Source organism: Rhamphochromis longiceps, linkage group LG18 (genome assembly GCF_057381845.1).
Source record: "Rhamphochromis longiceps isolate RC_006_pf linkage group LG18, R_longiceps_female_GT1.1, whole genome shotgun sequence".
NCBI lineage: Eukaryota > Metazoa > Chordata > Actinopteri > Cichliformes > Cichlidae > Rhamphochromis > Rhamphochromis longiceps.
In genome coordinates, this window is record NC_140574.1 from 19272133 (window position 1) to 19337019 (window position 64887).

Below are 64887 nucleotides of genomic sequence, written 5' to 3' on the forward strand. Positions count from 1 at the left end.
GTATTAAAATCTATGCAAAAAAAAAAGTGTCGTTCCAATTTGTGCTTCCTTTTAAGATTCATAACTCTGCACTAACAAAACAACCAGTGTGAGCAAAACATTAGCAAAGCAGTCGCTCTAATTGTGTCTGGATACAAAACTTAATATATTCGGGTAAAAAACATTTGGTAACTGAGAATTTTGGCAGCCAATGATTTTAGCTAGAGTCTAATATTAACTACTAATATGCTCACGGTGACTATGTTATTATCTTGGGCAGATATTGTACTCATAAACCAGTAGCATATGAGGGCAATCAGTGCAGGCAGTGCTTGTCCAAAGAAAACTAAAAATAGTTATCAATTAAAAGAACTCTAGTTAAAGCAATCTCTTTCCTTGTATGTCCAACAGAATTGTCATTAAGCTTCTCATGGTTTTGTGTCCATTCTTTTAATTGCTGCCATCTTTTTGTCACAGTTGCCTTTTGTCTCTGAAAGCAAGCTTAACTCCACTTCCTCTGAAATCTGTAGTTTGCATTGTTTTTAAGGTGTGTCTGAGTCCTGTTGATGAGGTCTGAATCTGGGTAAGCTGAAAAGCCAGCAACTTTGCAATATTAGCAAGTAAACAATGCGTGTGTTATTTTTCTTCTACAAGATAATTTTCCATTTACTAGTCATCTTAGCCAGCATGTGTGTAGAGGAGTTTTTGTAAGTTCTTTAGCACATTAGTGAGGAAAACCTTGATGATGAAGGAGGACACCAAATCCTAGCATGTGCGGCTTAATGAAACAGGCAAGTTGCACCAGACTGGACCAACAATTTCAGGTTACAATTTATGACCCCTGTAATCTCGTTGACTAGCAACTTGTAAGTCTCACAGTAATTCATATTCTTCTTTATCATCTATTTTAACTCAAAAAGGGATGATAATCTACGAAATAAACATTATGTTGTATTTGCTAAGATACTGGTGATTACCGTTATATAATGATTTCTGTCTCAAGGCTTTTATAGGACGTGCTTAATCTTATTTCGTGCATTAAAAATATTTTTCAGATTTGCCAATTTTTAATGCAGCTGTTCACAATGGCCACATAATTTCACTGGACAATTTTTTTTTTCAACCAAACTCGATTTTTCGCATTCAGATAAAGGGAGCTGACCAATCAGATCACTGCATTTGGCAACAAGCGCACTAATAACTCAAAAAGCTTAACTGGAATTGTACATATGATAATAAAAACAATCTTATTTAACCTCAGACACGCAGCTACACGCTGCTGCACGTCAGTTGGCTCTCTAAAATGACAAAAAGAGCTCAAACTGACCCCGAAATATGTATGTGTGGTTGTGATACTGCTACAACTCGCCGAACCCAGAATATCCATATCTCCCTTTTCTTGTTTAGAAACATGGCGACCAGCACCTCATGGCTTAATGTTGACTTCATTTTTCCCCCACAGTTTTTCAGGATGAATTTGCTGCATAAACGCAACACATTCGGTGTAAATATATTTTTCACGTTATGTTTGCATCCAGAAAATTCTTAATTTAATGTTGTTTTATTCACAAAGTGTTCAGTGTGTAACAGCCTTTTAGAGCAGATCTTTTGAATTGTTTAATCAGGACAAACAGGTGTAAATAATGGCTATTTAATTAGGGTATGCAGCATTCGTGTTTCTGTGTTTTCATTGTGGCTCAATGACAAGGCTTCATTGAATTACCTGAATTGAACAGTCATTGTTAACGTGATTAGTGACACCTGTGCTTCCCTCGATAAATGCCTCAAAATATCTGCTATAAGGTCTTTCATAGTCACTGCCATTGAGCACCTGTCCACCAGGTGCATGGTCACCTGACACATTTATCTTATCACCTGTTCCAGTTTTCTAATAATCCACACCTGCTTCTCATTATCGCATCAGTCCATTAATGGACCAGCTGCTTTCCTCTTACCCACGTTTGAACCTGAACTTGATCCGTTCTCAGCATGTTGTTGTTTATCATTGTCATTCTGTCTTATTTCTTTTTCGTCTCTAAGTTCAAGGCTGGAGCTGGACTTCTTTTCAGTATGCGTTAGATGTCTTGTCCTGCAATGTCCTGGACACGTCAGCTGTCCATCATAGGTTGTTTTGGATGACAGATTTAAAGGTGACTCACCAGCAGCTTACTTAATGATGTGGCAGATGTAAGGTTGCTTTGTAGCTGTAGGTTGTTTCACTGCAGTGCCCTGCATGTTCTGTGACTCCCCTTGTTTTAAAAGAAAGCTTGCAGAGAGCACATATGTAATAGATTGTAGTGCACACAGATACACACCACAAGCTGACCAAGGAGTTACAGCTATGGGGGGAGGGGAGGAGATTATGTTTTATTATACATGCCATCACTAGCTGTAATCCACTTTAACAGGGCTTTGCTTGCTGACATGCTTTAGATAGGGCACACAACTGAAAGACAGAAACTATCCACTCAAAGTCATGCCTAAAATTAACATTGTTAACTTGTTAAACTTTAGCCCATGCGTCAGTTATGACCACACAAAAATGACCATGTGGATTTTGAAGCTGAATCATCAACAGTGTAACTATGGGAATGAACAAACGAGAAGTAAAACAGTTTAACAGAAGCAGAAAAACCTCTCTTTCTCCAACCACTTACTCTCTGTCCTTTTAATCAGCCAGTGACTAATCTTACTGACTTTTTATTACAATGATAATAATGATAAGGGGTTGAACTCCCAAAGTTGGAATCTTAGGTACATCTTAGGCCTCTGCAGGGTTCTTGTTTATATCAGATGTTGAGATGTTATACAACTAACTAGCAGTGAGCTAAAAGGACACATTCTTTGGATTTATCCACTTGTATCACCTTATAAAAGCATCATATTGTGTTTGATTTCATGACAGTAGCATTTTATTTATATTAGCAAACGCTGAATTATGCATGACACATACTGATCGCTTCACATTGCTTAGCAACCACCTAACCATGGGGTAACATGGCCTGTTTTTTAACTTTCATGCATCTATAACACCTTATAACTTCTATAGTTTTAATTTCAGAGCAAAAACATCTCATTTATGGATGAAAAAAATGTAATGTACATTTCTATCAGCCACTTAGTTACAATATGAACCACATCTTTTCTCAGCAGTGTAGGAACTGGGCATGCAGTATTCGTACTAATATATCAGTGTTTCAGAGTGTCAGGAGGGTTTTGCATAATTATGGGAAATATGTGACGAGATCAGCATAATCGCTGTCAACAGACTCATGTTTTAATAGTTTAAAAATACCTGTTTATGCTATTTTCATTAAGTCCCTGGAGAAATGAACCAAGACTGCATAACTTCACACATCTCAGTGGCTACGTAACTGGCTTTGAAAACAACTGTGATCTTGTGAAGCTGACATGTGAATTCTGTTGAAGTAACTATGGTTGACATTAGTTTACCGTTCCCACTTACAGTCAATATTCATAGTCTGTTCGCAGTGTTATACTATCAGTATCACGCTCTTGGTAATCAGTTGCTTTGTCAACAGTCAGTTCCAATAAAACAGAACAGCATTTTTTGGAAGGACAGAGTGGTCGCGTGAGCAAAGGAAGCCACGTAAATCATATTTACTTTTACAAACTTGCCAAGTAAAGATCCAAATGAGGCCAAGTACCTGGTAAAAGACTGTAATTAAATTAAAACTGAGAACACACTGATGCCTCAAATATTTGCTTTAAAGTGGCCGGCCACCAGCTGCTTGGTTGGAACAAGTAGATGCACAAACCTTAGTCTGGGTTGTGAGGGTATCTCAACAAGATCTTGTGATAGATCCAGAGGAACAACCGAATGGAGGGAGGGCAGTAGGGACAATACTGAGGCTGTCCCCTGTAGGCCTCATACCAGATAAAGATCTGATTATTCCCTCCTTTTGGCTGGCTTTGCAGAGTGGACAGTGGACTCTGTATTTTTTTTTCTCTGTTGAGCAGTGTGGACTCTCCTCCAGCCAGTGCCCAGCAATTTAAGGGAAGCTGTTGTTTTGGAGAGCCACTGTGGGAAAGTCATTAAAGTGTAAAGCATCTCTCTTTTATTTCTTTCTAAAGGAGTCCTGGAAGAGGCTTCCACTAAGGCGGTGGATGTTAATGAGTGCTGACACAGATCGGCCACCCCCACAGTGCCGTGTGTGCCGATAGCCGCTGCCATGGCAAACGGATTCTCTGCAAGAAAAACCAGCCTGCCGGACGCTCACTGAAAATGGCTTCAACTCCTCCACAGGTGGCCAGTGTCTACATATACCAGCAAGCTACTAAATCAGGCCTTTTGTTCCTTCAGGAAAGTGTCTTTGACTCGCTGAGGTGGTGGTTGTTGGTCAGTACTGTGCCATGTGCTCCAAAGATCAGCTTGTCAGTATTTATTTACAGATGATCAAGAGAATATCTGATACCCAAAACATGACTCTAATTTATAATTTAAACAAGGATGATTCCCCCCCCTCCCCCAAACAAAAAGTGTCCTCTCACTAATCATGTCATCATTATTTCATGCAATATATAATTAAGTGGCACAGTAGACATTGCACAGGTAATCAGAAAAATACCTCTCATCCTTTCTCCGGTGAAATGACCCTCATTAACAAAGCATTACAAAGCCACAAAACAGACCTAACAACATGCTGCGATCAATGTACAAGTAGCAGTTTGCACTGACTCTAAGGCCAGAAGATTGCCTGTACTGCAGAAAGCCATGAGGGCAGTTCCCTTTTATGCAACCTTAACTGCTGCGTATAAAACAATAAGATGTGGCAAACACTGAAAAAATAAGCTGACATCAGTCTAATGTTGATTTATGGAGTTTGACAGTGACACTCAAATGTAGAGCAGAGAAACCGGTCTGAAGCAGTCTGCTGGGGAGAGTGGTGTTTTTCATCGTCTGCATTTCTTTTAAAAAGAGGGGCCTCTGCTGGAAACAAGCGGTACCACATGTTGTTTACCAGCCATTTTTTTTGCACCCCAGGACATCCCAATACAGTATTCACTTGGCCCATTCTGTTCTGTAACCAGAGCATGTTAGCTGTCTCATTAAACATAATCCTTAAATACAGACTGTATTCTCACGTGACACCGGGGGTGCAGTGCTCGCAGAGCTCTAGACAGCACGTGAATATCACCACAGTGTGTTATTTTGACTTGCATGACCCATGAGTTGAATATTTGCAGAGTAATCAGCCTTAAATATCAGCATGCACACACAGCACTGTTCTATTTTCAGTTTGTCTATTGATCTGCTTGGTTAAACAGTCGATCGCAGGCTAAAGGATAACATTCACAGAACAGTTCAAAGACCCATACCGGAGGTAAAGAGACACTGTCCAAGCTGTGTGCATACCTTGGACAGTGAGTGTGTGAATGGGTGGATGATTGTGTATAGTGTAAAGCGCTTTGGGGTCCTTAGGACCAAGTAAAGCGCTATACAAATACAGACCATTTACCATTTTACCATAGCAGCCAAGCATTACTGAAGCAAGTGAAAGCAGCATTGATTGGCTTTGTTAATGGCTGGATATAGGAGAGAATGATTGATTTGACTGCTTCTGCACTGATGCTTTTCACGCGCGTTCTGCTCGTCACTAGAGTTGCTGTGCTTTGTTTTGTTCTTCTTCCCAGTACTGCGCCGTGCTCCTACTACTGTGTACGTTTCCTTTTTGCCAGGGCCCACGTAGATTTGTGAAAAGCCAGGTTATGTAACAGCCCCGGCCACTTGAATATGCTGCCATTTACTGAGGGGTGAATGGAGGAGTTAAGAACAGCAATGGAGCCATTGTCAGGGTCATTGGTATGCAGAACACTGCGGCATTACTATTAGGACCCTCGTCAGTTTTGATGAAAATCTGCTGTATCTTTGCCCCCTGATCTGTGAGGCGCTTTCTTCTCCGTGTCGCCCTCGGACTATTCCTGTTGGAGACCAACTGAAACAGCCAGGCAGTCACGAGGCCCGCCCATACAACGCACTTGGAGAACCAAAACAACCTTATCCTATCAGCACCGAGAATAAAGTCAACTTTGATATGTTTTCACGTTAAATCACATGCTGAAAGGTACTCAGTGCACAATCTTCAGTAAACACTTGACTTGCAAGGTTGCACAAGGCCTGAAGTATTTTCTCAAGTGGACTAACTGAACCTTTGAAGGTGGCCAGCAGCAAAAGTCATCATTTTCTCCTGCATTAAACCTGATTGCTTTATATTCTGAAAGAGCAGTCTGTGATATCATTATTGACATGGAGAATAATAAGAATTCAACATGCATTTTCATCCTTATGAAAATAACCACCCTCCTGGTTCATTTTAGTCTAAACACAAGGGTTCACCCAGCTCCTCCATCTTCCCTCTCCTCCCTCCCTGTCTGTCTTTTGGAAGCGGAGCGAACTGGGTTAGGGTTATATAACCGATGTCTGTTCTCATAGATCCTCAGCAGCTCGTCTTCCCCTAATCTTTTCAGCTTGATTACACCCTCCTTTCCCTCTCCTCTGCCGACTCATTCAACTGAGAGCCTTCCCATGCACAAGCACATCCACGCGGGAGCGCACGAGCAGTGCATCAGGATCCGCCACGCTCCGGTTTGGAGCGGATGGGACGCTTGTGTTTTGCAGGTGTGAGCACGAGTGTGTGCAAAAGCTGTTTTGTCGCTGTGCCACATCTTGTCATGATGAGGAAGAAGACGAAGGCTTCGTCTGAGGTCAGCTGTGTATGCTCAGCAGTCCTGCCTCGTTTTAGCATCACTAACAATCAGTATTGGTCTGGTTGATGTTTGTGAGGGGAAACAGTTACATTTTTACTGTGCACGCTTAATATTTGACATACCAACACACAGCGGAGCTGAAAGAAAGCAGCTGGCAATGGATGTGTTCTCACAGTTTATCACAGTGGAAACAAAGCAATGTTTCACAATGTGTCAACATTTACTACCACTTGTTTACTGTGTGCCTCTGCTTCTATGAATGTTCTTTCACTTCAGCTTTCTGACAGACTTTAGACATACTGCTTTATTCTGATAAAGCAAAAGTCAGCAGTCACAAGGTACACATGCAGGATGGAAAAAAAGAAGAAGAAAGAAATCCAGGTCACAGGCTGAAGGCGGTGTGTCTGCTAAGGGTGTTTATCATTACCCCTAATCTGATACGAAGCACTGATGCAAAATCTGTCCAAGAATTATATCTTGATTTCAGCAATAACGAAAATGATCCACTTTTTATAGCCTCCCCATATTACAGTGGACATTGACTATGTTGAGGAAATCACGGCTTTAATCACTATAAAAATGACTTTAAAAGCAGTCTGTGTGGACACAGGTGACTTCAAGGGTCAAAGGGCGATATCCATTTGTTTTTTTCATGGCATGTAAGCTGAACTAGTGCAGTTAACGTGACCGTCCCATTCCTGAACTTTGCCCCCACAGGCCATAAAAATGTGAATATTTCTACTCAGCCTGCAGCTTTGCCACAAACCCATTCACCTTCAAAAGGTGGTAAATCTTCCAGCCTTCAGGTGGATAAAGGTTTAACGTGTTATACAAGTCTCTTCACTCCAGGCCAAGAGGCAGAAGATGCTGGGAACATGTTTGACAGAGGTCCGAGGGAAATGTTTGGGACAACATAAACCTGGAGTGGTTTTCATGTTTTTGCAATATACCAACTGTTCTGCCGCAGGTTTAATCACAGAATCCCATTATACGCAGTCGATGCATGACTGACACGACGTCTTGGCCGAAGTCCTCGTCTGGTTCATCCAGTAACTGTGACCAGCCTCAACCAAGCATCTGCTGCTTCAAACTCTTTCCAGCACTTTACTTCACTGTCACTGTAAACGTATGTGTCGGTGCATCATTCGAAATGCATTTATTAGAAAACCAAAGTATAATGAGATTTTTTTTATTTTTGCTACATACTAATGCCTCAAAATCTCTTTAGGGTTTCATTAGTGGTGCTGACAACCCAAGACTCACTGTATCAGGAATTTAGCAGAGGTATTGAGTCGCTTTTGGAGTCTGAGGAAAACATCCTGGGTCTATTTTGTCATCTGTGAGCTTCCACGGAAAGTAGAGCACCCCAGATTTGTGCCTTGATCATCCTGTATGTACAAAAAGGGAGTGGGGGCAAGCGATGGTCTGCTACCCTGATTAGAGGTGATTATCAGGTGAGATTGCCAAAAACAGTTTCTTGTCACATTTTCATACTCTTTCTAGGAATATGATGGAGACTGCAGACATTTGTGACAGCTTCCTCTACTGATCTTTGAATGCCAGTAATTTTTATGTGGATTCAAATTCACTTAAATATAACCCACTATAAGACTGGTTAGTGTGATTTCCACAGGAGAGGCTTGTTATGAGCGACTGACATCTCTTGGCTTGTTGTAAAATGACAGCCGCTTTTCCGTAACCTCACTGAAACGCACACATGTGGTTGTAGCGACCTCCAGTGGTAGCAGCTTTGAGCGCATACGCAAACACTTAGCAGAAGAGCCAGATGGACCTCATATGGAGTTCTTCACTCAAGGCCATCTTGATCTAATGTGTTCGGGTAGATGCAACATTTCTGGTTCTTCACAGCAGATTTTCAGCCAGGCTGCCTGACTGAAACACTCAGTTATTCAATCAATTAGTCAACTGACAGAATTTAACCACAAAAAAAGGTAAATAACGCAAAAGCTTGCAGATTTGACCCCCTGTTCTTTACCAGCGTAATTTGGGTGTCTTCAGGCTTTGCACTGCTGCTGGGAAAAATAAAACAAGCAAGGAAACTGGGGTGGACACTCACCTCTATTTTCAAATGTGCCATAAACTTTAAAAAAAAAAACCCAATTGTTATAATTACTATATTAACAGTAATGCAGGTCATTTTTAGTGGAAGAAGACTACACAAGAAATATAAACTTGAAAAGTATTTTTTACAGAAAGAGCCTTTTTATTTATGCCTTTTAAAGAAATCACATTGGGTTAGGGTCCTTTAAATTAGAGTCTTGACAAAAATATTCTATCCTTTACATGTTTTTTTTGTTTCACATTTTCTATAGGTGCTACACAATTTAAAACACACAGACAACATTAATCATTCACATCAGGGTGTTTGCATTCCCGTAACCCATTTTCTGAGCATGCAAAATTAAGCTTGACACTCTAATTTAGCATCAGAGGCGAACTCTGAAGGAACACCAACTGGCTTTTTTTTTAAAATGTCAAACAGTGTCTGTTTGTCTGTATGTATGCAACTGCTACCTCATACAGACTTCTGAGCACATCCTGCATGCATTTATAACACAAAAAAACACAAAATCACTGAGTCTTTCTTATCAATGCTGAATAGAAATCTGGAGCCAAACAAAGGCTTTCCGCAGAAAACTGCTGTTGTGCACTTTTTTATAGCCCTCATTAGTTTGATCCTGATATCTCAGTCTAAGGCAACTTTTCCTTTCAAAGGAAATCAGGGGTTGAATGTCTACTAGGCAGATTTAAACTGACATGAAGCCATCACAGTGACGGGGAACAGATGCATTTTATATAATTGGAATATCTAAACTTCTTGGCTTTCCAGTGCTGTCAATGTTAGGTCCATAGGAGGAAAACATCTCCTGTGAAATTCCTTTGTTCACATTTAGAAAAGATGCTCTTATAGCACTCTAAAAAAGTAATGAAATGCACGCTGAGTAAGAGGAGAAAGAAATCCTTGCTCCGACTGCATTAGGAACTACCGAGTAAAGCTCTGATCAACATGACCTTAAACTGATGGGGTTGCCTTCGATTAAAAGTTTAGCATGTTATAAACCGCCAGATGAAAAGAGAGAAACATAATATTCACAGCATTGATGATGGTATTCGTTACATCAAACTACAGAAATAATGACTTCGAACGACACTGTATATAGTTACACCTGTATACATTGCAATTGGCTATTGTGTGGTGCAATCCCTTTGCATTTCAAGGGAATATTGCTTTGGCACATGTATGACCTATAATAGCTTACACCCCCAAAACAAGCTGAGCACTGAGCATGGCACACAAAATGCCAAATGTCATTAAATGCGTTTCCGTCCAGTTTAGCTACTGACCTTTCACGTGTAAAGTTTTCAGAAGAAATAAATAATCAGATGTTTAGTCTTTTTTGTTAGTTAGCCCTCTAAAGTCACTGCTGAGAGTTGAGGTTTCCATTAATCAGAACAAGAGTGAAAAAGAGTGTTTAAGGTTTCAGACTCTTTGACTTCTTCATGAAATCAGTTCATAATGCCCCACGTTAAAAACAAAGACCTGTAAGAAAACGACACGAGAGAGGTAGGAATTTGAATTCCGAAACCTTTGATCCACAAATACTTGCATGCTATTTAGAAAGTAAATAAATGAATAAATAAAAGTGTAACTTTTGACACCTTTTCACAACTAGAAATATGGCAGTACGTAAACTAGAGAATACAATCACACCCAGCAGCCCCTCTGCCCAGAAGGATATTTACACTACTAGCATAGACTAAGAGTTTCTGCCCTGCTAGATGACCACTTCTTCACGTGGTAGGTTGAGCTTCACCTCCCCTCCTGCTGCTGTGGAGGTTGAGTAGACTGCGGTGGCAGAAACACAAGACGGGCCGTTTGTCTCCATGGTGAAGAGCTTGCAAGGTCCCGGCAGGGCTGCATCAGCATCAGGAGCCTCTTTTTCTGAGCTGGATGCCTGGGATGATGCAGGGGAGGATGTGGGGCTCAGCTGCACAGCTGTAGTGTCCTGCAGCGTGTGCTCGCTGGTCTCTATTTCAAACGCTGCCCCGCCAGCCTGCCCGCCGTGTCCCATCAAGCCAGCCCCTCTGCCCCCAACCTTGGACCTTCGTGAGCTGTGTGGAGGCGGGAGTCGACTGCACACGCAACACGCTCCGAAAAAGGAAAAGGCCACCAGCAGCAGGATAGGTCCGATGATGATTGGGGGGTTGGCAGAAGGCATCAGTGTGCTGAAGGCGAATGCTCCCACCAGGGTGATGTTGAGTCCAGCCAGCATGATGCATAGGCCACAAGCACAGCAGAGTGCCGGAGAGGGCAGGCCATGAGGGCGAGACTTCCTTTTCTTCTGGGGCTCCTTTTTAGGCACAGGGGTGCCGGTGTTTCTATCAGCGATGACCATGGTTTCCCCTCCAGGCTCTCTGGCTTTCTATCTTCTATCTTTTTGTAGATACACAAAATAAAGGAAAATAAGCTTTTTTAAGTCATTACAATGGCACTGGTGTGCACATGTAGAAAAGCTCTGTCAATCAGTGAGCTTTGATCTGTCACCTCATTGCGCTGCTACACCTACAGAATACAGACATGAGAACAGATTGTAAAAAGTTGAGTGAGCAGCACTCAGGTAGTGGTCATCTATTGGTGACACCTGCATAACATGTGAAGACAGCTGGCCACTGAAATCTTCCTAAATCAATTACACTGTTTAAAAAAACAAAAAAGGATCTAAACAGCACCTGTACAACAGCCGCATGGACGGGCAATTCACTCTAGATGGCCTAAAATAAGCTCCGTTAAAAAAAAGGGAAGCATGAGCCCATTAAGAAAAATCCTCAGTGGTACTTAATAACATGTCTTTAAGATGGCATCTCTATTTATTTTCTCTTAAACTGTGTACAGTCACCGTGCAGCTGCTTCATTCATGCCACCCAAGCCACTAGAGGAAAGGCTGTGAGTGTTTAGTTGCAATCAAATGAGCCCTTTCATTCCAGCATGCACCCATTCAAGAGCAGACAGGAGACCTAAGCAGAGGGGATGTGTGAAAAATATATTTTTGTAAATATGTGTCTGTAAATGTGTGATATATCGCAGTTGGCACGTTTATAAAACGGGTTTTGCTTGAGAGGCGTTTAAATGCGCCTTTACTTCCACTGATGTTGCATTTCTGCAAAAATTAAACCATGAAAGAAGGGGCGAGACACTCACCCTTTAGGTTGATGCACTGAAGGTCTTTCCATTGTTTGATCAGCAGATTTTCACCGCGGTTACCGGTCTTCTAATTAAGGGGCGAAATAACTGAGACGCTGAAAGGGCGAATCAGCACCAAACGAACGATTTTCATCCTGTTCTCGTGGCTTCACAGTCCTGAGGGCACAAGTCATGAAAGCCCTTCAATCACTGGCTCAAGCAAACACGCACAGACACACATACACGCGCACACACGATTCAAGGCGACCGACAAGATAAAATCCGAGAGTGGAAAAAAAGAAGAAGAAGAAACAGGCAGAAGATCACTTAGGTGAAATGGCATTTCTTAGGAGCAGACACACCGCGCGCTGCTGCTCCAGATGTGGACCGAGCAGCACGTAACACCTGACAGGTCAGCCCGAACCGGAAATGGTGTTCCAGACATCTCTGTCTGTGTGAAGCTGTCATATTTTCATTCATTCATATCTGAACTGAGCATATTCCCTCCGTCGCCGGACCGCTGGATGCGAAGCTCGTTCCCGAGCCACCCCTGTGTGCGCGAGCGAGTGTGCAAGTGGAGGAGGGAGTGATGAAGGTGAAAGCTGTTGCTCTCTGCCTTCAGCCCACACCGCAATGTTGCTGATTCTTGAAAAAGGCAAAGGATTTTAATTTATTCCACAGCTCTCTCGAATATAAAAATGTTTTATCTAAAATTATTATTTATTTATGCTGTGTATTATTTTATAATATAATTCAATATGAATATTTTTCTGTTAAAATATTTATTTATTTAATATTATAATTTAATAGAATAGAATTTAATATTATAATTTAATAGAAAAATAGAAAAAATATTATATTCATTCATTTTGTATTATTTTATGTAGCTATTTATTATTTTACTATAATTCAATAAGAATATTTTTCTATTAAAATATTTATTTATTTGTTTATCTATTATTTTATATTATAATTTAATAGGCAAAAATATTGTATTTCTTTACGTGACTATTTGTTATTGTATATTATTTATATGAATATTTTCTATTAAAATATTTACTTGTTTATTCATTTTGATCTTTTTTTGATCATGTAGCTCATGATGATGATAATGATCCAGTGTCTACATTGTTGGCTATCAGCTAAATTAACTGGTAATAAATCGAGGATAGCTATTATTAGACCAACTTTTGGCTTGCTGTGGTAAAAGATGAGTCATCAAAACTCAAAAGGGTCACGACCTTTGCAGTAAGTCAGCTAGTTTGCAGCTACTGAATCTATACATGACCGCAAAAGTGTGTTAGTAACAAAACAGTCCTTTAAATGTTTTAAAAGGGTTTAAACCTTCTTGTTGCCACCCAGGTTATTTACTTATCTTGTAAAATATGGACTATATTTGTATATGCAGTTCATTACGTGCTCCTCCACTGTCTAACTCCCAGACACAGGGGGATTGTGGTGTTGTGATTTGAGGTTTGACAATCAAGCTGCACCGCAGACTCCTCGGGGCTCCTGTTGTGCACAGCTCATGAACACAGCTCGGCATTATTCAGCCTCACAGCACGTTACACTTTTTTTGTTGCGCTTTCTGCCGGTGCTGTCCTGAATATCAATGTATTACGTTTCACTGCGGAGGGGGTGGGTGGGTCGCAGGTCACTGTGTGCACGCCATGGATGTTGCCACGTGTGTGTATGTGCATTCATTTATTTGTGTGTGTGCTACTCATGGAAATCACATGCAGGGGAATTGAATAATATCCAAAACCCATCATCGCTTAATGACTGTCATAATTTTATAATTGGTGGCATAGAGCATTGTACCATGATTAGAGGAGCTGCACAGGAGTTGGACTATTGGGCCTAATTTGCTTCACTCAGTGTCAGGATGTAAAATAGAAAAAAAACTCCACTAATGATCACAATCTCTGGATGTTTATTAGATGACATGCTGTTATATATATACATATATATATATATATATATATATATATATATATATATATATATATATATATATATATATATATATATATATATATATAATGAGGTGATCTCAGCTAACATGATGAGCTGATATCACATATGAACAGGAAAACGAGATTTATAAAGATCTACACAGCAGAGAGATTTACACAGCAGTACTTTTTTGTACTAAGTGTGAAGGAAGATCAATACAGAAAAATTAAACTTCTTCTGCAGAAGTTGCAACCTTCTGCATCCGGCTTCCTTCACATGGAGCGGCCAGTCTTGCTACGTGATGACCTCATGGCAGATCTTGATCTGAAGGCTTTAGTTTCCGTCTCGATAAGACATCCGGCATGTCCGCAGAAGTCCTGCAAAAGACAGACGGATCAGTCATGAGGGAGGCTTGCGTTGTGTTCGCTGAACTAAAACCTTTTCCTTGATATAACTGAGATTTTAGATGATCTGCACTACGTAATTCCTCATCTGTTAAATAACTGAGCCAAACAGTGCATCAGTGTGTTATCTGGTTTGTTTTTCTTGTTTAAATGAGACTATAGTGCTGAAGTGTGACTTCAGTTGTCTGTCTTTCAAGATGCTACACATTGAAAAGTACTCTCTTTCACAAATGTCAGTGAAGACCTGAAAAACTGCTTCGTTTTGAAGGTCAGTGCAGACTCTGCTGTCTGTTTGTTGTCACACAGGACAGCGCATGAAATGCATGATGACATGATTGAAATATATGTGGTAGTGCCATTGCCATAGTAACAAAATTAAAAGTGAGTGACTTTGAAAAGGAGGTGATACTTGGTAAGGTTCACTTTCAAAAGCCCCCCATTCTCCTCTAAATTGCTTGTAGTCAGCCAACAAAAACCCCCACGTCATTATGTAAGGCGTTTTGTTGATTCTTTTCTTGACAGTTTGGCTATGGTTTAAAAAAAATGTCTTTAACTCTCAGAAATAATAAAGGTAACCCTTACCTGTCTGGATAAACCTAGTTAGAAAGTCATTCAAATGGAAAAGTAGAGACTGAAGTGCTGAAAGGAAGTCAACATTCTCTAAGTAGCGCATGTCATCAGTGAGACTGTCACATAGTAACATTTCAGTGTTTTTTCTCGATCTTACTTTAACACCTTAGTGTTTATATTATAATTTTTAAAAATAGCAAACAGTTAATTAATATAAGGCATAAAGAGCAACAAGAACTACCAATCGGGCGACACAGCAGATCTGTACATATCAAGATTCTGAGTAAAGCCCACGATAGTACTGCATGTGAGATATACTGCACTACTATGGAGCTGCTGGCTTGTGTATTATCACAGCTCTCAAAGGTTTTTGTAGTTTTTCCAAGATCCATTCATGCCCAGATTAGATTCTTATAAGTCTATCAACATGCTGACTAGTTTCTGCAAAATGTGATTCATACTGCAAAGCTTAGGAAATTAAAAGTACTCTTATATCCAGGAAACATAGCATTACAGTCACAGGAACTATATTACAGATAAGGTATATTGAAATGCCTTTCTGCTGTACTGTGGTACCATTCACATCCCTATTTTGATCATGTATAATTATCAAAGGAGACAGACCCCTCATCCGGGTTGGCTTCAGCTATTGTTCCAGCCTCCACAAAGGTTCCCATACGACTCTTAGACCGTTCCAGATTAATCTGACTGTGAGTCCCTGGCAAGACAACAAGAGAGCATGGAAGCATTAAGTGTAACAGTACATGTTTAACTAGCATGTGAAACAATGAGCACTAGATCATACTGAGAAGGGTTATACAGAGGGGAAAACACTTATTTGGATTGTATAGTCACATATATGTATATAACATGGGCCTTAACAATTAAGGCAGATAGTTTTAAATGAACGCTTAACTTAAACTAAAAAGATAATAACAGATACAGGTGTGGTTAAAAGTTTACATACAATCATTCATTCCTCATGGGCATGAATATCATGGTAGTTTGGGCTTTTAATGATTTCTTTGAATTGTTCTTTTTCCAGATTGGAATGATTGTACAGCGTACATGTACTTTTCCGTCGAGCTTGAAGTTGATGATTTTGGACCCGGGGCTTCTTTCTTGGTCACCACTCTCTCAGTCCATGTTCTCGTAACACTCACTTCACTGAACAGTAACACTGGTGTTCCAGCAGTTTCCAGTTCCAATGTTGACACATCCGAATAACTTGCATTTATGAAAATTGCTTGAACTGATTATGTTGGAATCTGTGGTTGTCTAGAAATCACTCCAAGAGACCTTTTCAACTTGTGTAAATCTACAATTCTCCTTCTTAGATCTTCACGGAGTCCTTTGGACTTTGGAGTGAGTGCTATCAAACAAAAAAATTTTAAGCTGGCAAAGATGATCGTGATCGCGATGACTACTGAGAAGTAAACGGACCTTGGCCTTGTCAAGTTAAAAGACAGTGCGCATGTAAACCTATGATCATAAGTGTAGGTATAAGCAGCTCATCTAAGTGCAAGAATATAGCTTCAGAGAGGGAATTTTAGGACGGGAATGCAGGCACTCCTGAATCTTTCTGTGATTTTGACCTTCACATATGATTTCAATAAGTTTTAATATGCAACATTTAACTCAAACTGATAAAACGAAACAAAAACACATAATTTGCAAATGTTTCACTCAGTCTGGTAATAGTTTCCATGTTTGAAGTCAGCATGTCAAAAACATGAACCTACTTTCACTGGAGCACAAACATGCACAGATGCACAGTTGGCTGCACAGCGCAAAAACTGTATGCAGACAAACGTTTCCCCTGGCTCATATTTGTTAACAATTAAGTGAAAAAAAAAGCAGTTAGGAAAGAAGGAAATTATATTATTTTTTTTAAGCGCACTCAGTGAGACATTAGACAGATGGCTGAAGCGCTCTCTCTGATAACAGCCTGAGCACAACATCTGCCTCGCTGCTGTCAACTGCAGTGTTTCTACAGGTGTCTGAGTTTTTATCAAACAAATAAGGCGCATAGACTCAATGCAGATCAGTATCAAGTGCCTTTGAGTGTTATACGATAGCATTATTAACTCACTGGCTCGCTCCTTCATTTCACCCACCTTCTCGTCTCAGTGTCTCAACTGGCTGATCAGGAGCAGGATTGGCAGGCGCGGGGTGCACTCTGAAGTTCGCTGAGGATTTTAGCCAAAATGCCTTTTATTGTTATCGTGAACACACTTACAAATAATAGCATCGAAAAATATACAGGTATATATCAAACTGCTTACCAAAGGATGGAAGGATGTGGTTGACGTTCAGCCAAGCTTTTATGAAGGGGTAGATTGCTATTAGCAGGCCTGGAAAGCATAACAGTCCAATAAATTTATTAATTAAGGCCTGGCTTTACTCTAGTTCCCTTATGGTTGAAAAGCAGCAGATTTACTGCAGTGTTAGTGCAGATAACTGTCACCACGAGAGAGGAAAGCATTTGGTGCTGCAGATGCAATGAGAAGCCTCATTAAAAATGGGCATAAATTGTAATAGTGTATTAAAAAATACAAATTCAATCACCTGCATGGACTAATTCACACCAATCAGTGTAATTTATTTTGTTCAGTTGTTTGAAATGCAATCTCACTGCCTCCTGCTCCCGTGAGCCTTAACGGCTCATAAAAATAACAGTTTTTAATAGAAGTTTCCATACTTGGAGACTTTGCGGAGAAACAATAAGGCTGTTTGATGAAATATCTATTCCCAAACTGAAATCCACTCGACAAAGCCTTCAGATTATTCTCAGTGCAGCAGCTACAGTGTGCGATGTTTCGTTCAGTTCGACTCAAAGTACAAAGTAATATCTGAACCGCTGGGCTCGTGTGCCTCTCTGTGGCACTGTGCTCCAATTCAAACGTTATTGATTTCCCTCTATAAGCCAGAAGATCTGGCATTACACCCCCGGCAAGTCCTGAGGGTGGCTGTGATGCATGTTTGTGCTTAAAATGTCATGAAACTGCGGAAGGAGTAAAAACAATCTGCTGAGAACACTCTGTTTATACTCATTAGTCAGCCTATGTGTTGGAGGCAGCATCGCAGCACACAAGCCCCAAAACACATAATTAGATGCTACTCAGCTGCACAAATGCTGCCAAAGCGAATGTTTCTGTCAAGCGGCTGTGCGCAGTGTTGATTTGTCAGATTCTTAGTGCACATTACAAAGTCAAATTAGTTACTGAAAGATGATCAACTCATCAGAGAGGATGTTTTTTGCATTAACTATGCATGCACTCTGATGCCATCGTCCTGTGATTGAAAACCCTGCCCTTTTGCTCCTTCTCTCCAGGAAACCGGTAAAGACACTCCTTTATCTTGGCAGCCCAGTTCCTCTGGCTATCAGCTGGCTCCAGTTACAGCGCTGTATCAAATGAATGAGGGATGGAAAACTGACACTGACCGCTGATCTTTCACCTGAGTTTTTGACATTTCATTTCAAATAGATATTCCAGTGAGATATAAATGTGCGCTCCCTCACTTTTTTGGCCTTCTTGAATTGGATTTTTAGTGAATTAACAAATTAACTCACTCACAAAGAAATGCACTGTGTAATAATCTCTCCGGTGACGCACCATAATGTTTAGATACAACTATTACCTAAAACCTTCTGTTTAACCTCTTAATATACAACGTATCACTGGTAAACCCTCCCGGGCCAGGGTTGAATTTTATTTTAGCTACATGCTACATGTTAAATCAGAAAACTGTCTGAAATGTTGCATTTTAAATTTTGGCACTACAGTTTTTCTTTTAACGGCTTTTCCCACTTGAGCCTCTTGGCCAATATATCGATTGGACTCTACCCCTAACACCACATGGGTCACCAGATGACCAGGTGGCTGTTAAAAGGTTAAAAAAAATGTGAAAGCCACAGAAATAGAGCATAATAAAATACACTGTGTGGTAATAGCAGAAGTTTTAGCATCAAAAACTGCTTAAAGTACCTGAAGTAAAACTACTAATTTTGCAAAACCTTAGCCAATATTATTGTATTAATAATGTGTATTAATATGTATCAAATGATGTGTATAATATGTTATTCTGGGGGGCACAGAGAAGGCCAAACATATCATATGGGCTCTCTCAAAAGTGTGTAGTTGGACATCACACGGACTTTGTACTCAGTTATAAATTTCTTGCATGAACCTCTGTTGTATGAAAGTTCAGGGCTGCAGTGCATGAGAGACAACAGATCTGTCATGACCTCCTGAAAAATGTCATAAGTTAAAAGTTACACACAGCAATAGCAAAAAGCAGGTTTAATAAACAAATGTAATCCAAATATCCAGAATCGGCTTATTACTCTCCCTATAACTGCATCACCTATAAAATCTTAAGACACACTCACCGAGGCCCCCCGCTCCCAGGAAGATACCTCCGACTGCATCAGCATCGCATTCCCTGGATACCCCAATGATGATGCAGCCCGCCACAATGCTGAGCAGGGCTGAGCCTACCCGTAGCCCGTGGTACTCTCCGGTGCTGACAGGGTTCATTCAGCACGTGGATGCTCCCCGCCTGCTCCCCCCACCACATGCACTGTGGAGCCCCGACACTGTGCTCTGCTTTAACTTGGGCCCTCAACTTTAATGTCCCCGAGCCTCACCCCACTTCGTTTTTCACTCTCAATGATGCAGAAACACTTTCTCTAGTTAAGCCTCAGTCACTATATTCTGTTTCTTAAGATACCTCATGCATCTTTAAAGATAGAGCTCTGGTTTCCATTGACATAGAAAATTAGAAAACTAGTGGCTCTGACTCTTTTGACTGTGAAACCCATGCTACAAATCTGATCATAGTCCTCCGGCATCAAGTATCAGGGCTGCAGCAAATACCCTAATTGCAATTCTCAAACTGTTAACAAGTCTTGTAGAGTTGCAATATGCTGAAACTTAAAGGCAAGGTATGGCAGCATGACTACAAAGGCAGCACAGAGGAAACTGTGACAGAGAGACAGTTAGATTACGCTACTTTTCTGATTTGCCTGTGAGCTTGAAGGGAATGTGTAATGAAAGGTTCAGAGAGTTCTCCATGTGGTGGGGGCCTGAAGCCATCCACAAAGGCATGCAGTTGCCATAGGAATAGCATATCCATGGCAACGGGGGAGGAAGGGTGGGTAGGGGGTTAGAAGGATTAACACCGGTGAGTAGGGTAACAAATGAGCATACTGGGTGGAAGAGAAACTGTGACACATTTACTGTTAAGAAAGTAAACTCCATCTTTTCTGGATGATTGCATGTATTTTTAATCAATGCTGGTAATGCGGGTCCTATGTGTGTGTGTGTGTGTATGTGTGTGTTAGTGACACAGCAATTAATGGCTGACAATAATGACTCTTGACAGCCTTTGTGGCATGTCAACCTTTAAAATCAAGCTAACTTGCAAGGGGCTGCAAATCCCCAGGAGTGAACCAGCCTTCCAAAGAGATTTATCAAGTCCTTTGGGGTCATCCGTCCCCCAGCAGACCAGAACATAAAAATGCCACATTACACCAGAGACTCATGAAACATCCCCATCATGGTGTCGCAGAAAGTGAAGGAGCAGTTCTGAAGGACAGAGATGTAGTTTCTGCTCAAGGTATTTGTTTTTTCTTGCTGTCCCCCAGCAGAAAGAGAAGCACTAGAAGTCCTGAACCTCCTGATGTTTACAGATTCTGATGGGCTAACAAACTGAATAATAATACAGAGTCCTGTATACATCTGATCATTCATTAGGGAAAATAACCACAATTGTCCATGTATTTCTTTTCTGATTATACAATTCACAGAGAGGTTGGAGTCAACTGAGCTCTTAGAGGGTGCAAGGCCATACACTATGGACAGTGCTGGGGAGTAACGGAATACATGTACCACCGTTACGTATTTAAAATACAAAATATGAGTAACTGTATTCCGTTACAGTTACCGTTTAAAAAGGTGGTGTTCAGAATACAGTTACTTTGTTGAAATAAAGGGATTACATGGTGGTCTTTTCCTGTTTCATATGTCAGGCTATGCCCTCGCTATTTTTTGTAATTCCATGCTGGCAGTGTTGGGAAGGTTACTTTTAAAATGTATTCCATTACAGAATACAGAATACATGCCCTAAAATGTATTCTGTAACGTATTCCGTTACGTTACTCAATGAGAGTAACGTATTCTGAATACTTTTGATTACTTAACATATTATCATGCATTTTACAACTACGTGAATGTACTATTGTTGTGTGATTTATTACTATTACTGAAGGTCCGCGGCTCCGAACCGTAGTAAAGGGACCTCTGACTAATACAGTTCCGTGTCGGGCTCGTAGCCGAAAAATTGTTTTACTTTGTTGTGTGGGTCAACTCTGCTTGCGAGAGACAGAGAGAGGCATTGAAAGGCTGCTCCAACGGAACTTATTGTTTCAGAGGAAAACACCAACAAAGCAAGTTTTAATAGCTTACTTACAACTGGGCTTGTCAGGCACTCTTCTTGGCTGCAGTGGTTATTATTATATTTACAATTTTCCAGCTCCCGTTTTTGCTCGATGACAACTTGTACTTTTCGACTCTCCTTTTTCTCCCTCCCTCGCTCACAGACACATAACCAGTCCATTCTCCCTGCAGCACGGACTACACTGCCCATGAAGCTACATTCTGCATTCTGCCTATTAGCTTAGCACAACAACAACAACAAAAAAGCGCTCTCTCACCCAGGAAACACGCAGAGCGTCGCCCTGTAACCATGGCAACCGTAACGCTGCCGCCTGGAACAACAGAACGTAGCTGTCAAACAAAACCGAAACAGTCCTGACCCGCCACAATATGAAACAGGAAAGTACCGCCGTGTAATCCACAAAGTAACTGTATTCTAAATACCACCTTTTTAAACGGTACCTGTAACGGAATACAGTTACTCATATTTTGTATTTTAAATACTTAACGGCGGTACATGTATTCCGTTACTCCCCAACACTGCATGCTGGTGGAAACCCAAACAAAACACGCATTAAGAGGCTCAAATGCCAGGCACTCTTTTTGGCTGCAGTGGTTATTATTATATTTACATGCTTCCAGCTCCCGTTTCTGCTCGTTGACAGCTTGTACTTTTCCACTCTCCTTTTTCTCCCTCCCTCAGGCTCACAGACACATAACGGGTATGGCAGTCCATTGCGGGTGACCGTGGCTCAGGGGGTTGGGAAGCGTATCTGTAACCGGAAGGTCGCCAGTTCGATCACCGGGCTCTCTGTCCTAGTCGTTGTGTCCTTGGGCAAGACACTTTACCCTACCGCCTACTGGTGTTGGCCAGAGGGGCCGATGGCGTGATATGGCAGCCTCGCTTCTGTCAGTCTGCCCCAAGCTACAACCATAGCTTGCCTCCACCAGTGTGTGAGAGTGAATGAATAGTGGCATTGTAAAGCGCTCTGGGTGCCTTGAAAAGCGCTATATAAATCCAATCCATCGTTCTACACTGCCCATGAGGCTACATTCTTTAAGGCGATGCCTGTAACACTCTGCCTGTTGCCTTCATATTGTAACGATGGTTAAGTGTTATTGTACAGTGACATGTTGGTGATCTCTGCACACTGTTGTTGTTCCTTTAAGATTCATGTTTGGTTGTGGTGTACAGGAAGGGGTGGGTGGGACCTGGTTGTTCTGTGTGTGTGCCAGGCTGAAGAGAGGTGGAGTTCGAGAGCGCTTCCCCCTGAGTTAACAACCCGCTGGCTTATGTGCCAAATAAACGGACAAACTGAGACCCCAACCGTCTGGTTCTTGTGAACGTTACAATATTAAATCATTTTAAAAAATATTTCTTCACGTCATTATGAGACACGAGATTGAGACACAGGCATTTGAGCCTCTTAATGTGTGTTTTGTTTGGGTTTCCACCAGCATGCAGTGTTGGGGAGTAACGGAATACATGTACCGCCGTTACGTATTTAAAATACATAATATGAGTAACTGTATTCTGTTACAGGTACCGTTTAAAAAGGTGGCATTTAGAATACAGTTACTTTGTGGATTACACGGCGGTACTTTCCTGTTTCATATTGTGGCGGGTCAGGACTGTTTCGGTTTTGTTTGACAGCTACATTCTGTAGTTCCAGGCGGCAGCGTTGCGGTTGCCATGGTTACAGGGTGACGCTCTCGCTCTGCGTGTTTCCTGGGTGAGAGAGCGCGTTATGTTATGTGTCTGTGAGCGCGAGGAGGGAGAAAAAGGAGAGTCGAAAAGTACAAGTTGTCATCGAGCAAAAACGGGAGCTGGAAACATGTAAATATAATAATAACCACTGCAGCCAAGAAGAGTGCCTGACGAGCCCAGTTGTAAGTAAGCTATTAAAACTCGACTGTACGCTGTGTTCCTGTTTTCCTCCGAAACAATAAGTTCCGCTGGAGCAGCCTTTCAACTCCTCTCTCTGTCTCTTGCTAGCAAAGTTGACCGTATTAGCCAGAGGTGTCTTTACTACGGTTCTGAGCCTCGGAATAATTTTCTATATGAGATCGTTGCAAAAAGCGCAGCCTTACCTATTGTCCACCCTACTGTTACTCATTTTATATTAAGATTTAAAAATGTAGTTGGTATTGGTATGGCGAGTAACCTTCAGTAATAGTAATAAATCACACAGCAATAGTACATTCATGTAGTTGTAAAGAAGCATGATAATATATTAAGTAATCCAAAGTATTCAGAATATGTCACTCTCATTGAGTAACGTAACGGAATACGTTACAAAATACATTTTGGGGCATGTATTCTGTAGTGGAATACATTTTAAAAGTAACCTTCCCAACACTGACCATGAACAATGTTGCCCTTTTATCTATCACAGGGCTAACACAGGGAGACAGATAAACCATTCATGGTCATATTGACACGTCAGCTAACCTAACCCATGCACTGTGGGAGGAAACCGGAGTAAATCCACACAAGCTTTCACACAAGAGAGCATGCAAACTCCACACAGAAAGGAACAGCCAGCTAGATGAGTCACACCCAGACTGTCATATGTGTTATATGAATGTTAACATATGCACATGCAGTAACAACATTACGATAACAGTTTCAACTACTGTATTTTTATGGATTTGGAAGAAATTTATTTTTTAAAAAAAAGAAAGAAAATAGCCTGCGTTGGCCGGGAATCGAACCCGGGTCAACTGCTTGGAAGGCAGCTATGCTAACCACTATACCACCAACGCCTCCTTAGAGGAAGATTACTCAAATTCACTTCAATCCATATCGATTTATATGAACTATATGTATGTTTATATTTTATATGTACTGCATATTATGGCTTTTCGTAGTCTGTCTACAAATATTTGCCGTTCTAGAAGTGTCTATATTTGGCCATAACATGGGGCTATTTTATTCTATTTTTTCGCCGAACCAAATACATCCATACTGCTGACACGGCTTGTTTTCACACCGTAATAAAATCGAGCAGCAAAATAATTTTCCCAAAGAAGGGAGAAAAAAACGCAACTGTGGCCCGTACGGGGATCGAACCCGCGACCTTGGCGTTATTAGCACCACGCTCTAACCAACTGAGCTAACCGGCCACTTACCAAAGATACAGTGGTACACTATATATACTATATACAAATGACTAATGGCTGGGCCCACAATACAATACCAGTGTGGACAGCCAGCCCCAAGGTTTTTACTGTCTTACTTAAAAACAGGCCTTCTGATTAGGACTTATTACGGAAGAGGATTAGGGCCACTGGAAAAAAAAAGTGGGCACTCTTTCTTTTCCAGAATTCTGAGATTAAAGTCAGAATTTTCACATTTCGACGTTTTTCATAAAATATCACTTAGTGACACAAGCTAAAGACCATATGTAGCCACAGCACAGCATGCCCACCTTTATGATAGGCATATACAAGGTTTATGCCACAGACCTCGTGGCGCAACGGTAGCGCGTCTGACTCCAGATCAGAAGGTTGCGTGTTCAAATCACGTCGGGGTCAAACCTTTTTTTGTTCCACAGTAAAACGCACGCTTAAATTGTAATCTTCTGTCTTACAAGTTGCTACTTACCGCGTTTGCACGCGTGGTAAATATGAATACAGTTTTTTTTATCGACATTAGATTGAGTGCTGCGGCGGTGAAGATTCTCACTCTGAAGAAGCTTTGTCTTATAATCCTAAATATCATCGCATTTGCATTTAATTACGTATCTGCGAAAGCGATATTGGCAACGTTAACAAGGAGAATTATTAATAGCAATTCAAAATAACAAAGTAAAACGGTGGGCTCGTCCGGGATTTGAACCCGGGACCTCTCGCACCCTAAGCGAGAATCATACCCCTAGACCAACGAGCCAGCTCGAAATGCAGCATCGTCGTAATCCAACAAAACCAACAACAGGTCCTGAGCTCACAATTAGTAGTAGTTTAAAAATTAAAAATCTTTATGTTACGTGTAACTGCAGTTGTTTTTGTTAGCTATAGATCTCTACATGAGTTGGTAAAAATAAAGCAAACAAACAAATAACAAACTGTCGTTATTGTTCGGCCGACTGGCTAGTAAAAATGGATACAGAAAGTGTAATGCTAGGGCCACGGGAGGATTCATCTCAATACAGATAAGTAAGGCTCATTAAAAAGTGTTTACCAGTCCGACTAACTTTACCTGATTTATTTTACCTCGAAGTTTTTGCAAGCAGCTGGCTCATACTCTTACATAAACTTTATAATTACTCAGCACCACATGCATTTCGGGTCTTGGGGTGGAGAAATCCGTGCATTGAATCCAAAAAGGAAAATCACATACCTAAATCCACCATGCTATTTTGCCCTGCAGGGTCGACAGCGCCAATATTAACACTCACTGGTCTCACTTGGCTAAGCACTAGCCTGCATTAACCAGTGACCAGGCCTACTGGTATAACCTGTTAGTTAAGCATTATGTAAGAGTGACACATCAATGCTGAACTGAATGTAAGTGAACTGAATTGTTTATTGTCTAAGGAGTCTTGGATACCATATTCAGCCTTGCACTGTAAAATGTGGTAGTTCTCAAAGCTGACCAAAAAAAGGAACCTTGTCTGGCTGTGTCACCTTTGTCATGACTGTGTTACAACTCTGAGTTGGAGGACCACAAAGCAAATTTGGCCTTTACTGAACCCCTCATTTCACTCTCTCTAGCTCTCTGTTTAGAGTGTCAACTCCAAATTTTTGAGAAGTACCTTTTTATACATGGGGATACAATTAAACACAAGTTACCTCAAGCAGCCAACAATAATAACATATTTTAACACAGCTGTATATAGCAAGATGTGCCTTCTCTCTTATTGTGCTTTAGTGGTGCCTTTCCAAAAACAAAACAATGAAAAGTTTGTTTGTTTTGTTGTGTTAACTAATTATTGTGGAAGGTAACACAAGCAGGTATTTAATAGGCATTAAAATGTTTGATTATATTCAGTGCTGCCATCTTCGATTGCTAAATTGGTTTATCTGCTTCTCTGACTTTCGAAATCAGATAAAAATTCCAACTGCGAACTCGGAAAAACTCGAAATTTCTGACTAACTAACCGACCTAACGTGTCGGTAGTGATATCAGTAATACTGGGCCTGTACTTACTTAATATGGGATCATATCAAAAACAGCGCTATTTTCCTATCATTCTACAAATTAATAAAGAAAACAGAAATCAAAATGTTAAGGGCTGTTTTAATGGCATTTATAGTATTCCAGTACAGTTGTATTTATTTATGGCAGTAGTCTATACAATTATTGCTGTACAGTGAGCCATTTATACATGTTTCGTATATGGTGTTACATATCGTTAGCTTCATAGCATAAGTGCCTAAGTCATTGACTTAGTCAAATGACTTAGGCAATTATGCTATGAAGCTAACGATATGCAAAGTTTGCATTATACTGAGTTTACTGGCTTATTGCGGAGAGGCCCGTGTCACGTCCTTTTCTCAAGGTTTTTAAGGGATAAATACAAAGTTCACTTTATTTAAAATTAACATTATGAGCCAGAACATTACCACAGGCTGCTACTGTGTGTAGCAGTCAGCAAATCTGTCCTCGGCATTCGGGTTTATATATCTGCTGTCATGTGACCTGCGCTCAGCCATCTTGTGGAAAACGAAGAGAGAGAGAGAGAGCCCAGAGAGAGCCACACAGCTCGTATACAAACCTTGTGCTGTCAGAACAAGCGGAGGTAAGACAGCCAAAGTTTGACACACTAGCGAGGAAAAAATCATTCGCGTTAGGTAGCCGCCACGTCAGGGGGGCAAATTGCGAGGATCTGGGGCGCTTGGGGTTGTTGGTTCTACCACCATGTTTACTTGGCCTTGCAGCACCGGGCCCCAGTGCTTCCGTGTGCGGGCCGTTTTGACAAGGAAAGGTAGTCGTCGATCTAGGCTGCTCGGGAGGCCGCGTGGAGCTAGTTGGCTAACCCGTTAGCATGCTAGCTATAAGCATTGGTGATTGGATGGGAGGGGGGGATTAACTTATTCCGGAGCAGTGTTACACAGTTTATGTGAATTATAAGCTTTACCTACTCTCTTGTGATAAACTAAAACAGTGTCAGTACACGCGTCTGCCTTTACTTGTCACACATATACGATAGCTAGGTTGGGATTAAACGTTGCTGGCTAATTAGTTAGCTAGCACGCTGGGATAACCACCGTTGGCCATCGTCTTTCTGGATAGCAAAAAATACTCTGCACCAGGCAGTAAAGCGCTTCTTTAACTACAATTCTGCCGCCACCTTTCCGCACGTCTATAACTCCACTATGAGCATTTAACAGTCGCAAAACATGCTGGATAATGACAGTCACGAATGTGCAGTGAATGCTTTAAATATCCACGTTAGGTGTTTACAGGACTTGCTAGTTTGCTGCGTTGGCTAACGCAGTGCTGGCAGCTGAGGGTGATTTGCTGAACCTTCCTCAGTGACCATCACAGCGAGCATTGCAAAGCCAGCTTTAACATTATTCAGCAACATTAACTTCACTTAGTACGTAATCAAGGCTGGAGTTTGACTACTGTAGTTTTGTTAGGAGTTAAACGATGGACTCGGTGACTTTCCCGAAAACTTTACAGGAGTTTAACGCTCACTCGTATTTTGTACCATTTAAGCTGCTTAACAAAATTGTAACGGTACATTGACTTCATAAAACTGATAAGTTATATTGCTGTGTACAGATTACGCGTTAATAATTTCAAACACGCCGTATCGTTATATAAAGCCGGCCAATCAAAGGTCTAGCTTTAAAGTGTGCCTAAACTCACAGAAGAGACACCACAAATATCGCAAGCCCCCCTCCGGTTGCTGTATTTATTGCTGTAACTACCAACTTACACGTGGCTTATTCAGGCTTCCATATGGTCAAGGCTATTGTAAGTCTGCTGTCGCCTTTTGTGCCTGATGTTTGAGGAAGGCCTGTGCCTTAGATCTGTGCTTCCAGGCTAAGGGTGAAGGGAACGTCTTGGTAGTAGGGACACTAGCATAAACAAACAACTAATGATGCTGGCATAACATGATTATTTTGGGGAGAGTTGTTTTTGCTGAAAGAAAGTCCATCTCAGTCGTCAATTACAGGTGTCTGCCACAGCCTCCTTGCGGGCTGAGAGATGTCCTAAAATAGCTTTAGCACATTGAAATTGTACACTGGTTGTGTGCTTGTGGGATGGGCTACATAGCCTGAGGAGTTGAAATGCATTAAAGCCAGGGACAAACCCCTAATGTGTTTGACATGCCTGAGTTTTAGTTTTCAAGATTTTCAGCAATTAAAGTAAAAACTGTATATACAGGTGCAGACCAGTACTGCAGTTCCCCTGTCTGTTTATGCCACATGCAATTTTGGAATACCCATTTATATTTCCAAGTCAAGACATGCACATATCCAATTTTGAATGGATGCAGTAACACTTATAAGCAGTATTAGGCTGCATGACTGTCTATGTGTTCTTTTTTGCTGTTGTTTTTTTGGGGGGCGGGGATGGCAGATGTTTGGCACTAATCCTTTACCTCCATTTCCACATTTGCAGAACTTCAAGGGAGAATGGCCGAAACCCAGACACTTAACTTTGGACCAGAATGGTAATTGAACTGGCGTGATTTAATAATTGGTGTGGATGAAGTGATTTTTAGGTTGTGAAACTGGTTTTCTGCGTGGGCCTAGTGCAGGTTTTCTCGTTCATGTTGAGACCTGTTGCTTGATTGATGTTTCTCTGTCCGTTATGTTTTTACTGCTTTGTCTCTGTCTGCAGGCTGCGTGCCCTGTCTGGAGGAGGAGGCAGCAGTGGTGGTGGTGGTGGTGGTGGAAGCAGCAATGCTATTGCCTCTCCACCCCTCTCACCTGCATTGCCAAAGTATAAACTTGCAGAATATCGCTACGGGAGAGAAGAAATGTTAGCACTTTATGTAAAGGATAACAAGGTGGGTACGTCCGTAACGTCAGCGTTAGATGTTGACGCAAGATCGTAGCCATTGGGATTTTCATACAAAGTGTGTGACTGCCAAGATTGAATTTCATCCCCCATATTTTGTTGTGCTATAATAGTCTTTGAAAATTGAATGAAATGTATCTTAATTGTGAAAACTCGTACTGTGCGTTTGTGTTGTCCAGATCCCTATAGACCTACACGATAAGGAGTTTCTGCCCATATTGCAAGAGGAGCCCCTGCCACCTCTGGCACTCGTGTCTTTTACAGAGGAGGAACAGGTATCAACCAGATCAGAACAATGACATTAATGTCAAGCTGGCGTGAGGCCAATTGCAATATTATTATTTTAATGGCATATGCATTGTATTTACTAATTTAGCTTTATAATACAGAGCGGATACAAAGACAAGAGCTCAGACTTGGCTTCCCCTCCGTTTGCTCCCCTCCCTTCTGTTTGTATTTGCAGAGAAATTTTTCCATGTCTGTAAACAGTGCAGCTGTACTTAGGCTCACAGGGCGTGGAGGTGGGCTGATAGCAGGGGCACCAAGAGGCCGAAGTACTTCAAGGGGTAGAGGTAAGAATGTATCTAAGCTCATGAATACATGAGTAAGTTGTGTTTCCTTTTATAATTTCAAGGAGAAGTAATATGTTGGATCTAATCTCTAGACAGACAGGTTTAATTCTTTGTTGGAGAAATGAGGCTGTGTTCTTCCAACAAGAGTGTTTTGAGCTACCACTGCTTTGTTACCAAATGCAGTGGTCTAGGGCTGCTCAATTAATCGAATTTTAATCACGATTACGATCTGGGCTTTCAACGATCATTAAAAATGACTGAGCCGATTATTAGCCCCTCCCTAATTTATCCGCGACACATTAAAGGCCGGTCCGTGAAAATATTGTCGGGCATAAACCGGTCCGTGGCGCAAAAAAGGTTGGAGACCGCTGATTAAGAGGACCCGAGGGAAGCTCGGAAAGCTAAGCAGAAGTTATTTGGAGAGTGACTGCCGTTGGTTGAAAAGAGAGTTTAAAAAAAAAAAAACTTCAGTGGTGTTGCACACTATTTTATATTATTTTTTTAAAGTCATTGTTAACCCTTTAAAGCCGGTCAGAGCAGCACGCTCCGTTTTGCGTAACTATTTTTAAATCCCTGTAGAACCTGAACCGTGTAAGCTAGCGCAATAATTTGTTTTGCATATGAAACCGGAGGAGTTGTACTTACATCTTATGCCATCAGCTTGTCCTCGGTCACGGTTTCGTTCCACATATAGCTTTGCAAAAATTGCATAAAAAGCGCTTGCAGGAACAAAAACATAATATTCCAGAAACACGCTTTGCCGTTCCTATCAGCTGTTCGTAACACTTCCCACAGTGAAATGATGCACATGCTGTTTTCTTTGCAAATTTGCATCATAGGATTGTTTTTTGTTTTTCCTGCAGTATATAAAAATTACTGTATCTCCAAAATAAAACTATGAAGACACTCAAAATAAATTTCCTGTGGTGGGAAACTATTTTTTGCAACTTTATTGTATTTAAAGTTTTGAGGGATAAACCTCTTAAATTTCTCCAAGTAGAAATATATGTAAACAAAACAAAAGCGATTTTCAATTTTTTTTGTAGTTTATTGCACTTTTTTGCAATTTATGTAATTACTATGGACTTAATGCATACATATTATTAAAATATGGGCTATAACAGTTGTATTGATGTATAGCAACTTGAAATGCTCCCACAAATGGCACTACAGCATGTAAAAAAAAAAAAAAAAGCTCTGGTGGACTTGGTTCTATAGTAGGTCTTAAAGGGTTAAATAAATATCGTCAAATAATCGTGATCTCAATTTCAGTGAAAATAATCGTGATTATCATTTTTGCCATAATCGAGCAGCCCTACAGTGGTCTGATTGGTCAGATCGGTTTATTTGGAGCTGAAAAACTGAGCTTGGTTCAAAAAATAAATCCTGCAAATTTGTCCAGGGAAGTTAAAGGCCTTTAGATGCCAGTCCAGAAGCTCCCACACGTTTAATCAGTGAATCAGTATAGAAATGTTTTGTCACAAGATAAAAGTGATCCCTCTTGACAACTTTTTATTTGATTTCCCTCTATAAAATAAAGGAAGTAACAGAACCAAGTGCCCCCACAGTATAACAGACACATCTGTGTGTAGTTGATGTGTGTATGCAGTTTCAGGAAAGTCATGACAACTGGATACAGTTAAAGTGCCTTTAAAACAGCCTGGCAGTGTGTCCAGAGTTTGAGACAGTATAGTGTAATACTAGTATCCCGTAGGTGATGTGCTTACTCAGCAAAATGTTGCCTCGCACTGATGTGCCCTAAAGGTGGAAGATTGTCTCTGAAAGCAGACGGACGTTTGTTTAGGCGTAGTCACGATGCAGATCTATTAAAAAAATGAGTATTTTCTCACACCAGAGTAAAATAAATTACTGTTAGTCAGCCTTGGAGCAAAAGATATACATTCTGCCTTCTGCTGAGCATAAAGTGTTCATCTGTGAATCCCAGATTATTCCAAAGGAAATTTGTAAAATTTCCTGGTGTAAACCGTTGACTGGAGAGGTGGGTGTTGCTGGTAATTCTCAGCTTTCCATCTACATGGCTTTTCACAAAATCAGTCTACCTCTTCTTTCGCTCATCATTCTTGGAAATTGTAAATAATAAGATGAGGCATTTACATAATGATGGCATGGCTTGCTTGCAAACTGTAGGCTGCAATAAGGATCGGTGTAATATTTCAAGATTCTTGCATGCTAATGCACTCCAGTAAAGTTGCAGTGTTAGACAGAGGTCATGTTAAGTGTGTGGCAACAGTATGTCACTATGATTTCACATTGACCTTTGACTTAGTTCAAAGACTTAACCTTTTATCTGTAATAATTTTCTAAAATATAACGTGTTAAGAAACAAACGTCTTTTATAGAAACTGCTATGTTACCAGCTACCAGAGTTTGGTCTTGAAATTCAGATTATTTATTTACATTTTTTTTTTTAAACAATTTAAGGCCCTGATGTCTGGACTGTTGATCTTTTGCTGTCGACATGTTCAGTTTTACATACACAGTGTGGGCGAGGTTAAATATTAATCAGAAATAGCTATTAATATTCATAAACAAAAGAACTGTTTTTACTGGCATTGGTCATGTCAGGTATACTTTTCCTGAACTAATACTTTAAAGTTTGATCAAGAGGTCACGCTATAGCTATATAGATAGGCAGTTTAATTATAAATAGAAAGTTAGTCAGTGACACAAAAAAGTCTGAAAGTAAGTTATTGTTCTTCACTAGAAGCAGTCAGTGCGCCCCAGGGTGGCTGTGGCTACAATGTAGCTTGCCATCACCAGTGTGTGAATGGGTGGATGACTGGTTGTGTAAAGCGCTTTGGGGTCCGTAGGGACTAGTAAAGCGCTATACAAATACAGGCCATTTACTATGGCAGTAAAACATTGCAGAATACTTCATCAGCCAAACTGATTTGTCCTTGTTCAAGGGTGTTGTCTGTGAGTCATGAGAGAAAAGATTCAATTAAAAATCTCAGGAGCTGCTTTCTTGTACACCTCTGGATAAAAATGTGAATGGAGAGTACACCATCATGATTCAGCAGATTTGGGTTTATGGACCATGGTAGAACTCCTGCTGATGAATATAATGCTGAATGCAAATAATTTGCAAGAGGAGTTGCTGGAGTATCTTAGCGGCATTTGTTCCTTTATAACCGTGTTAAATATCCCAACCAAAGGAAAGCCTGTGGAATATGATTATGAGCAACTGAATCTCATTAGTGTTTGTGATTGTTTTCAGGTCGGGGCAGAGGAGATGGAGGGTTTTACCAAAGAAGTTTTGACGATGTGGAAGGTTTTGGTCGTGGAGTAAGGGAGATGCATCGCTCCCAAAGCTGGGAAGAAAGGTATTAAAATGTTCATCTTTTTCTGTCAAAGCTTGAAGTTTTTTTTCTTCCTTTTGGCATAACAGTCATAACTTTATATAATGACTTTCTTTCTATCAATAGGGGAGATAGAAGGTTTGAAAAACCAGGTCGAAAAGACCCAGGTTGGTGTCACATTTTGCTCCTCAAATAATCAATATGTGGTGATCTTTTGGGGCGAATGAACTTAGCTTATCTATTTGTTGCTTTGTTTTTGTGACAGATGCTGCTCCAGGACATTTTCAGATCAATCACAGTAAGTGTGTTTATGCAAGTTGAACTTTTGACCAATAGGAAGTTGAGATTTTTGAAGAATGTCGATGAGGCATGAGTTTGGTAACACAAATTATGATCTCATTGTCAATATAATCGTTATTTACCTTTCACTCCATCGTTTTCAGTGCGAGGTAATTATGAGGACGGTGGAGCAGGACTCCCGAGGAAGCACGACTTCACGCGTTCAGAAAGTGAGAACTGGCGTACTTCTCGTGATGATCAGAATGGTGAGGATGATGAGGGGGGTTGGCGCCCGGCAGGTTCTCGGCGGGACAATGACCGGTGGTGCCCCCCAAGCCCAGGTGGGCACTGCACAGTCCACGTTACCGATACATTTATCAGAGATAAATGTATTTGTGGTGACTGCCACTGCCTGTTTGAGAAAAAAGTTTTTTGTTTCACAGCCAAACTGCTGGTTGGTTTTTGGTATTCATGATAGCGCACAAAGTTGAATTCAGTTGAATTCTCCAGCTCCACCTCTTTCTGTATCATGGGCGTTTTGTTAGCTTGGCTGTCAGTAATTTACTGCTTCTATAAAGTACCAGCCAACAAAGCGTGCTTAGAGTGAGATGAGTGATTCTTCACCATTGATTCTTTATTTTAAACTGCATTTCACTTGCACAGGCAAATGTATTACTGCTGAACATCTGCATGAAGTTAAAGTATATCATGAGTAAAATGGTTTTCTCATTATTTTCCAATGTTTTTTTTGTATTTATTTTGTCTCTCCAGATGGGCCTCGGTCAGCAGGGTGGCGGGAACACCCAGACCAGCGTCGCCGTTTCCCATTTGATGCAAGAGAAGACGAGCGTGGCTACAGGAGGCCAAGGTCAGGCAGTGGCAGCCTTGAAGATGAGAGGGACAGCCTGCCAGAGTGGTGTCTGGAGGATGCAGACGAGGAGGCGGGCACCTTTGACTCATCGGGGGCATTTCTCTCACTCAAGGTGATTTCAGGCAGAAACCATTATACTGATAAATGGAAAGACTTGACTATCCTGAACTGGCTTCAAAACGCTGATGGCTTTAAGGGATATGTGTGCCAAATTTTCAAAAGTGTTTTTTTTTTTTTTTCTTTTCCCTTCATAATAGCAGAAAGCCTCCAAGGAGCCGATCTTGGAAGAGGCAGAGATTGAATTCAAACCCTTGGAAGTGTGTGAAGAGGGCCTGGAGGACGAAGACTGCCAACCCAAGGAGACCAAAGAGACAGAAACCGAGGCCAAAAGAGAAGCTGACCGAAAAGGTCAGTCACGGTTTTTACATAGAAGTACATCTAAATAGACTGTAAGACTCACAGTTTTGTAAGCACTTTGGAAATGAAAGTCTTTTTTATGAAGCGCACAAAAAGACTGGGCTGTTTCACTTTTGGGAAATGGCATTCCCCGAAGCCAAGCTCAGCCTTCAGGGTGATGGCGGTCTCTTACTGTATGAACTTCAATGTACAGAAGGGGGGAAAAAAAATCTCTTATAGTTCGAACATTTTGTCTGCAGTTTCCAGAACCAGATTTTAGTGTGAGTGCTGCAGTATGACCAGTAACATAAGATTCCAGAAAAATACTTGTCATCAGTCAGATTTCAGTGATTTATAAGGTCTTGCAGTATGAGCCTAGCATTAGTGGACGAGCATGTTGACTGGAAACTGGTTGAGATGTACTAATGCAAAAATTTCATATACATCCCAGCAGTTGCTTAGATTAATATACTTTCAGTCAAAGTATTGTCTGTAAGGAGAAATTGTGGGAGTCTTTCAGCCACAGTCTCAAGGACACTAAAAAACATAATGGATTGCGCTGCAGATGCTGGCCTGTTTTGTGCTTCAACCATTTTTCTAAAATAAAATGATGGCTGTTTAAAGGCGTGATTCAAACATGACAAAAGAATGTGGAAAATTATGTGGATGTGATACAATATCAACTAATCACTGTTGACACAACGCACACATTTTAATACACATTTTTTAATATTACAAAACCTAATTATTATTTATGACAATTTCATATTGTGATTTGTAATTTTTACTTTAGAGTTGGCTAGAGTACCAGAGGAGGCCCCACCTGTTCCTCCAACTGTCTCAGAGCCCCATTCTCCTGCTCAGTCTTTGTCCCCAAACCTGCCTAGCAGGACAGAAGACCCTGAGAGGCCAGCTGAGCGACAGCCACCCCTGGAACTCCCCCCAGAGCCCTGCAAAGTCCCTGTGCATGTCCCCATGTCTAATAGCATACTGGAATCTCTTCCTATGACCCACATTTCTACCACCCTTACAGGTGGGACTTTTATGCAGTTTCACTGTAAATATTACTTATTTTTTCTGCATGTGCCAAAAATACAAACATTTTGTTTTTTGTTTTTTTCCATACAGAAGTTTCTGCTCCATCACCTACTCTCCATATACCACAGCAAAAGCCCATAGAGGTTTCTGTGCCAATGAGCAATCCTTTACCATTTCCTTCAAATATAATGTCACCTTTTGGCAGGCCCAACACTGTGTCACATGACACTGATGAAGACGAGGGATTAAAACACTTTGAACAGGTAATTATGTAAACTTTTATCATGAAGGTGTGTCAGCAGGACTGTGGTCATCAACCAGAAATCCACAGTCATGAGATCAGTTATAATCTTGTTGCTAAAGGAGAAACTATATCAAGAATATTATAATACCAGACATTTGACTAATTTCATTAACCCTCTGGGGTCTATGGACGCGCCGGTGCGTCAAATTCACATAACCAATTTAAGACGACGCAGCAACCCAAAGTCTCCATTTCAACTTGGGTCAAAAGTGTGGACTTCAAACTATATACCAGTTTTTAAATTGTGTCGATGGGCCACGTAGAACCAGAGTTATGAAGAGTTTTTTTCTGAACAAAACAGTGGTGTTTACGGCAGGAAGAAACGGTAAAAACAGCGTTTTCTAAGGACAGCGCTACCAAACACGCTCCGCTTGTGAGTGAAAAAAGAAAAATCACCCCTTCCCTATTGGTGTTAAAGCGTACCATGCTAGTCAATCAAAAAAAAAAAGATATGGTAACATGTGGCACTTGGTTGTTTAGGAAGAGAGGGAAGTTTTAGGAGTGGCACTGGCAAGAGAAAGCGGGTGAGCGAAAGAAAGAGACAGAGCAAGTTTTCATATGTGAGACATTAGTGACGTTAATAGTGTTTGGAGGCTATAGTTAGTGTGTTGTGTAGTCATTGTTTTGTTTTGTGTGTCAGTTATACTGCTAAATGTCACAGTTGATCCAAAGAAGCCACAAATGGCAGATTCCAGTGTAAATGCTGTCTCCACATGGAAGAGAGGACTGATACCCCTCCTGTTGTCAGACCTGCAGGGTTTAGGCCTGTGGAATTCTGTCTTATAGTGGATAGAAACTTTGGAGTTGCATAAATAATTTGCGTGCCTTCTTATTTGATGTTGCACACCTGATTGTTCTGTAAATAGTTTTAAATGGTTATATAAAAAACACCTGAGACCTTGGCTGCATTTTTAGGTAAATAGTACCATATAACTTTGTCGTTTGCAGAACTTGTGCATAATTTTTAGAAATTTGCCATTTCTATTTGCATTTCAAGTTATGAAAATGATTCGTTAAGCATATTTGTGGTTTGTACAGTAAAAAATAACTTTTTTCTATTCAGATAATTAATTTTTTTGTCTTGATTTAGATCAATTGTACTAATATAGTATGTCAAAATATTGATACCAAACAATGCAAGATAAAAGGTTTTTGAAGGCGAAATATAGGTAAAATCAAAAGTAATCAAAAACGGCCAATTATTCCCTGGACCCCAGAGGGATAATGATCAGGTTTTTAAAAGCAACTCTTTGCTCAGAAAGAAGCTGTTATGTTTTGGGTTTTTTTTAATCATCTGAGACAAGGCAGTCTTTTGTGTCAGTTTTGATTTGGCTTAGGAGTAATTTTAATGCCTTTCTTTAAAAAAAAACAAAAAAAATCCTTTCCAGGAGGCGGAAAAGATGGTAGCGTACCTACAGGACAGTGGGGTGGATGATGACAGACTTGCAGCAAAGACTTCAGAGAAGCCCAAGCCTGCAGGCCTGCCCCTGACCCATGAAGCTGCTCTCAAGTGGTTTTACAAAGACCCCCAGGGGGAGATACAGGGTAAGCCTGGACTTCATCTGGTCAGAGTGTAGCTTAGATTGTAGTTTTGTCTTAAAAACAGACTCCTGAATGTTTTCTGCTGTCTTTTTGTGCTCCTTTAGGTCCATTCAGTAACCATGAGATGACAGAGTGGTTTCAGGCTGGGTACTTCACAATGAACCTTTTGGTCAAAAGAGGGTGTGATGAAGTATTTCAGCCTCTGGGAGAGATCGTGAAGATCTGGGGCAGGGTACCATTTACTCCAGGTTCTGCACCTCCACCTCTACAGGTAAGGATCCTGCAAAGTGTTCTCCATTTGATTCTTAAATGTGGAGGGACTGTTTTTCAAATCAGAAGTAGAATCAGTACTACCTTTTATCCTGTAGGTGGTGTAGTAGTCCCTTTTTAAAATAGAAGGGTGTGTATAGAAACGCAAGGAAACCTCCTTGTATTATCTTTTAAAGCACAATATAACATGAACTCTTTTCGCCTCTCACCTAGTGAGAGGCAACAGTTCAAGCCTCCCTGTGATGCTGAATTAGATGGGCAGCTAGAAAGAGAGATCGGAAGCTTTTTAATGCTTTGCTTTTTCTCCAACTTGATTTAAAAACATGATTTTTATTGTAATTCTTTTTTCTTATGTTTTGAAGGGAGATGGGGATCAAGAGAGGTTGAAGAGGCACCAGGAGCTCACTGCTCTTAACCTTTACCAGTTACAGCAGTTCCAATATCAATACCTCCTCAGGTATGCCAGGCTCAGATTTAACACTACATCAGCAAATTCACACAGCTCACTTTGAAGCAACAAATTGGCAAATTGGTTTACATATGAAGTATTACTGCCCAAGACCTGCAGACAGACTGTGGTGTGTAAAACTGGTAGAGTTCCCGTTTAAGTTGAGACATTATTGCTTATTTATTCTTGCTTTCTGTGCAACAATAACTTATTTCGATTAAAAATACTAGTTTTATTGACTCAACACTTCATCAAACATTGAGTTGGTTTAAAAAAAAGTTCCACTTTAGCTAGTGAGGACAAGAAGATTTATGGCTGCAGTGAAGGACATGAGAGGGTGTGGTGTGACAGAAGAGGATGCTAAAGATAGGGTCAGATGATCTGCTGCGGCGACCCCTAAAGGGAGCAGCTGAAAGAAGAAACAGCTGGTCCAATATTGATTTGACACAATGCATAAATATCAGCATCTGACTTTGTTGAATGTCATCTTATTTATCAATAACTGCCTTGCTTGATGGAACTGTGAACTGTCCACATTATTTGTGGTTTTATTTACCAAAAAAAGGTTTATGGAATGCTTTTAATGCCAAGAGAAACAGGAGCTCCCAGACAAAACCTGCAACACAGCAGGGAGAACAGGCAAACTCCACATGAAAGGGTTGAAAGTGTTCAAACCCATGCTGCTTTTGCCTTGATTCCACACTACGAAACCCCCAGCCACTATACTGCTTTTTTTCCTAATCACTATCTACCCATCTTCCTCCATTTAGGCAGCAGTATGCTCAGGCCCTGGCCCAGCAGAAAGCTGCAGCTCTTAGCTCAGCTCCTCTTCAGCAGCAGCAGCAGCACCAACAGCAGATCAACCTGCTTCAACAGCAATACCAGGCTCTTAAGATAAGGTTGATAGCATCATTATTATCATAAGTATTTCAGTGTTTAAAAATGTTACCTCTAGAGACATCAAGGGAAACTGAATCCATTAATGTGTTTGCTTTATATTACTGTAGAGCATCTGAGAGCCTCCTACCTCCTGTTACCCGATCTCTGTCTGTACAAGACTCTGGTTCTGTGTGGGAAATGCAGAACCCGTCTACTCAGGCTTCCTGCACAACTAACCTCCAACAAGCTTCTCAGAGCAGTGAGTTTCTTACTTTAGTATCTTGAAGTGATGGAAATGTGTTTTTGTGGCAAGTGTAATGTATAAAATTGAATCATTTTCAACAGCGTGGGATAGCAGCAGTGTATGGGATTTACCCATAGACTCCATGGCACAGGCTCCAACTATTGAGCAGATGCAACAGTTTGAGAAGGCAAAGAATGCAAAGGTGATTAAAAATCTTGGTCTACGAGTGTTTTACAGTGTCTCTACTAACCTCTAAAGATCTCAGAAGTTTGGAATACAGCAATAGAAGTCTGAAATGTCCGACTATTATTTTGAGATCACGTTTCTGTGAACAATGCCTTAAGTTCATTATTTTTCTTTGTGTCAGCTGGAGCTTGAGAGGCGTGAGGCAGAAATGAGAGCTAAAAGGGAGGAAGAGGAAAGGAAACGGTTGGAGGATGCCCTGAGAGCTCGACAGGAGGAGGAACGGAAACGTTTGGAAGAAGAGGAGCTTGCACGGCAGAAACAGGTGGAACGCTTTCATAGAAGCACTTAAAAATGGAATGAGTACATGTCTTAGTGGCACTGGGCAAAAGACAATCTTTGAGGTTTTCTTATTCACACAGTGTAAGAGGGGGCAGACTCTTCTGCACCTCCGGCCTCTCATTTCTGTCTTTTAAATAAATTCTAACCAATGAAGGGAGTCTTAGGTCAGTACTGTAAAGAGTGAAAAATTCACATGGGCAGCAAAATTCAATGTTAAAGTGGGTTGAGCAGACTTTTTACCCATGAAGCTAGAAATGCGGAATTGACTTTTACTGTATAGAGGGAAAGACGTTTTCCCTCTAGATTTCTGCCTGTTGAAGCTGTAAAGTAGAACCCATTTCCTGATCGTTTTTTTGTAGTAGAGACAAAAAACAAAACAAAGGGCAGTATTGATGTATCAGGTGCTTTATACAGATGTCATATACAGTATGTCAGAGTTGTAACGTAAAAAAGGTGGCACCAGCTAGTTTGTAAGCAGTGTCGCTTGGAATTTGCTAAGCATTCATTGCTTAGCAAATTCTTAGTAATATTGTTTACAGACTAGCTGTAATCAGGCTTTATTCATGTTGCGTTCCAATGACAACAACCACTGGGTAGTCCAAAAAAAGATATCAGTTGGGTTTTTATGTTTTGGAGTCACCCTTTGATTTGTTCATTTGGTGTGAGGCTTGAACTGACACAACATTGTGAATTTTAAGGAGGAGGCACTAAGACGGCAAAGGGAACAGGAAGAAGCACATCGGAGACAAAAGGAGGAAGAGGAAAGAATGGCACAGGAGGAAGCTCTTCGAAGATTAGAAGAACGGCGGAGGGAAGAGGAGGAGAGAAAGAAGCGAGAAGAGTTCCTACGCAAACAGGTAAGGGTACAAAATCGTGTCTAATAATTCCTCTTCTTGAACCCAGCACTGAGCTTATTGAGTTTTTGTATCTGCTTCACCAGGAAGAGGAGCGCAGAAAGCAGGAGGAACTGGAAGCATTGCGGAGGCGTGAGGAAGAGAAGCGAGCAGAGGAAGAGGTGGCAGCTGCTGCAGTGGCAGCTGCCCTGGCCCAACAACAGGAAGAGCAAAAGAGGAGAGACCAGGAGGCCCAAAGACAGCAGGAGCTGCAGAGACAGAGACAACAGCAACAAGAGGCCCTCAGGAGGCTGCAACAACAGCAGCAGCAACAGCAGCAGCTTGCACAAATGAAGGTATAAACATAACCCTTATTTATTAAAAATACAGAGTACGAGATGACTTTAAAGTTTACAAAATGCCTTATCCTGGTCCACAGCTTCCATCCTCATCAAAGTGGGGCCAGCAGTCACCAAACACTATAAACCAGACTCAGAATGCCCTGTCATTGGCTGAGATCCAGAAATTGGAGGAAGAGAGAGAACGACAGGCGCGGGACGAGGTAAGAAGAGTGGACCAGTTTAATTTTCAGTGAACTGCTGCTGTTATGTGCTTTTCAAAAGTGTAACCTGTCTGTATACACTATATTAATTTTTTCATACACTGAATTGCCAAAAGTATTCACTCACCCATCCAAATCATTGAATTAACATGTTCCAGTCATTTCTATGGCCTCAGGTGTATAAAATCAGGCACCTAGGCATCACCAAGTGCAAGGCAAAGCATCAGATGTAGTGGTGTAAAGCATGCTGTCACTGGACTAGAGCAGTGGAGATGTGTTCTCTGGAGTGATGAATCCCGCTTCTCCATCTTTCAATCTGATGGATGAGTCTGGGTTTGGTGGTTGCTATGAGAACGATGCTTATCTGACTACATTGTGCCAAGTGTAAAATTAGTGGAGGGGGATTATGGTGTGGGGTTGTTTTTCAGGGTTGGGCTTGGCCACTTAGTTGCAGTGAAAGGAACTTTGAATGCTTCAGCATACCAAGACATTTTGGGCAACTTCATGCTTGCAACTTTGTGAGAACACTTTGTGGATGACCCCTTCCTGTTCCGACAAGACCTTCCACCAGTGCAAAAAGTAAAGGTCCATAAAGACATGGATAAGCAACTTTGGCGTCGAAGAACTTCACTGGCCTGCACAGAATTCTGACCTCAACCCAAGAGAGAACACCTTTGGGATGAATTCGAGCAGAGTTTGCAAGCCAGGCCCTCTCATCCAACAAGCCAGTCTGACATCACCAATGCTCTTCCGGAAAAAAAAATGGTGCAAAATTCCCATAAACACTGCTAAACTTGTGGAATATCTTGCCAGAAGAGTTGAAGCTGTTTTACCTACAAAGGGTGGGCCAACATCATATCAAACCATATGAATTAAGAATGGGACATCGCTCAAGTTTGTACGTGTGTGAATACTTTTAGCAATAATGGTCTGTCATCAGTACTTTGTTTCTTGTTATTGAGATGCTGTTTCTATATATGTGTGTATGTGTTTATATGTATATTAATACTGTGTTCACTTCACAGCATCGACGTCAGCAGCAAGAGATCCTTAAGCTACAGCAACAGCAGGCCCTGCAGCAGGCTCAGCAGCCTCATGCCAAGTTGTCAGGTTGGGGTAACATGGCCAAACAGCCAGTTGCCACCAAGTCTTTGCTGGAGATTCAGAGGGAGGAAGCCCAGCAGATGAAACAGCGGAAGGAGCAGCAGCAACAGCAGCAACAACATCCTATTGTTGCCCCACAAACGCGCGCTCAAAACAGAACTGTATGTGACACAAACAATAACAAAAGATATTGTTGACTGAAACAGAATAAGAGCTTCGTAGAAAAGCAGAGCTGTTTATGAGTCGTTAGTGGAGTCAGCATTTTAAGGCAGAATATCATTAATAACATCCAAAATATTGACAAATGAAATTTTCGTTTAAATCCCAGGAGGAGTTCACAAAATTGTGATTTGATTGTTTTTTTTGTTTTTAAATTAGTGATTTTACAAATCTGCTGTTTTATGCCTCTGCACGAGCAACAGCTGTGATCAGAGGTATACCTCAGATGTTTCTTCAGATTTGGCACAGATGTTTACTTGAAACCAGAGATGAACTGATTAAAAATTGATGGTCGGTTTAAGCAACAGCTGAAGAATTCAGAAGCCAGTCGGGTGAAACTTTAATTCGTTCTTTTGACTAATGTGTTCAATCATCTGTGGCATCATTATGATCTGCAGAAACACTTTCCTGGCTGTAATGTAGAATGTCTTTCTTTGTCCCTCCCTCCCTCCCTATTCGAGGCACTTTAACCACAAGGCAGTAATTGTTGTTCTTCTGGTTTTACGTTTCACTTCTGCTAAAAGGAATTCCAGCAACTACACCAGTTATGATGAATCGGCAAATCCGCAGATTTTCAGAATCAGCAGATCTTCGCATAATCTGTTTGTTTTCTTACTTTGTAACCAAATATTTGCAACTCATCCTTGTTCTGACTTTAAAGTTGTGAAGTTTTACACTTTTATTTCTTAAGAAATCAATCTGTTTGGGTTCTTGAACTGATAGATGGACAAAACTATCACATCAGTCAATTTCTTTGGAAACTTTAAGTTGTCTTTTACCATTTTTAGGCATTTTATATACCAACTAATGTACTGATATCTCATGAATGTAATGGGCCAATTAACCTGAGACGTGTCTGGCTCTCTTCACAGACTTCTCTGAGTAACTCTGTGTGGGGGTCTGTTAACACCAGCAGCAGCAGCAGTAACTGGAGCTCAGACTCCAGCAGCATCTGGGGTGACACCCACAACTCAAATATGGGTTTCTGGGATGAGGCTGTGAAAGAAGTTGTCCAGCAACCTCAACAGACCCGAAAAGGCAACGCGCAGAAGAACAATAAAGGCAACGCCAACCTCAGGTATTTATTTAGAGTGACAAAACTTTACAAACCCTCTTAGTCACGGGCTGTGATGAATAGCATGATTTGCAGCGTGAGGGATATGATGAGTAACATGCAGATCTTAGTGACTTACTTTGTCTTCCTCTTTCATTTGTTTGTGCACATGAAGTAACTCTTTGAGTGGGCGAGCCAATAAGAAGGTGGAGGAGGAGGAGAAGCTGCTAAAGTTGTTTCAAGGTGTCAACAAGAGTCAACAGGACACGTTCATGCAATGGTGTGAGCAGACTCTGCACACCCTCAACACGGCCAACAACCTGGATGGTGAGTCTTTAAATATGATTTACTAAGTCATCCCACCAGGAACTATTAATGGGCCCTTTCTGGAAGCCAAACACAAATATTCTCCTCCTCCTCTCTGCCAGTTCCTACGTTTGCATCTTTCCTCAAAGAAGTGGACTCTCCGTACGAGGTGCACGACTACATCAGGGCCTACCTGGGGGACACTCCCGAGGCCAAGGACTTTGCCAAGCAGTTCCTAGAACGTCGTGCCAAACAGAACGCTAACCAACAGAAACAGGCACCACAGAAACAACAGCAAGCCCTCAAGCAGCAGCAGCAGCAGGTGAGCAGGACTTACAAGAACAAGGGTTGTTACACCAATTGTCACTTCCTTATATGACTTGTAATGAGGTGAAAGTGATGTTTCACTTCACTATGTGGCTTTTCTGGCTGTATGCAAAAACTAAAACTGTTGCATCACCCTTTAGATGACCCCAGAAAGATGCCATCTATAACAATGTTTTTTTTTTAATCAGCTAATTTATAAATCTTAAGTCATAGCAAGTGCCGACATGGCACTTCTTTTTTCTTTCTTTTTTTAGCCTGCTCTTTTTAAATAATAGAAAAAGAGATTGTCGAAAAGGTGAATTTTATCACTACATCAATGTTATGAAGGATTAATCCATGTTGCTTTTACTAAAACATGAAGGCCACCTTTCGTCTATGTTGTCTGTAGTCAGAGCAGCACTGCACCTTTTGTTTGTATAAAACCTGACACGCGAATGAAAATCATTTTTGTTTATTGGAAGAATAATCTGAGTGTAGTGGTTTCTTTGAACTGTAAACACAGTGGGCACTCTCACATTGTTTTCCACCACATTACCACAAATGAGGGAGGCAGAATATTAGGAACACTTTTAAATGCAATGCAGTCCAGAACACCAACACCTCCCAATGTCACATCAATATTGCGCATTAATAGTGTTGTTTACAATGGCACTAAAAACTCAGTGTCATAATTTTGTAAAAGTGGAATTTATGTCAAAGTGCTTGATCATATTAACAGGTTTGGTTCTTCTACCATCAGGGTTGGGCTGATTTTAGTAAGTTGTGTTTTTTATTAAAAGGTAAAATACAATTTAGTTTATCAAATAGCCAAAACATCAGAGAATTCAGTTAAATATGTGAAGCCTTGACTGTATGATCATGCTTACATACAGTCACTCCTCCAAAGCAAACTCCCATTAATTGAAAAGTTTGATAGCTCATATTTATATAAAAAATATATATATTTGTGGATTAAAGTGGACTGAGTGTAGTATATCATAGTTTTACTTTTAAGATGTTATTTTTGAGCATCCAGGATTTTAATCATACTATAATCTGTAAAATTACACTTATGAAGCTCATGCAACACTATGTTGTGGTGACAGATGTGTTACTTTGACACCTTTGTCTGTTTAACACACCTTTGAGCTGGCCTCTTTCTAAGTAGTGAAGAAAAGTGGGGCATCCATTCAGTGAACACATGTCTTTTGGCTATATTTAGAAAATGCAAGGCTTTCAGTGAACTTTTTAAAGCTAACTGAACAATCATCAGGTGTCTGGCTTGTCCCAGCTGTGCAGTCAGATTGTCTGTCGGTAATGTTGCTTTCAATTTTCTTGATATTTATTTATAATCACATCTGTCAACCCTGGATATTTATTATTTGGTGATTTGTATATATTGTGCTATTCCTTATATCTTAACATATTGTATTGTTAAATAGTCTAGTGTGTTTTTGTTAATGTTACTGTACTGGAGCAACTGTAACCTACATAATTTCCTTAGGGATTAATAAAGTATGCTGATTCTGATGATAAAAGTAGTTGGGGTAGAATTACAGGAGTAGTTTGTTCCTTGATCAGAAGGTGGCGCTGATGGAAACAATTATATGTAACAAAGGGCAAACTGAGCTGTACATGACACCATTACACCTTCCGTCACCCAAGTTTATTGTTTCAATTACAGTAGGTTGCATCAGTAGCCTCGTGTGTTTAATGTCTTCAAGTGGAAACTTTGACATGAGGAAAAAAATAAATAAAAGGTGCATTTTTTTGTTTTGTTTTTTTTTTAGGCTCTGCTATTTAGCACCTCAGTTCGTTTGTGACAGTTTTAACGCTGTCACTGGTGGCAGTTCCTATTATTTCATACTTCATTTCCCTCCACAGTGAATTCGAAGCATTAATGTTAGCTCTGGTTTCATCATTATGTTCAGCGATATCTAGTGGGACTGCGTTGAGCCTTTTCTCTGAGAGCTGAGCCGTCTTTTAAGTGCAAGTTTCTCTCTTTCCAAGGATTCTGTCTGGGGTGGAACAGGATCTTCATCAGTTTACCAGTCCAACCATACGAGTGGGCAGCAGCAGCGCTTTGAGACAGTCACCTCAGGGAAGAAGAAAAAGAAGCAGAAGATGGTCCGGGCAGACCCCAGCCTACTAGGTTAGGACAAACATCCATCTGAAAAATGATTACTTTTTTTATGTTTCATGTGCTAATTGAGTTGTTTCTTTTTACATTTTCAGGTTTTTCTGTGAATGCGTCATCTGAGAGATTGAATATGGGAGAGATTGAAACTTTGGAGGACTTTTAAGGGACTGCAGCCAAGCAAACCCCCCCACCCCCACTGACTGTATCCAATTTGAACAGCAGCTGCTTTACCCAAACCCCCAACTGCTTCCTCGACTTTCACCCTTTATTTTTCTGTTTCCCTTTTATCAGGAGTACACTGGCCATTGAGGCAGAGCGTATTTTTCTGGTGCAAATGGACCTTTGATCTAAAAGTTTAACCCTAAAGAGAAACAGACTGGAGCAAACAGTCGAGGGATACCCCCAACCAAGTTAGCAAGGAAGTCAAACTAATGGAGAGTCTGCTGATTTGCTGACATCTCTTTAGCTGCTTCATCCAAAATTAACAAATTTAAAATTTGGCCTAAACTGTATCTCATTGTTTTGTTTTGTTTTCTATATATATTTTGAAGTGTGGATACATGAATGGGGTAGCTTGGGAAAGATTGGAGATTATATCCATTGTTTTTTGTTTTTATTTATTGAGTTCCCCCCTACACTTTAGTTCCCCACCCCCCTTCCTCCCCTCCTCCCTCTTTTTGGCTGGGTGTTCATGGATAATGACAGCAAAGTAGAGCCCAAGGATTCGTGCCCACTTATGTCCTGTTTTAAGGACAAGTTCAAAAGTTCCAAGTAGTTATCTATTTCTTGTAAAATACTAGGCTGTTTAAAGAATAAACTTTCAATTCTGCATCTGTATTATAATATATGAAAATGATCTGCTGGAGTCATACTTTTTTATTGCAGTATGAAATAATAAAACAGTCTGTGTGGGCTGTTCACACCTGTGTCTGAACCATTCAGAAAAACTGCAAAATATGTGTGTAACTGATTTTTTACGATTAACCCGGTCACACTGCAGGAAACCACATTTTAGACATCCTGTTCGTGAAAAGCTCGAAATGTGTGCATGGAAATTTCATCAGTGCCAGGTGATTAAGAGGGTCTATTAATGAAATTAAATTTAGGAACCATGGGACAAGTTAATTATCTATGCATTTAGCCATGTAGACAAGGCCAAGATGACCTGCTGGTGTTTAAGTATAAGAAGGGAGAAGAAAGATGACTACGCGCCAGAGAGAGAAAATAACAGCTGAGGCTGTAGCATACACTGACTTGCCACAGTGTTTGGTACAGTTGTTCAACTGTTCATTAATACAATCACATATACCACATGGACAAGGTCAAGATGATGGGGAATTAGTGTGACTTGCACAACTGTGAACATGACACGATTGTTGATGCAGACAGGCCGGTCTAAGTATTTCAGAAACTACTGATCATCTGGGATTTTCCCATACATCCATCTCTGGGATTAACTGGGAATGATCTGAAAAAGACAAAAGAAAGCGTGACTTCGGTAACTCAAACAACCAAGAAGAGCATGCACAAAATAACCTTGAAGGAGATGGGCTACAGGTTGGATGTTTCGAGCAGCAGAAGACCACACCAGGTGGCGTTACAAAAGCAGATATGAAGATATGAGGCTCTCAAATCTGCAGCAACTGTGTGATGCTGTCATATGAGGAATGTTTCCAGCACCTTGTTGAATCTACTAATCTAACTGAAGACAGTTCTGAAAGCAGATGGGAGTTCAACCCAGTACCAGTAAGGTTTAGCTAATAAAGAGTCCATTTAATGTATTTTGCGTGCAGTAAACCAGACTTTTGCTCCTTTATTTCTTTCAATTTTTTCCCACATAAGCAGTTTGTTTTGTTTTTTTTAAATCAAAACTAACACTTAAGCCTCGAAAGTACAGTATCAAAAACAGCTTACTGATATTGAGGAAGTAAAACTGCATTTTCCCACAGTGCTGGCGCTAGTGTTAGTTACATGGTCAAGTCATATTTTTAAATCCACAAAGGGGAAATTAAAAATTCTCCCATAAACAACAAAACATTTTTTAGCACGTGCTCTGGAGAATCAACATGTGATGAGGAATGGGCTTCCCAAGAATGACTTATCAAAACACCACCGACTTATAGTGATCAGCCACAACACTAAAACTATGGCTGAAAAGAATAACAATCATCTTGTTCCAATGAAATGTTTTGCAGAAGTTACTTTGGCTGTGAATCTCTCGGCTACATATTACCACAGACCAAGATACACCTAAAGCACCTGCCACAACACAAAAACTGCACAAGAGACTTGACAAACAACCCAAGGTGTTGAACTGTCTTTACCTCCCCAGACTCAAGTTAGGTGCTCTGGTACAAGTTCAATCAAAATCAAAATTTATTTATATAGCACATATTAAAACAACAATGTTGACCACAGTGCTTCACAGTCAGTACTGTTCACAACATACATGATGTCCCACAAGCCCCAAAGGATCTGCTACCAAAACCTTGTTCAAGACACCACAGGACAGCCCTAGAGAGTTTTATTTTTCTGTTCGCAAGGAGATGACTAAGATTTTAACATAAACACAAAATCTTTGAACATAAACATTTTTAAAGTTAGTGTAAGTGTAAGTTTGCAGACAGGAAATACTGGAAAACTTGCAGTCAGCTCCAGCTTCCTCACGAGCAGCTGCAATGTTGAAGGGGAACTCTTTTGTTAATGGGCCTAAAATCTAGTTTACAAGCGACACAGGCTAAACACTCCAGTGACAAGAGCTTATTTAGGTAATGCAAATGCTGAGCGCCAGACTTCCCATGCTGTGAGCTTTGCTACACCTACATGGCCCTGATACCCAGCCTAGAAGCAGTTCTGCATACTTTCACCACAAGATTGGTGAACCTGAAGTCAGAATTACTGAGAGCACTGATGATAGGAAAGAAGCTGATTGGACAGTGATTGGAAGATACATCCCAATGTCAGCCATTAGTACCAGATAATAATCTGTGGTCGAACCAGTGGAAATGTAGGCCGGTTCTCAAATGACACTCAGGAGCCTGCTGGTGAGAAAGAGGAAAATGACCCCATCAGTACAGTTTGGGTTGTTAAACTGGTTCTGTTCTGAAAATGTGAAAATAGTTCCCTTGGTAATACTTAATAATTTAAGCACTTAGCATCTAATATTTAATTCAACGGTATTAAATGAGATACACCTGCTGACGATGTCATCATAGTTTGTGCTTTCTATGATAATCTGATTTTGTAGTTCCCAGAGGAAGCACCTGTCAGGTTTGCATCCAGCCAGAAACTGATCTGTGTTGTGAAAAAGCCCCTAAAACGACAGAGATGTGCAGTGATTAGGCTTGTTGTGTTGTTCTCAGTGACAAAATCAAATCAATATTCAAAAGGGTAAATAGGAACTGAAATGTCCTCATGCTACGTTGCCAGATTGTTGGCTACACCCATGAGTCATGGTCAGAAATTTATATGTGCTCATCATTGCCATGCGTGTCAAGATAATTTTGGCCTTTTCTTGATTTCTTTGAACTATTCTTTTTCCAGGGCAGAATGATTGGACAACATACATCTTTAGTGACTTTACAAAACAAGAATCGGGTGGGCAAGTTTGAATTTGTTTTGTATTTTCTCTAATCCTCACAGAGTCAAAGTATATATACAGGCTTAAATATATCTTCTGCTTGTGCTGTGTTAGTGTCTGCATATCATTGGATGATGGTAATCTTCCTGCCCCTGGCTATCATGAGTCTTGGTGAGACGGGTTTCCATGCCAACAGCGCCCTTGTAGCCTCTGGCGCCAACAGTAGCGCAAGTCCTTGGGTGTGATTGTGGTCCGCATCTTCGTGCCCGGAGTAGATTATGGTTTCACCTGAAGACGGTCTGGTCTGGCCGCTTCCGATCCATCGGGTCTCACATAGTCTGAGAACCTTGATGCTGTATCTTCTCATCTCATTGGCTCACTTCCCACTTTCGTTCAGGGTTCTGATGTTACAGGTCCCTATCCTGGTCTTGGCATTGGTCGTAAGAAGACTTGTCGGCGAGCTTGCTTTCACCGGCACGCATCATGGGCCCCACTGAAGAGGAGTCTTCCTGTCCAGGCAGTTGTCGGGATGTACTTGTTGTTGCAGTTTCTGTAGCATGGCTTTTTTTTAGAGGATGGGCTTGCTAGCCCCACACCCAACCCTCCTCTTTTCTCATCCTGGATTTGGGACCAGGCAATGGCGGAGTTGGCTCTTATATATATATATTCTCTCAAATCTTTTAAGAAGTGTGCTGAAGGTTCTACAAAATCTCTTAACTTGACAAGGCCAAGGCGTATTTACAGAAATTGAGCTATTTGGCTACAATGACCAGAGGTGGGTTTGGAGGGGTAAAGGTGAGGCTTTCAAATATAATAACACTTTACCAGCTCTCCAGCATGGTGGTGGTGCTCTGGGGTTGTTTCGCTGCCAGTTGTATTGGTATATTGCACAAAGTGGATGAAATAATAAAAGAGGACTACCTCCATATTCTTCACCTTCACCTCAAACCAACAGCTAGACGGGTGTTGGGGCTTCCAACAGGACAATGATCCCTAATACACATGAAAACTGTTTTTTGTAAATGATAGAGCAGACCACAAGTAAACCGACAGAAATAAAAAAATGACCTCACTGGTAGGTCGCCTAAGCAATTCCTGCAGCAGGTGACTTAACAGGAACGGAAGAAAAATATCACTGGGCCATCCGCCTGAGCGTACATGTAGAAGCTGGTATTTTATGAAGAGTCCGCCAACTCTTTGAAAGTGCCAGTTTGCTGAAGCACCCCTTTAAAATACTGTCCACATATTTGAAGCAGTATCAACAAAGATACTGTCTTTAGATTTTCTCAGTACGTAGTTTATCACTGACATCCTCCAGTTTGCAGTCAGATATTTCCTTTAAGAATTGAATGTCCAATAGAGGCCTGCGTGATGTGACCAGGCCCGAATGTTTACCTCTCACCCCAACTATGTGACTGGAGTTGTGGAGTGGGTGGGCCCCCGTGATGATGTGTTCACAAGGTCCACACTGTCCAGAAAATCCTGTGCACACCTAGTTCCACCCACCATCCCTCTCTCTCCTGCTTGCTTTCCCCTCACCTTTCTCCCTTCTGTGCTCCCCCGTACTCTTCTCCTGCTCCCCTCACAGACTCAGCTATTCGTTAAGAGACTCTGCTTGAGGAGTTTTTGGAGACGCTCGTCGCTTGCAGCCGCCATGGTTCATAACAGCAGCAGCATCTGCAGAGTTGCCCTGCTGGTACTCTTCAGCCTCCTGGTAGCCTTCGTCCATGCAGGTAAAACCTCTAGTTCTGAGTAACATATATATATATATATATGTATGTATATTTGTGGAATACATTTGTGGAATACACAATAAAGATCACCTGGTTGCACAGAAGTTAATGGAGGTGGAAATGTTTCAGAACGAAACATGCAAAACCGCAAAGAAAGCATCAGCCTGTCGCATTTTAAATGTGGGCAAATTAATTTCTTACATTTTTTTAAGTAGGTCGAGGTGATTTCTTTACAGACACTGAGATAATTTCATAATCTCCATAAAGAAGAAAGTATTTTCTTTTATTATAGCTGAGCTTTTCTTATATATGAGTACATTTTTAGGGTTTTTAGACAATGTTGCCTGCATTTCTCACAGCTCTCAAACAAAAAACTTTGTGTATTCATGTCATTTTTCCCACAAAGGCACACTGAGGGCCTGATGTGTGTGTCGGCGGCTTGATGTAAATGATGCAGTTGTGAGAACTGAGAGAGCTGTGAAAGCTGCTCTTTGACGAACAGGATGACTCAGTTGCTTTGCCTGATGTTCGTATGAAACTCAAACCCGCCGCCCTCTCACTCGAGCTAAGCTGAAGTGATTCAGCGTAGTGCTGGTTTGGATTTTGGTACCTCTGGAGTGCATTTTATGTGCGTGAAGAGAATTTAGAGATGGTAAGAAGAACATTTCACACAAAAACTGTTGGTTTTCTGAATAAGGGCTATTTTGGATTGACAATCTGAAATAGCCCTTGACAGATTGCCACATCACTGCTCTTTCTTTCACTTTCTCTTACCTCTGCCAGTGTTTCCTTGGAATATATCTCAGATTCACTCGAGAAAACCTCGGGAGACTGTAGACTGGCTCTCAGGCCTAGAGGTCAGAGTAGCAGTCAAGAGGGCAATGGGGCAACAAGGTCCTCCCTGTCTTGTATGGGAAAGAGGCAAAGAAAAATGTGTGACCTGTCACCGATTACACAACACCTACATATATTGTGAAAGACAAGTCTGCAGGAGTTATGACTTGCCTACAGCTTTTTACATTTTGTGGGCTGTTCTAACTTTGGAGGGTGCAGTTGCAAGGTGAAAGCATGTCTTCTATGCCTGCCAACACTGACGAATGAATGCTTTGTTGGATCACAGAGCAAAAAAAAAACTCCCGCCAGGAGAAGTGCTAATAAGGCCAAGTCGTCATGGCTACAGGTTGCATCTCTGCTGACTTCATATATAAATTTGCAGTGGCACGACTGCATTGTCATACAGCAGTGTCGTCAATTGTTGTCACAAGTCTTGACCACAACATCATCCAAGATGAGCGTGACAGGCAGCTTCATTGGTTGACTCAGCATAGGAAACACACAGAGAAATGTCAAATAAGAAGTTTAAGCAAAAACAGTGTGATAATTACTCACATACACTCAGTGTTAAAAATCGTAGCCTTGACAGTGGTGTAGTTGTGTAATGTGAAAATGGAAAACAAAGTCTCTTCAGGCTGTCCTTGTTTCAGAGTAAAATCCAAAACACACACCAATTGTTTTTCAAATATTTTACTGTGGAAAATGTGTCCACCTACTGTGGTATTTTAAGATGGCGAAGCGAGGGCACACAACACCACCGGTGTCATGTCTGGGCTGCATTACTTGTGGTTTTCGATGCTCTGCCAGGTTGCTTTACACATGCATTCGTCTGCGTGCTTTGTCACCTGTCTGACTTGTGTGAAATCCTGAGCAAGGAGGCCAGGGGCCCCAACAAATGGGCCTCTGTGCTTTTTAGTGTCTGAAATCAGCCCTGCCCACAGCCTGCCAAACGCGTAGCGAGTCTGTGCTATATAAGAAGAAAGGCTAACGTCTGGAGTTGTGTATCTTTAAAAAGAGAGAAACAAGCAAAGATTTTTTTCCACCCTGAAAAACGCGATGTACACATATGCACGCAGTGAGCGCTACTACTGTGAGCAGGAAACTGCACGTAAATGACAGATGCAGCAAATATGTTACAAATTAAAATTCATATATGTAATTTCATTTGATTTGTTAGAAGGTTCAAAAAACAAAATATCTTTTCCTGGTTCACACTTCACATGGTTAAATCGGACAGACAAAACTGTCATTTTATATATATAGCACACATGTTAACACAACTCAAGGCTGCTGTTGCTGTTTGTTGCTCTGAATGCTCTGTGGGCTTAAAATGAAAATAACTTCTTTCTAAAACTCATTTTTATTTTTAGAAATGAAAACTCCTCATAGCACTGGTGCGTGCTGCTACTTTCAGAAAACAGTGCGAACTTGCTCTAACAAAAAGGTGAACAACAAATAAGATGTCCAACGTCAGAACTGTTTCACAGGCACTTCATTATATATATATCAAAATGAACTGTGCTGGTTTTTTAATGGGAGTAGTACAAACTGTGCCATGATGTGCCATTGCAAAATGCAGCTCTGTGAGACTCTGTAGGTATACCTTAAAAATCATAAATGCTTTATAATGAATTATTCCATTAACTATGAACTAATTATGCACTCGTGTATTGCAGTTTAACAGCTAAATGTTGTGCATGAATGGTTACAATATCAAAAACTCTAATAATATAAATCCAAACTTGACTAATTATCACAATAACAATCACCACGTTAATAGAGATTATAATCCATTTATAAGAAAACCATTGGAGTGGTCATGTGAAAGAACTGTGAGTCCAAACATGCTGAGGCACAGACAGTAGATAATATTTTTTTTCTCTAGTGGCTCCCTGACTAGATTCAAACCCTACCTCATGGAAACAAACCCAACGGAAAACATGTTATTATTTTTTTAACCTTCTTATTAAATCATTCTGTCCAGAAGGTGCAGCCTTTCACACATAGAGAATATTTAATAAACAAGTTTGTTTGACATCCAGTGCCCAGCCACTGGCTGGCTAGAGCCTGTCTGGTTGTTACTGGTTGCAGCCTGCTGCCCTGCGTGACCGCACAAGCTGCCTTTTGTGCCCTCGGCTGAAGGCCTCATTGATGCCTGAGCTGGCCACAGGCCCGGGCCTCCAAACCTTCAGCCAGCTACAGGACAGGAAGCTGCACACAACTCTGAGTCAATACTGACATCAGGCTGCGTATCAGAATTTCAGAGATACTGCCGCTAACAAGACATGATATGATGTGCACTAGTTTCAGTAATTTTGTCGTGTTTTCCCTTCTGTTAGCAACTAAATAAGGTGCATTTGAGCCTGAAATAAGGATGAAGGAGCTTCCTGAGGGCATCAAAGGCCACAAAGTAAATATGTAGGGTCAAATAGCTGAGTGTAAATATGTTTGCATTACGGTTTTTTGGTATGCGCAGAGTTGAGGACAGAATAATTGAATCTGTGAGGGTCTGAATGGGTGGGCTTGTCTACATCGAGCTTATTTTTTAAGCAGAGATGATGATCAGTTTTTCCCCCTCTAACTTCTAAAAAACATCTGTACAGCTGTTCGATTGCCAAAGCTGTTACCAAGCCGTTAAAGTGGTTTAAACTCTCCAAGTGAGCATTTCCTAAACTCTAAAAATTGGTTAGGAAACACAAAAAATTAAGTCCAGAGAGACATCGTGTTTTTCTGGCTACTGCAGCAGTGTGAAAAGTCTCAGGGTGACTACATGCTCAGAGCAGAGGAATGCCAGACAAAGAAGATTTGGGATGGAAGGAGAAGAGACGACTGAAGTTGAGAGCAGAGTCGGCAAATCACTTCATCTCCTACAGGATGTTTGTTTGTTTGTTCTGTTTAAGATTGGCTGAACCCTTTTGGGGGAAAAGAAACATGTTGAGAGACTCTACCTGGACCTCAAACGGATAAAATGTTCATCTTCTACAAAGAGATCTTTATACCCAGACCTGAGCTGTTAACCCAGTGAGACAAGAGAGACGCTGTTGGAGTCCTTACAGAAAGCCCCATGCATGCAGTTTTGCATCCCAACTAACACAAAGACAAGCAGGTCCGTTAGCAAACCTGGCGCCTCGTCAGTGAAAGACTCCATCCATCCATCTTCATCCGCTTTATCCGAGGCCGGGTCGCGGGGGCAGCAGCCTAAGCAAAGAGGCCCAGACCTCCCTCTCCCCAGCCACCTCCTCCAGCTTATCCGGGGGAATACCAAGGCGTTCCCAGGCCAGCCGAGAGATATAATCTCTCCAGCGTGTCCTGGGTCTGCCCCGGGGCCTCCTCCCGGTGGGACATGCCTGGAACACCTCACCCAGGAGGCGCCCAGGGGGCATCCTTGTCAGATGCCCGAACCACCTCAGCTGGCTCCTTTCGATGTGGAGCAGCAGCTGCTCTACTCTGAGCCCCTCCCGGATGGCCGAACGTCTCACCCTATCTCTAAGGGAGAGGCCAGCCACCCTTCGGAGGAAGCTCATTTCTGCCGCTTGTATCCGCGATCTCGTTCTTTCGGTCACTACCCACAGCTCGTGGCCATAGGTGAGGGTAGGGACGTAGATCGACCGGTAAATTGAGAGCTTCGCTTTTACACTCAGCTCCCTCTTCACCACGACGGACCGGTGCAGCGTCCGCATTACTGCAGCTGCAGCCCCAATCCGTCTGTCGATCTCCGGCTCCCTTCTCCCATCACTCGCGAACAAGACCCCGAGATACTTGAACTCCTCCACTTGGGGCAGGAACTATTCCCCGACCCGGAGTGGGCACTCCACCCTTTTCCGGCTGAGAACCATGGCCTCAGATTTGGAGGTGCTGATCCTCATTCCTGCTGCTTCACACTCGGCTGCGAACCGTTCCAGTGCGAGCTGGAGGCCCTCACCCGATGAAGCCAACAGAACCACATCATCCGCAAAAATCAGAGATGAGATTCTGAGGCCACCAAAGCGAAAGCCCTCCGCCACTTGGCTGCGCCTAGAAATCCTGTCCATAAAAATTATGAACAGAACCGGAGACAAAGGGCAGCCCTGGCGGAGCCCATCACCCACCGGGAACGAGTCCGACTTATTGCCGGCAATGCGAACCAAGCTCTTACAACGGTTGTATAGGGATCGAATGGCCCGTAGCAATGGGCCAGACACCCCATACTCCCGCAACACCTCCCACAGGACACCCCGAGGGACACGGTCGAATGCCTTCTCCAAGTCCACAAAACACATGTAGACTGGTTGGGCAAACTCCCATGCACCCTCAAGTATCCTGGAGAGGATAAAGAGCTGGTCCAGTGTTCCGCGACCAGGACGAAAACCGCATTGTTCTTCCTGTATCCGAGGTTCGACTAGCGGACGAACTCTCCTTTCCAGCACCCTGGCATAGACTTTCCCAGGGAGGCTGAGGAGTGTGATCCCCCTGTAGTTGGAACACACCCTCCGGTCCCCCTTCTTAAAGATGGGGACCACCACCCCGGTCTGCCAGTCCACAGGTACTGCCCCTGATCTCCACGCAACATTGCAGAGGCGTGTCAACCAGGACAGCCCTACAACGTCCAGAGCCTTCAGGAACTCGGGGCGGACCTCATCAACACCAGGGGCTCTACCACCAAGGAGTTGTTTAACTGCCTCAGTGACCTCGCCCTCGGAAATTGGCGGGTCATTCCCCTCATCCCCAGACTCTGCTTCCTCCTCGGAAGACGTGTCAGTGGGATTAAGGAGGTCCTCGAAGTATTCCTTCCACCGCCTGACAATTTTCTCAGTCGATGTCAGCAGCGCTCCGCCAGCACTATACACAGTGCAGGTAGAGCACCGCTTTCCCCTCCTGAGACACCTGACGGTTTGCCAGAATCTCTTTGAGGCCGTCCGAAAGTCTTTTTCCATGGCCTCTCCGAACTCCTCCCACACCCGAGTTTTTGCTTCAGCCACTGCCCGAGCCGCATTCCGCTTGGCCTGTCGATATCTGTCGGCTGCCTCCGGAGTCGCACAGGCTAACCAAGCCCGATAGGACTCCTTCTTCAGCCTGGTGGCTCTCTTCACCTCTGGTGTCCACCATTTGGTTCGGGGATTACCACCACGGCAGGCACCAACCACCTTGCAGCAGCTTCGGCAATGGAGACGCTGAACATGGTCCATTCGGACTCAATGTCCCCAGTCTCCCTCGGAATGCTGTTGAAGCTCTGCCGGAGGTGTGCGTTGAAGAGCTCGCGGATTGGGGCCTCTGCTAGACGTTCCCAGCACACCCTCACTACGCGTTGTAGTGCCACGTGCACTTATGGACACTCTTATGTTCGAACAGGGTGTTCGTTATGGCCAAACTGTGATTAGCACAGAAGTCCAATAACAAAGCACCGCTCGGGTTCAGATCAGGGAGGCCGTTCCTCCCAATCACGCCCCTCCAGGTCTCGCTGTCGTTACCCACGTGAGCATTGAAGTCTCCCAGCAGGACAACAGAGTCTCCAGCACCCCCCCCCCCCCCCCCCCCCAGGGACTCTAAGAAGGCTGGGTACTCCGAACTGCCACTCGGCGCATAAGCGCAGATGACAGTCAGGACCCGTTCCCCGACCCTAAGGCGCAGGGAACAAACCCTCTCGTCCACCGGGAAAAACCCCAACGTACCGGCAGCAAGCCGAGGAGATATTAGAATACCCACCCCAGCCCGCCGCCTCTCACCAGGGGCAACTCCAGACTGAGACAGAGTCCAGCCCCTCTCCAGGAGACTGGTTCCAGAGCCCAAGCCATGCGTAGAGGTGAGCCCGACTATATCTAGCCGGTACCTCTCAACCTCACGCACTAACTCAGGCTCCTTCCCCACCAGAGAGGTGACATTCCATGTCCCCATTGCCAGTCTTGGCAGCCGGGGGTCAGTCCGCCAGGGCCTCCGCTCCTGGCTGCCACCCGGCACACAATGCACCCGACCCCTATGGCGCCTCCTGTGGGTGGTGGGCCTGCGGGAGGATGGGCCCATGTCTCCTCTTCGGGCTGTGCCCGGCTGGGCCCCATGGACTAAGGCCCGGCCACAGACGCTCGCCCTCGGGCACCCTCCCCGGGCCTGGCTCCAGGGCGGGGCCCCGGTAACCCTATTTGCCATGGGAGACCCTACCAGGGGGCAAAAGCCCCCAGACAACATAGCCCCTGGGATCCCTGGGACACACAAACCCCTCCACCACGATAAGGTAGCGATTCAAGGAGGAGCAGTGAAAGACTTCAGTAAGAAAACATGCAATCATAGCTGATGCAGCACATCAGCCATGTCTTTTCTTTTTTTTTTTAAATAAAAGCTATCCTTGTTGTCCTTTTTCTGCAGACACTGTTTTAGACACTGCCCCAGCAACTAGGGACAACCAAGACACCGTGTCTGGAGATGAGCCACCCAGCGACACCACCCCCAAAACCCACTACTTAACAGACCATCCCTCCACCATCGACTATGATGATGCCACAGAAGTTTTCAACGAAGAGGAAGGTAAAGTTGTCCCATTTTTGACTGATCAACATGCACACAACCACCAAATAAATTTTCTTTCCTAATTGTGTGTGTGTGTATATATATATATATATATATATATATATATATATATATATATATATATATATAAATAAATAAATATATATCCCTTTGTGCAGGGGCCATGGGGCCAGGGGCCATCACAGCCATAGTTATAGCAGTCTTCCTGGGAGCATCTGTCCTCCTCGCTCTCATCGTCATCACACTCAGGAAGTTCACCGCCTCCTAGAGGAAACACATATGGTTTATATGTGTGTGTGTGTGTGTGTGTGTGTGTGTGTGTGTGTGTGTGTGTGTGTGTGTGTGTGTGTGTGTTGGTAAACCATGACTGTTTGTGTGCCTGTGTTTCTCTGTTGCTTCTCAGTTCCATCTTTGAACTCCAGGCTCGACCTTTGTGTAAAACGTGTCTTTTGCTTTGCAGAAAATTGTGGCAGGGTCCTTAACTGACTATTTGCAGGTTTCCTAAATACTCAAATTGTTGCTCAAACACGTCCACTTGTTGCTGAAGGAACCATCTTAGAAACTGGCTGGCTCTTCCAGTGCAATGCTGTAGCACATTTGTCACTTGTGGGTTGTTGTTTTTTTTTTTAAACATGTTGTTTTCCAGTCATTTCAATGTTTCGCCTTTCTTCAATACATGATTTTGCTTCTATGTTAGCAGGAAGTGTTTGTGGTTATGTTTGTCTGCGTCTTACTTTTCCAATCAGTGAGAAATATATTTGAATTTTTTTTAGCCGTACATGGAAGGTTTTTATTGGTCTTTCTCAGTAATTGTACCTGAGTAATTTTCAAAAATATTTCCAAGGTGTCACCGTGCAAAAGTTTTCAAGTTTGTATTAAAGCATTAACAAACATTTGTAGAGTCAAATTAAGAATAGAACATCTTTAAAAGGGGCTTTTTCAATGAAAGTAAACAGACGTGTTGTTTGTACCTGCAGAGCAAATATGCAGTTAGTGCTTGGATGAATGTGCCTTTTGTCTTTGCATGTTTGTGTGGGTTTTTTTGTCTCTCTTTTTTTGCAGGAGGAAAATTAGTATAGTATATTATGAGATATTTTTCTGTACAACCCAGAGTCCTCAGTCATACAGCTGGATGCTGCCATTTTATCATCAAGTCAAAAATTATTAAATCATATTTTAATAGTTTAATGTGTGTGTGTGATTGCACATGATTACTGAATTAACTGTAATTTTTTTTCTTTTAGACATTATACATTTTCGTGTACAGTTACAGACTGTATATAAAAGATGCGCATTTGGGTTTGAAAATTGAAGCCAATTCATTTGGGCTTTAAAGCTGTTTTCTTTATATTGGCCAACAGGGCGCCATGTATCTGATTGCTAAGATGAAGTCAAATTATTTGGGTTTATAAGGAAGGGACCCCACTGGTCCCTCTGTGTTTGACTTCAGTAAACACTTTCCTGATCGGTTTGTACTTAGCTTTCGCTCATATTTACCAAAACATTCACTTTGTAAATTATGGTACTATTTAGATATATAAGCATGATGAAACATGGTATAATCCGTGGCACCTTGTGACTAAAAAGTCATAAGTACCATATGGGCAAGCAATGTCCTTCAGTTCTTATTCACTGCTTGCTCATCACATTTAGTTTCAAAAACTAAACAAGGCAACTGGAAAAAACCTCCTTGCTCAATGCTTTTCATAAAACCAGACAGTGACTCGCATCAGAAATTATTCAATTTTAACTTTTACTATAGAACTAATACTGTTATTTCTTCTTAATTCAGAATATTAATTTTAAAATGTGATATGTGTCTTTAGTAGTTAGTAGTCATCCTGTACTATAGTATATCGTCTTTCACTTCTGATGTTTAAAAAAAAAATCGGGTCAGATGAACAAATAATAAACAAATAATAAATGAATTAAGACACACATCATGTCTTAATTTATTTAAACTAAACAAAGCCAAAATTCAGAGGTACTTTGTGAAAAAATCAATACTGAGTTAACAGAGTAAGTAGATAACAGGTGCTGCAACTCAAATACACTTTCAAACTGATCAAATTAACTCATCAGCTGGTGTGTGCTAACTCAGTGACAAGAATTAAGGACATTTTAGGAAGCAATGATTTTAGGAAAACAGCTGTTGCTTTCCATCAATCTTGAAAGATTTATGAGGCCATTTTCAAACAATTTGAAATTCACCTTTCCAAGGAGAAAACATTAAAGACAGTTGCCAGTCTTCCTCACAGTGGACACCCTGGCAAATTCACCCAAGCCCAGACCGTGCAGTGCTCAGAGAAACTGCAAAAAACTACATGCCTCAGTTAGCATGTTAAATGTTAAAGTCCATTAAAGCAGAATCAGTGAAAGACTGAAGAAGTGTTGCCTGTTTAGACGGGATGCCAAGAGAACCTTTCTCTAAAAAGAACATGGCAGCACAGTTCAGAACAGCATGGCAACGTTGCAAACTCAGCATATCAGCAGAAACAGTTCATACCAGCTATGAAGCACGGCAGTGGAGGGGTGATGATTTGGGTTTATATTGTAGCCACAGGCACCTGTAGCCACTGAGTCCTCAATGAACTCCTCTGTGTACCAAAGTATTCTGGAATCAAACGTGTGGCTATATTTCCAACATCTAAGGCTTGGATGAAACTGGACCAGGCAACAAAGCAAATATCCTGAGGAGAAAAGAAAGAAAAGATTCACGGAGTTGTAATAAGCCCAGTCAAAGTCCCAACCTCAACTCAAATGAAATGATGAGGCGAGGCTTTTAGAGCGCGTAAACAAATGCCCACAAACCTCAACGAACTGAAGCAAGACTAAAGAAGAGTGGGCCAAAATTTCTCCACAACAATGTGAGAGGCTAAGAAAGTCATACTGAAAACACCTACTTCAGGTTATTGCTTCCAAAGGTGATTCTTGAAGCTACTGAATCAGGGGGCGTACTTAGTTTTTCCCACACCGTATCTGCATTCTAGCTCAGCTTGTGTTGAATAAAGACACGGTGTAGTATGTTATCCGCTGTTGTTCATTTGTGGTTGTATTTTCTTAAGAACTTGGCAATGACCGGATGACTTTTTATGTCCTGAAAACATTAGAACTGGAAGAGGGCATACTTTTTTCACATGACTGCATACAAAGAAACACATTTACAGAAACAAAAAAGTGTCATATGGTTTCCCCAAAAGTGAAAGCATTTTTTTTCCCCAGTTTAAAACTGAAAGCACAATTCAATCTCTTCTCACGTACTTGAATTTAACTATATTTCTCTGGTGACTGATGACGGTAACTTCAAGCTGTGAAGTGTAGCTGTGGGCACATTCTCACACTTTAAATTCAGTTAAGTCATCTCAGTACATGAAACCAGGAAACTCTTAAACATAATCACAGTCTAAATCTGCTTCTGCAGCTTCTCACAGACTTAAAAGGAAAAGGGCTTTGAAAGCAGTGTTCAGAAATTTTCTTTCACATAGGACAACTCATAGCGGTACGTTTACTAATAACAGCACTACTACTGAAATCACAGTATTGGAGGCATCTTGCTTTATTAATAGTGACTGCTGAGAGACTGTAAACAAACTAGTTGTTGACCTAAAAAAAAGAAAAACCATGCAGGGAAGTCACATGGACAAGGCCTGGTCTTTATATTCAGCATTAAAGTATTATATTTAATTTTGATCAAATGTTACATCTTATATTATATAAATCTACATTTACATTATATTCATATCTCTTACGATTCATGCAAATCAATTTGTAAATAATGATGGAAATTCCAAGTTTGAGGAAACAAACCGCAAGAGAATGAAAAAAACTTGTGGTATTAGGCAAGATTTTTTATCAATAACAGTTTCCTCAGCTTGATTCATTTTCAGCAGCCTGTGTCTACATCTGATATGTGTTCTACCTTGTAGCGTATCCTTTGCTAAGACTGCAGAACTTAAGATGGTAAAGTTGGTCTGCTGGTCACTAGGTTGGCTTACCACTTTGGTTCAACTTAAAATTTCTCAACAGCTGTTGGATTTCTCCAGTGTGTCCTACTAGCTCACTGCTACTATTTTAGTGAAATATATCAAACAACGAGGATGGATTTCTTTAAAAAGCCACAGATGTTCAGATTTTACTAAGGATAAATAACAATAACACTTCATCTTGACGTCAAGAAATTTGTGACTTCTCTCACGATCCGACTAGGAAATCTTTCATTTGTTGAGCAAATGTGCAAGTACTACAATATTTACCATATTAGGTTTTAATTTTTAGGCGATAAATATTATGTCCCCTAGCCACACAAGGGCTGGTCTGGAGTAGGGATAAATGGAGAGGGTTGCATTAGAAAGGACGCCCGTCATAAAATCCTTGCCAAATCAAACATGCAGATCAAGACTAAAACAATAAATACCAAGAAGGCCACACATTTTAGTTAGGTTCTGGCAACAAAACCATTTATTTTGATTTAGGGAAAGGTCACACTTTGGGTTCTGGTCACAGGCAGGATAAAAGGTGGATGTAGCTGACATGATGCCACCCATTGGTTTCTTAAGTCCCATTTTGAGCAACATTGCCATCTTGGTTGCAACCCCCCCTCCCCCCAGATGTGATGAGGAAAGGGTGGGTCTGACTGAAACCGTCTCTCCCTGGGTCATGACTTGTCATTCGCAAGTGGTTAGCTAATGACTTTGCAGTTTCATATCACTGACAATCCTCCATTTTAAAACTAGGAATGACCAAGATTTTCAAATGAAACTTCATCTTCTATTCAGTATGACCCAAAATGAGTGACTGAGATCATAATAGTCATGTGCCCATGTTTTTATACTGTCTAAATTTTTTATATAACCTTTAACCAAGCCTTCAGGAGCATATCTGAACCAATAACAGGTACCTCTTGTTATCTCTCACAGCGTAAACCAACCCAAACCTAAAACTGAAAGTATTACAAGACAAAATAAACTTTTCTGATTTAAAGCACCAAAGCCACACTTCTTAAAGTAGCTACTGGCATAGATTAGCTCATAATGCAAATTAGCTAGTAGTCTGTGTTGCGTAATTCTAACCTTAAAGGCACATTTACCTTAAATTGCAATGTGGTGCAGTGGATTTGTAATATCATAGGCCAGTCATGTAGCCTTACAGGCCTACAACTACTCAAATCAAACATCAACATGAAACGGCTAAGTCACAGCACGTAGATTTTATCTTTTGTCCAACCCAGTCAAAGTAAAAAAAAAAAAAAAGAAAGTCCATTATGATAGAGAGGGGTAAGCAGCCTATCAGGATAAAGCCCACAGTCATTTTAGGAAAATATCTTGCCACTTAAACATAAACATAATCATCGTGAGTGCTGCTGCTAGTTTCTTCAGATGTTTACACAAAAATAGAGTTCCAGCAGACGTGCAGGGCAGGTTCATGTTACTTTGATTTTAAACAGCTATAATGCATATTTGAACACATGCATGATGTGTGGCACAGTCAGGAAGTGGTGATGAAACAACAAAGGTTTGAAAAGGAGAAGTGCGTCTGGCACCGCGCAGACAGTCAGACACACTGAAACTTGACTGGCATGAGGTAAGAACACAACTAGATTTCACATTTTCCACTACATGTTAGCTGGTCGCAAAAGAACGCCAGGTTAGATGTTAAAAGTGCTGCAGTTACATGTAGATGATGAGTCAAACGTGAGGAACTTAAATTACAAGACATATTTCATTTATTTATCTATTTTTAAATTTTATTTACTTATTTACTTCTAATTA

The 64887-nt window shown here is 41.5% G+C and overlaps 4 protein-coding genes and 4 non-coding genes across 15 annotated transcripts; 3 read left to right on the forward strand and 5 right to left on the reverse strand.

Annotated features, from left to right (window-relative positions):
* Positions 1-8935: 8935 nt before the first annotated feature.
* Positions 8936-12485, reverse strand: tmem275a (transmembrane protein 275a). Of its 2 annotated transcripts, none has more exons than XM_085389443.1 (2): positions 11930-12485; positions 8936-11164 (listed from the first exon to the last, which is right to left on the reverse strand). In XM_085389443.1, exon 2 carries the CDS (start codon positions 11124-11126, stop codon positions 10506-10508), a length of 621 nt encoding a protein of 206 aa, XP_085245569.1. In that variant the 5' UTR covers positions 11127-11164; positions 11930-12485; the 3' UTR covers positions 8936-10505. The 2 variants fall into 2 exon arrangements, with proteins under 2 accessions (XP_085245569.1, XP_085245571.1); XM_085389445.1 differs by having other exon boundaries at positions 8936-11293.
* Positions 12486-14006: 1521 nt separating this feature from the next.
* Positions 14007-19409, reverse strand: kncn (kinocilin). The gene is made up of 5 exons (XM_085390077.1): positions 19235-19409; positions 17127-17195; positions 16959-17030; positions 15466-15559; positions 14007-14244 (listed from the first exon to the last, which is right to left on the reverse strand). Exons 1-5 carry the CDS (start codon positions 19380-19382, stop codon positions 14175-14177), a joined length of 453 nt encoding a protein of 150 aa, XP_085246203.1. The 5' UTR covers positions 19383-19409; the 3' UTR covers positions 14007-14174.
* Positions 19410-23975: 4566 nt separating this feature from the next.
* trnag-ucc (transfer RNA glycine (anticodon UCC)) lies at positions 23976-24047 on the reverse strand. The gene has a single exon. It is a non-coding gene; the product is annotated as a tRNA-Gly (tRNA).
* A 286-nt stretch (positions 24048-24333) lies between these two features.
* Positions 24334-24407, reverse strand: trnai-aau (transfer RNA isoleucine (anticodon AAU)). The gene has a single exon. It is a non-coding gene; the product is annotated as a tRNA-Ile (tRNA).
* Positions 24408-24746: 339 nt separating this feature from the next.
* Positions 24747-24818, forward strand: trnaw-cca (transfer RNA tryptophan (anticodon CCA)). The gene has a single exon. It is a non-coding gene; the product is annotated as a tRNA-Trp (tRNA).
* A 283-nt stretch (positions 24819-25101) lies between these two features.
* Positions 25102-25173, reverse strand: trnap-agg (transfer RNA proline (anticodon AGG)). The gene has a single exon. It is a non-coding gene; the product is annotated as a tRNA-Pro (tRNA).
* Positions 25174-26919: 1746 nt separating this feature from the next.
* On the forward strand, positions 26920-47394 carry gigyf2 (GRB10 interacting GYF protein 2). Of its 7 annotated transcripts, none has more exons than XM_085388178.1 (29): positions 26920-27025; positions 28861-28912; positions 29083-29251; positions 29442-29537; positions 29726-29834; positions 33073-33178; positions 33281-33321; positions 33420-33452; positions 33598-33774; positions 34205-34416; positions 34562-34712; positions 35494-35733; positions 35829-36001; positions 37431-37587; positions 37689-37855; positions 38217-38311; positions 39073-39201; positions 39310-39440; positions 39527-39627; positions 39793-39933; positions 40649-40807; positions 40891-41139; positions 41223-41345; positions 42371-42610; positions 43541-43746; positions 43898-44049; positions 44151-44350; positions 46345-46486; positions 46570-47394. In XM_085388178.1, exons 2-29 carry the CDS (start codon positions 28875-28877, stop codon positions 46635-46637), a joined length of 4005 nt encoding a protein of 1334 aa, XP_085244304.1. In that variant the 5' UTR covers positions 26920-27025; positions 28861-28874; the 3' UTR covers positions 46638-47394. The 7 variants fall into 7 exon arrangements, with proteins under 7 accessions (XP_085244304.1, XP_085244303.1, XP_085244306.1 ...); XM_085388177.1 differs by having other exon boundaries at positions 37689-37854; positions 38213-38311; XM_085388180.1 differs by having other exon boundaries at positions 34565-34712.
* A 3908-nt stretch (positions 47395-51302) lies between these two features.
* On the forward strand, positions 51303-60301 carry snorc (secondary ossification center associated regulator of chondrocyte maturation). The gene is made up of 3 exons (XM_085388188.1): positions 51303-51787; positions 58958-59116; positions 59278-60301. Exons 1-3 carry the CDS (start codon positions 51442-51444, stop codon positions 59385-59387), a joined length of 615 nt encoding a protein of 204 aa, XP_085244314.1. The 5' UTR covers positions 51303-51441; the 3' UTR covers positions 59388-60301.
* The last annotated feature ends 4586 nt before the right edge of the window (positions 60302-64887 follow it).

Bases quoted from the DNA above. Each gene is read 5' to 3' on its own strand.
- tmem275a (XM_085389443.1), bottom strand. From the start codon at position 11,126: ATGGTCATCGCTGATAGAAACACCGGCACCCCTGTGCCTAAAAAGGAG.
- gigyf2 (XM_085388177.1), top strand. From the start codon at position 28,875: ATGGCCGAAACCCAGACACTTAACTTTGGACCAGAATG. The intron at 33,322-33,419 runs GTTGGTGTCACA...TTTTTGTGACAG, and splicing joins ACCAGGTCGAAAAGACCCAG to ATGCTGCTCCAGGACATTTT. The intron at 37,855-38,212 runs GGTAAGGATCCT...TTCTTATGTTTT, and splicing joins TCTGCACCTCCACCTCTACA to GAAGGGAGATGGGGATCAAG.
- snorc (XM_085388188.1), top strand. From the start codon at position 51,442: ATGTTTACCTCTCACCCCAACTATGTGACTGGAGTTGTGGAGTGGGTG. The intron at 51,788-58,957 runs GTAAAACCTCTA...CTTTTTCTGCAG, and splicing joins GGTAGCCTTCGTCCATGCAG to ACACTGTTTTAGACACTGCC. The intron at 59,117-59,277 runs GTAAAGTTGTCC...CCCTTTGTGCAG, and splicing joins AGTTTTCAACGAAGAGGAAG to GGGCCATGGGGCCAGGGGCC.
- kncn (XM_085390077.1), bottom strand. From the start codon at position 19,382: ATGAACCCTGTCAGCACCGGAGAGTACCACGGGCTACGGGTAGGCTCA. The intron at 17,196-19,234 runs GTGAGTGTGTCT...TATGCTTTCCAG, and splicing joins CCTGGGAGCGGGGGGCCTCG to GCCTGCTAATAGCAATCTAC. The intron at 17,031-17,126 runs GTAAGCAGTTTG...TAAAATCCTCAG, and splicing joins CCACATCCTTCCATCCTTTG to CGAACTTCAGAGTGCACCCC.